This window comes from Numida meleagris, chromosome 16 (genome assembly GCF_002078875.1).
Source record: "Numida meleagris isolate 19003 breed g44 Domestic line chromosome 16, NumMel1.0, whole genome shotgun sequence".
Classification (NCBI taxonomy): domain Eukaryota; kingdom Metazoa; phylum Chordata; class Aves; order Galliformes; family Numididae; genus Numida; species Numida meleagris.
The window spans coordinates 9,967,675-10,028,622 of record NC_034424.1 but is presented as its reverse complement, the minus strand read 5'-3'; the positions used below and the strand labels follow the sequence as shown (position 1 = coordinate 10,028,622).

Genomic DNA, 60,948 nt, shown 5'->3' with positions numbered 1-60,948 from the left:
CTTTGGTCATAAATTTTCAACTTGAGACATTTTATCTCTGGAAAACTGAGCATATTCATTCTGTAGGTGAAAAACAGCATTTAGTTGGAAATTGTAATTCTCAGCTTAAAAAGTTTCAACAAAAATCTTTGAAGGAAGCCTATTAAAAGCGTCTAAGTCGCCTTACAACAAAATTAGACAGACAAGATCATATCACAGCTCTTTGGGTGATAATCCCATATCTGGCTGTTGTCAGCAGGGAATATGCTGGGTCAGGGCTCAGGCACAGCAGGGCTCTCTGGGTAATTCTTCCCTCGATGGACCTCCAGCCCTGGTTAGCAGCAGGACAGCTGGAGGCTGCACCCAGGACACTGTTAGTAGCACCAAATAGCTCTTACCTCCACAAGCTTATCTGACTCCTGGATATCCACTTAGACTGCTGGTCTCCCCAGCAGGCAGCAGCAAGAACTAACACAGCGTTTCCCTGAAGCAGTTCATGTGACATCAGAAACACTGACAATCCTCTAGACCTCTGCTACTCAGTGGATCAAGCAGATGGCTCCACAACACCGAGAAAAAACCAATGCAGTGCCCGGTTCTCATGATCCCCTGGTTTTCTGGCCTGAGAGAACAGCAGTGCCATCCCCCAGTATACAGAGAACACACTTTCAGTCTGCAAAAGCAAAGAAAGAACTGCACTCTGAAAGAAAATCCTGCTTTGTTTACAGGTTGATTTTATTTACAAATATACTGAGGTGTAATCTCTCTCTTTTTTTCTTTTTCTGTTTTTGTTTTAGTGTCTTTGTGTGGGTGGGTGTGTGCACATGGGAGGAAGCATAATGTTTGAGAAACTCATGTATCTTGGCTGCCAGGCCATGGTGGCAGAAAATAAAATCAGCAAAATGAAATTTAAAAACACTAATAAATAATTTAACAATGACAAGTAATTAAATAATAAAGAAAACAACAACAATCTACATACATTATGGTGGCTTGTTACCAACACAGAAGGAAAGAAGGGGGAAGCTACTGCGAAAGGCAGATGGTTACGTATGAAAGAGCATATTCATATTTTTACAAGTTAAACAAATTGTAACAGACAGCTACAAAATACTACATTTTGATAACATAAATACAGAATATATAAATATACAAGTAATACAGCCATACACAGCTAAAAAATCGGGTGTTCACTTAAAAATGGAGTTCCCAATGCAAAATATCTGGCAGTCCCTTCACAGTCACTGCTGAACAGAACAGCGGTGGCAGAACCAAGAGGATGTGGTCGGTGTCCTTTAGGAAGGCAAATGACCGCCAGTTTATTGGGGCAGGCCTCAAGTGAGCAAGGCTGAGCCTAAGTCCCCCCAAAGCCAGCACCTTCCGTACTTGCCCAAAGGTAAGCACGTGCCTAAGGAGCCCCCTAGCGAGACAGATCCAAACCTGAAGCCCTGGCACACTGCAGTGGGTGCAGGTGCTGTCTGTCCAGTGCCACCAGTGAGGAGGAGGGCTGGCACCTAGAGATGGACCGGCACACGCAGGAGCACCTGCTCTCCATGGATGTGGGAAGTGCTTTGAGCATTGGATTGTGTGCAACACTGCCCTGAGCACTTCAGATTTGAGTACTGTGGCTCCAGCTTCTGCAGATTTGTTGTGCTTTAGTATACTCTCTTTCCTTCCACTTTTGTGACAAAATTTGGGACCTGTAAGAGCTCTTTCCTTCCTCTTTGCTTCTGCTGTTAAATTTTAGTAACTTTTTGGGGTGGCCAGGATTATTGGTTTGAAGTAGGCGCTCTCACAAACCCCAGCTTGCAGCACCCCAGCAGCATCACAGAGAGCTGGGCTCCTAGGGAGGCTTTGGATGTACCTCTGATCCCTAAGGAAGCTGAAGGGGGTCCTGAGCACAGTAGAAAGAGGTAAGTGGGTCCATACCATCCCTGGAAGGTATGTCAGCATGAAGAACCTTCCCCATGCAATGATGGCACAGTGAGATGGCTGCCAGTAGAACAGCATTGACCTCCTTAAAGGACATGGGAGTATTCATCAGACATGGGCAGGGTGGGTCTGAAGAATCCACTCAGCAGCCATCGTGAGACTAGAGCGAGTCGTGCCATGGGCATGGTTAGCAGTGACCGAGCCAAGTGGTCTGGATGTTTTTAATGACAGATTTTAAAGAAGAAAATGAGATCAAAATTCCTGGGATGGTGTTTCAATCTCAGTGAGTGTAACCACTGTATTTTACTTACAACTGTAGTACATGTTGTGACTGTGAAACATATCTACCACCAGTCCCTAAGCGCTTAGAACACAGGTTTTATTCCATAGCGCTTTGGAAAATAGGGGGCTGAGAAGAGCAGTACATGATAGGCATTGTTCTCTTGACATTCAGGCATGCAATGAAGCATGCTGCCACCCAGCTGAGAGCCACTTGGGTTTGGTGACTATACTGCTCAGTAACCATTTATGAATGCAGGAAAATCTGTGTGCTATCATTGCTTTTATAAACAGATTTGGTAATTGCACAGTGAAGACCTCTGAGGAAGATGGAACATAGTGTATTCACTCTGATCTCACAGAGATCTTTTTTAAACATTATTGAGCAAACACTAAAACCTAATTAATCATCTTTTACTTAATTGCATCTTGTCACCACTTTAGCTTAACATGTATTCCTTGCTTAGCCAAAACAACATGATTGAAGCACTGAGAAGAGCTCACTTGATGCATTTATATTAGAGAGAGGTTAATTTCCTAGGGAAAATGATCACTGTAAGGTGCATGTAATAAACTGCTGTCGTGACCTTTAGCCTCCAAGCTCCCATATGTGCAATCATTGTTTGCGGTTTCCGTGGAAGAGCCAGATGCTAAGAATTTTTGGCAAGGGTTTATCAACTTGACTCAGTATAAGATATTACTGTGATATGGCCCATTAAACATTTTACTTTTACCCGATCTGTGACATTTCCCTTGCCAATAGAAGAGTAAAAGAGAAATCAAAAAGGTCAGAGGTTGCTATATAATCTTTTACTGCAGGTCTCAGGTTAAAACCACAATGATCACACCCCAGTAGGATAATTTATTCCACACACACACACACACACACACACACACACACACACACACACAAAGTGACATTTATTTTGTTTTAATGAACTTTGGCCTTTGCCAGATATAATGGGTCTGCTGGAAACCTTCAGCTATGCATTCCTTTCCTTGACCAGCAGCAACCCACAGTGGCAAGGGAAGCATTATGCATGCCAGAGGGCTCGACTGCGTAGTGCCTGTGGCATCAGAGGTGGTAGAACATGGGGGAGCAAACAGCTATGACACCATCACACAACACACTGAGGGAAAAGAGATGGTATGTACAGGTACACTGTGATGAAAGAAAAAGAAAAGGTGGCAAACAGCCATCTAAAGAACAACAAAAGATTATGGCTATTTCAGCTATCAAATGGGATATCTGATCCTTTCCTTGGAAATGGATTGTATTTTCAACATCCAGGACAGAAGCAGAGGTAGAGTTGGGACAAAGCAATTCTGTAGGTCACATTATAGCTCTCATACAAGTCTCCATTTACATTAAAATACCATTTCAATCCTGCCAATAATGAGAGACAAAGCAAGATTTGTGTCTAGTTTATAAACCCGGTATGTTTGAGATGGTGAAGATGCTTTTCTACGACTCTGAAGAAGCACAGGAAGAGGATGGGTAAGAAAACATAGTGAATTCATTGAGATTTGTGGTTAGAGATGTTTATAATGTGCCATACGAAAAGTGCTTGCCTCTGCCCTGCAAGCAGTACAGCTCACCTGAGTTCTTTATAAATATTTACTACCATGCAGAGAGAAAGGAAATTGTTATTTATTTTAATACACAAGGAAAGGAAAGGATGGGTAAGAAAAGAAAATTCTTCCAATTTCAAAACACATCCAGGGGTTCACACCCTTCAACTAAAAAGCCACTTTCCTATCAGAAAGCAAGAGAATGGTCACTAGCAAAAGTACAGGGGTGTAAAGGCCCCAACTCCTCAGAGAGACGAGATGGGCACCTGCAGGGAGGGGAGCATCCTCCAGCACCTGTGTGGGACATGGGATCCTTTGGGCACCAGGAATTGTGTGGAAGGCAGGTATGGGGTTGGCTGCCATGCAGCAGCAGGAGGGGTCTATCTCCAGGTCTGTGCTTCACTGCTGTACTGTATGCATGTAGTCTTCTGTACCAGTGCTTGCCTCACCTCTGTAGAGCGAAGCTGCATTAACTTATCTCAGAGATAAAAGTTTACTTTCTTGATAAACCTCTAACACTCATGGCCCACATGTCCATTCTGGAGAGGAACGTGAACGCATTTGTTTCCTCAGACCTAGCACCCGGGCCTTGCCACCCACCTCTCCTGGGCACAAGGAGAACTGTTCTGCACCAGGAAGAGGTGTGCGGCTGCGGCGGAGCTGCCCAGCAGGACGGTGGTGGGTACAGCGGGCACCCCCTGCCAGGCATCCTGTCCCTCGGCCAGGGCCCCAGGAGTGACAGTGCTCCTGTGAGCATGCTGCGACCCATGGAGGCTGCAGCTCCGCCCTGCTGCCAGTCCTTGGCCGAATGTCACCCAGCACTCTGGACTTGGATTTGGCAGTTATGGTCAATACACTAAAGGTATTTATTTCAGAAAGGGTCTATCCTGCCAATCTTTCCCCATGAGCTCTATTTTGAACACACCCTGTAATTACTGATATTACCCTGGCAAATTTTCCCCGTGAAGTTTTCTCCACTAAGAACCATGACTGTACTTGTCTGCCTCTCCACATTATAATTATCACCAGGCAATATTCATAACTATGCTATTATTATTTATGATATTTTATGCCCTACAAAAACCTATATGACATATGCTCAGACTTCAGAGTCTGAGATGATCAAACTTCAGCTGGGACATTCCCCTCAGTTCAAGCACTTCTTGCTCTTCCATTTGCACTACTAGCAGGTTTCGTTGGAGTATTTGCTACAAATACAGGAGTCCCATCAGTGTGAAACCTGCAGGAATTCGATTTGACTCCAGTCCAATACATCCAAACCTCCGATTGTGATCTCTTTCCTACTTTTTTCCCAGTTGGTGCACGTTTCAGGACTTCTGATGGTTCAGGCTAGAACTGTATACCATAGATTCTTGCTGAGGCAAGACAATTAACTAAAGGAGTGCTTGATTATTCCAGATGGACAATGGAGTATAGCACATTTATGCCTCATGCAAAATATAAATAAACAGAACAGAATGAACAACACATCTGCCAATCATAGTCTAGACTTAAAATTTGGCACTGAAATACTTACAAACAAAAGTAAATGTTTTATTCTCACACTTCAGAAAAATTAAATAAAACTCCGTCTTGTAAGCACCTTTAGTTTTAATTACTTAAGATCAATACTAATCTAAACGCCTCTGTCCCTAACATGCATCTCTTCTCCAGGGTCATAGACCTTTCTTATTACAAAATCACTGGCTTTCTCCACAAATATTACTGTTAACCAGTTTCCCCAGTACCATATGTATAAGGGCTATAAACTAATGAGCAGATCTAGGTTATGTAGAAAAAGTGTAGAAAGGAAACAAACGTTGAACGTCACATTTACATTAACTTCTCACAGTTCAAATGGCAATTTTTCCACAACATAGTATGAATCATGCAGTAAGAAAAGGGAGGAATCTCCAGTTTCTTTGATTTATTTGTCATATGGTTGACTGATGTCAGTATCAGTGGCTTAAAAAAAATTTAAACATCCAAAAGAAAGGAAGAGAGAAAGGAGGAAAAGGTCTAGCTTTCCACAAAATCCATTTCCTTTACAACGAAGAGCTCAAACCAAACCAAAACAAAGGCTGCCGAAGAGCAGAGTCTTCTGTTCCTTTCATGCTTCTCTCTTGGTCTGGTGCAAGCTGGGAATCAAGGGTATGTGACTGGTGGATGTGTTTTGTTTATATATGTATGTATGTAGGTAGGTAGGTATTGATATATGCACGTACATACATACATATATGCACACAAATATAGTCTTCCTAAAAATGCTCTTTGCAGTCCAGAGGCAGCAGGAGTCACTGTGAAGGAAGAGCTGGGCAACATATGGCTGTAGAGTCTGCACTGGAAAAAGTCACTGGCTAAATACACGCCGGCTGTTTGTTTTCATTTATTTTCATGAGGCGAAATACGAGCTCTGCATAGAGTACAGCCTGTCAATGGGGTTTCCTACCCTAGCCTGCATGGAGTTAACTTCAGAAGAGGCAAGAAAACAGTCGCTCAAGCTAGTTAAAGAGGTATCACTGTCGATATCATGAAAAATGGAGTCGTTTCCTGCAAATGAAATGTATACATTAAGCTGTATTCTGTGCAGCCACAGGACACAGTACACACGGATGCGATGCTTGTATATAGCACACTGCAGCAAAAGGGAATGCTTCTGGTCTTGTTTTTGCATGTTAACATAATTTGGCTCTAAGGGTCTGTCCTATAAAAAGTAAAGCTAGCAACCAATTTGCAGAGTTCAACTGGCAGTAATATCACTTAGAAATGCGGAAACCTGCCAGTTTCTAATATATATGTCAGTCAACAGCAAGCCTCGGCTGATGACGTGAGCAAGCAGTGTCAGGGAAAAGAGGGCTCCTGGTGCCCCATGAGCTGTGACTGAGCACTGGTGGGGACTCAGGGCAGGAACGTGGGACCACTGAGCCCACAATGGGAATAAGTGGCCTGAGCACTGAGTAATGGTCTTCGTTTACACATAAGGCAAGAGGCAGGTCGACAAAGGCAACCGGGCCCAGGAGGAGGCCCAACTTTCCTGGCCTCAAATGAGTTATAGTTGTAAACATGCTTTCCTTTCAGAAAATTCCACTCTTCGTGGGCTGGTTTGGAACACAGCACCATATATTTCCCTTAGCAACTACAATTTCAGCTTATTTAATATTTTAAGATACCAGAAAGAGCTCTAGCTCAAGGAATGTGAGCTTTAGGGGAGTGTTACTCTGGTTCTTTTTCCTTACACATTCATTTAAAATGGCTTTGTCTTAATTCCTGCATTGATTTTGGAACACAGAACATGCCTCCAAAGGAGTTTTGCTTAGAAATTGCCAAGCACATTGTTAGCAACAAAATCACAAGTCATCTAATGCTCATTTGCACTTCAAATATCCTCAGCTCCCTACAGTATTGACCAAATTGCCTGGCGAACATTGTGGTCTTGCCTCAGTGGAAAAAGCAGTCATACAGACCCAAGCCAGATTTCTTGTTAGTCTGTACAATCCATGCTAATGACAGTCACGTGCACATGTAACTGCAATGAAGTGCTCCTGGTCAACATAAAAGAGTCTGATGTAACAGGTCCTCTTTGTCTATGGCAAGGCCAATAATCACAGTCTGAGAAATCCTCTTAAATTTTATTTACGTGCCACACTGCAATCGTCCAGAATCAATTATTAGGCATTTAATATGCTTGTGAAGAATTTAGTGTACCTATTCACTTGATGTTGCATGGTAAGGAAATTGTAAAAGCAAACCATCATCTTGATTTTGGACAGAGAATATAATTATGCAGGAGCAATGTCCTGTGGTGACATATCTCTCGATAGCTCAAGAACAAATCCATGCATGCGATCTGAGGGATCTTTGAGGGGTGGTTATTTATTTCTGAAGAAATAGATCACTTCTCTTTATTAAACCACTTTTCAAGGCACTATCTTTCCAAAGCTTCTAGGATAAAGGAAAAACTTGTGAGGAAGGTAAAGAAAATTTGTCACTGTTTATTTTTAGTCTTGGACAGTGATTTAAAAAAGTGGAGCTGGAGAGATAATGTTGCTTTTCTTTATCATTTATCAAAACTATACTCTGTAGTAGTGTCCAGAGGCTGGGAAGAGCCCTCTTCTACCCTTTTATGTGTACACGAAAATATACACACAGAACTGACCAGTAGAAATTCCTTTGTACAAATCCCAGAAAAATATTATAACAGCAAGTAACTCCGTTGAACCTTTGGAGTGTGAACCAGCATACGAACCCTGCTATTTCTGATGCGGCAGAATGATGCATGCCTTACCATAAGGGTTCATGTGGTCGCCTGGCATTTGTGGAGGGGTCAGACCCTGCTGAAATGGGTCTGTGCCATAACTGCTTTGATCCATTGCTACAATCTGCTGCTGTGGTGGCGCAAGTGGCGTGTAAGATGTCATCATCCCTTCCATTCGGTTAGACATTACTTCTGCAAAAGACACAGGACGGCACAGTCACTGCTTAGCAACAGAAAGGCTGCAGATATCACTATTGGTGGCATTACTAAGCATGAGAGCACAGTGAATACAGGTAGGTGTCTGCGCTGTTCAGAGGAGCCTTCACAATCTTGTCTGAGAGTACAACTAGTTAGTGCAAAGACCCATAATTTCCGACTACATCGTTTCTGGACCATATCACCCATATCTGGGTGCTGGATCATATCTTCCCAAAATTTTCACGTAACTGCTATAGCCCTTACATTCTCTAATCCCAGTTGGTGCCAGCCTAATACTGCTAACACAGCAACAGTATAGTAATTCTCTATGCTGGAGTGGACATCATGTGGAGCAAACAATGTATGTTTCCTTGACAGCAGCCTGCAGAGCAGCCCCTCATGCAGCTCACAGATTATGATCCTGAGGGTCACAACAGTTTTCTGCTCTGTGTCAAGAGAAGAATTTGAGGCTGCAAAGTCTTGAGATGCTGCCCTTCAACAGCATCCCTGAAGTAGCAGGACATGTCCTGGCAACTCTGCCCAGGGCCTGGGGCGCAAGAGGGGCTCCCCGTGACACAGCTGAGCATGGGCCCCTCTCTTCATGAGAAAATAAAGCTAACTGGAAGATCTCCATAGAGTGAGCCTCCTGGAGACTTCCTCCAGTGTAAGCTCCTCTGTACTGCAGGTTTCTTCCAGGAAGGTGGTACTAGCTTCTGTGTAAGCACCTTGAGGGTCTGGGAAGAATCTGGGAGAACACACCACAGTCACTCACACACAGCAGCTCTTTGCGCTTCCGCAGGTGATGGTACACACTTGTGAATACTCTGTGTGGCTGTACTGAGATGGTATGTACCCATGTGGGAATGGCACTTTGAGAAAGCTTGTAGGTTCTTTCCCCCTTGCTTTGCCTCCATCACAGATCCCCTACCTTGCCCTAGTCGCTGAGAGTTTTGTTGCTCCTGCTGCTGCTGGTGCCTTCGTGCTAGTTTTTTCATCTGAGTAAAAGAGGAAGAACAGAACAATCTTATGGGTCTGAATGGAACCATTTTTTTCCTTCCAAAATTCTCTGCAAACATCAAATCAATTAATACAGACCACTTATATTCACGCATACACCACCTTGGGTTCAGTTTCATTTCTAAGCTTAAACATTTCAGTTTCCAGTTCGCATCTGCAAGCAAAATCTACTCCTGGCCTTGTGGTGCTTGGAGGACATGAACTTAATGTTTGTGTTCTCATATGGACGTACACAGAAGCGCATGCAAAATATGCATAGTTCAGTCCCTTGGATCTCTGTGGTATGTTCGACATCTTGGGGGTGGGGAGAAGGGAATCCCTGCTGCCAGACAACTAGTGTTTTACTTTTGAGAACTTGAGAAACAACCTACCTTTGCTCTTTGGTTTTGAAACCAAACCTGGACAACTCGCACACTGAGGCCTGTTTCAGCTGCTAGAGTTTCTCTGACCTAGGGGAGGAAATGTTTAAAGCTGTATTTTTTTTCCCCACATCTAGCAAGTTACATTTTGAGAAGGATACTTGCACTTACAATAAATACTGTGTGCACAGAATTATTTTTTTAAATTCCTCATATTTTTGCACAGTTTGTGCAAGTTCTGCCCTTCACATCACTACTTTCATAAATAATAAAAAATATTCTGAGCAGTGTAAAATGTTACTAAATCATTTCATGAGTTTTAGTTTACCAATAAACTAGTTCTGCATGAAAAATTACAGATTTAGCTATAAACTATGTTTATGCTTTTCAAGTACAACTTTATACTTTAAAACAGTAACAGGGCACATTGCACTGTCCCAGGAGACGTGCTTTGTGCACCTGCAGGACAGTGTCACTTTTTGCAACAAAGACAAATTTAGTGATACAACTCCATTTTTTTTTCTGTCAAACTCAGGATGAAATAATTATCAAGATTAGCTTTCACAAAGATTTCATTTTCACCAGTTTAATCATACCTTTCCCTAGCTGCTATAAATGAGCTAACACCACGGTTAACTTTCTTAAAAAAACAGGACTGGAAGGACAAGTGGTAGGACCAGGGCTGTGCACCCACTTCACCAAAGAGTGAATCCCTCTGTGGTGGGAAGGAGAAGGGCCCTTTACCCAGGCTCTGAAAGTCCATACTATGTTTTACAAAAATCAAATTCATTGCTCTGTAGGAATCAGTCACAGAGCTGCTCTACATAATGAATAATCAGAAATTACATACATATAGAATAGAACGGCCTTTGCGACCTGACGCTCTCACCCTGTGCACAGCCTGGTGTCAGAACTGCCTGTAGGTCCCTACTGAAGCACCTACCTTCCTGCAGGGCTTGGAAGACACTTCAAAGGATGCTTTGAATGCTCGTCTCTGCTGCGTAGTGAGTATTGTCCTTGGTCGTTTAGGTCTCCTTGGGTCCTTCCCATCATCACTTCCTTTTCCTTGGGTTACTTGTCCTTTGGTGGGTTTAACATCTCCATCTTCATCATCACTTTTAACTGGTGAAAAAACAAGATATAAAACTGTTCTTGTTCCACCAAGATAACAGGGTGTTTGAGAACTGCTCTTCAGCTGTGAACTCATCAACAGGTCAACTATTATCCTGTGTTTATCTGAACACCTACATTTACTGTGGGCAGGAGGAGATTATCTTAAATCTTTGTGTACAGCCTAAATCAAATTCCACAAAAGCAGAAGAATTTTTTTTTCTGCTTCATTTATAATAGAGGGCATGGGACTGACCAGGGGATGTAAATTCAGAATACAATGCAGTATCTCCAGAAACTGGGCACAGAAAGCACTGGCACCCTTCTACCATCATCTCATTCCCTCTGCGCTCACCCGCTGACACTGCTGCAACCACGCCAACTAACACACACCTTTGCCTTCACAGATCAGCTGCATCTTCTCCCAGTGCATTAGTTTCAGAGAGGTGCCACCATCCCCAAGGCTGAGGCAGTGAAACAGTGGAAATGCAAATATTTCCAAAATATCTTAAAGTCTGTTTAAATAAATACAGTGTAGATTCCAGATATTGTTCTGAATATTTTGATGCTCTGGAGATAATATTAAATCAAGTCTTTGCCCTGTAATTTCAGTATTCTTTCTCCATTTATTACAAACTGTCAGTATGTGTACGCACAAATTTATCTTTCTTGGCAAAAGCACAAATACATATGTGCTTATGTAAATAGATTATTTGTATTTTCTATTGTTAGACTATGAATATTCTTACAATCTGGTAATATTATGTATGCTAGTATATTGTACTGTGAAATTTCATTCTCAGTGGCAAACATTAAAGAGTATTCTGAATTCTGATGTGAAAAACAACTTTTCAACTCAGTATATTTCATTTCAACAGATAACTGGTTTTTTTCCTACCAGAAAACATTAATGTACTATTCTAGGGACCTCAACCTTAAGAAACGTACTTGCAATTTTGATATACTCAGACATTACATTTGGGGAATTAACAAATTAGACTTTAATTCATTATTGGGTCTGATTATTATGCACCTAGCAATCTAATCACCTTTTACTTTAATAAGCATCTTTTGCCTAATGATTAAAGAGAAGTTCAGTCATTTTAATAACCACGACATTATTAACTTTCCAGCAAGCCATTTCTAAGAAAAGGTTAGTGAAGATTAGTATTGCTCATCGGAGAGTTACTTTTGTGTCCAGTGGATAAATATTTGATTAGAGAAGGACACATACTCAGCCAGGGTATGGGAGATCGTTTGCCCTCATGCAGGCACTTAGGATATATGTTTTCAATGCATTTGAGAATGGGAGACAAAACATCTCATTTAATTTGTCAACTTGTTTTTCAGGTTCATGTCTGGCTAACAGAGAATAATGGAAAAAAAAAAAAAAAAAAGCACCTCCAGGAGTAAGAAACTATCCCTTGTGCCAGCAGAAAATGAAATTGAAAGCAAGTTTGTTTTGTACTGCTTCGGCAGCTTACTGCCCAGTTGATCACAAAATATAAAACCTGGGAGTGAAGGAACGTGCATCCATGCCAGACACGGCCCTCCGAGGCAGGCAGCTGGCAACTACCAACCTCCAGTCCTGGCGTGGCAAGCTCATACTCGCTGGTGGAAGGAGCAGGATCACCACGCGCAGCCTGCAGGGCTGGGCACTGCTCCACACTGCTCTTTTCAAAGGGGTTTGTCTGGGTACAGACAGACTGCAGCAGGTTGCTGAAGCTGGGGTGGTGGAACAACATGCTGAAGGGCAAGTAGGAAACTCAGGCACCTCGTGCAAATTCACAAAGAGCTTAAACCCTGTGATATCGGGCTTACAGAGCAAAGCACTCATGCTCTTGCAAATACAGCAAAGCAATAAATAACAAGAAAAGGTCTGGTCCTGCACATCCTGCTGACATAGCAGTGACCTTTGTCTTGTTGCATTCCTGACACAAAAATATAAATTTGAACAATGTGGTGAATATGGCTCTTGGATTAGAGACAATTACAATAAGGACAATTACTGTGCCTATTTTCCCATAAACCAGAGGCAAAGATCCAAGTTATTTGTACGCTTAATGGAATGGTAATTGTTGATTTTCTTGGACATTTTCTTGGGAAATAAATGAGAAATTATGATGACTGGCACCATCCTGCACACACACTGTCTCTAGTCTTGGACTCAATCAGGGCACACATGCAACAACAAATTTCCAGTCTCACTGAGAGCACATGGCACAGAAAGGAGGAATGCTGCTCCTCCTGTTAATGCCTGAGCCTGACAGGCAGCCCTCACTGTAAATGTAGCCAGATGCTCTGCGTTTGGGACTGGAGAATCCAGACCCAGTGTGTGATCTTTTTATTGTGTGTAGTACTGTGCTCTCAGCCCCAGCCAGACAGCAAGCACTTTTGCTCACTCTTTCAAAACTTTCCCTAGGAGGTGGCTGGAGGACAGCAAGTATTCATCGCTCCCTCATTGTGGAGATCTTGAGGAAGACACCCATCAGCTATCAGCTGGGAGGGCTCCAGGGCCTTCTTTAGGAGAAGCTCTGCTTGCACAGCATGGTGACCTTCTGCCCATTTTTCTGGCTCGCTATTGAAAGTATATGAGCAGAAGATTCCCTGATATCAGGGAAAAAATATTTTAGGAGGAAACAATGCCTTCAGAAAGGAGTACACTTTGAATGATGTCTCAGGTAACTGAAGTCAGTCTGATTCACGTGCTGTGATCTTATAGAAACACACGATATTGACCCTCAAGAACCCCCATCTGTTGAACTTTACTAAGATAACAGCAAATTAAGGAAAGGAACAAAGTTAGGAAGAACAACTGGTAGTGGGGATTTTTAGCTGTGCTTGCTAAGAGCTATAACTGCACAGGTGACAAATGCCTATAGAGAAAGTGAATGTGAAAATGGATATAATTTTCTGTAAAAATGCTCTGCAAACTCTTCTGGCTTTCCCAGCTGGGACAGGAGTGGGAATGCTCACCTGAGTCGGAATCGTCTGGGCTGACGGAGCTCAACAGGTCTTTCTCTTTCTCATAGTCACTTTTACAGAGCAACTGCCCTTCCTTAAGAACAAACTCATCCCCTTTCCTCAGCTGTCGCTCACAGACGCAGCAACAGAAGCAGCTTAAGTGGTAAACACACTCCAGGGCTCTCATCACGAATTCTGTTGGGGCAATTTTTTCCATGCAGCCACTGCACTTGGCAGCAAAAAGCCTGCAAGAAAGAGAGGCAGAAAAGTCAAGGGGAACATCAGATCCACACACTGCATGAATTCAAACACATCAAATTCTTTAATTTAGCTACAGATCAGATTGCCTCATACTTTTGTAGATGGGGGACTTGCATTCTTAGTCTTGGAAAGATCACAATTTATTCAAATCTCAATTACTTTGGACTGCAGATTCCCAAACCACTTGTGCTGGATAAAAATATCAAGATTTGTTCTCATCTCACTGCTTTGTTCCTCTTTAGGATAAGAAACATTAAGGCGCTCCCAGAGTTTGGATAACTTGCTTCAAAACCAAATTTATTTTAATTCACTTTTCAGAGGAAAGGCTAAGCCAGCGTTTTCTTTATGCAGGCACTTTGATTTCAGCACTTAAAACCTATTCTGAATAGATTTCTTGACTTTACCTTTCTGGTATTGCCTGTGTCTGAGGAAGCTATAACAAATGAACACAGAAACGAGCATGGAAACGCAGTGCTGTTGCTGAGCAGATGACACACGCATGCAATCACACACATGCAATTGATAAAGAGAGCAGTGAAATAACATGGCTTTTCTTTGGACGCTGAGTTATTCCAGAATAACCTGTTTCCAAAGACAGACCTGTGCATTTTAAATGGTGTGAAACATCCTTTGGCAGAGACAGGCAGTGATACAATCTGCTAAATTACCACTATAATCACAGGCTCTACAATATACACTATATTCCAGACTAGTTCTTATTAAACCTTTATAAACCCCCTCTTTCATACATCATTAATTTTCTAAGATAAAGTTAGAATGATACAGATTAATTTTATTTTGCTTTTCTAATGGCAACTGGGAATCTCCCTAAGTGAGCTTTTAGGAAGACGGCTGCTTCAAATAAAGATGAATAGCTAAGTTACGTCCCCGTACCACACGGAGGATTTGGTAATTTGAAATTCAGTGGCTTTTATGGCAATACATCAAAGTGCAAGGTGCATTAATATTTACATTTTTTCAATGAAATTAACACAACTGCACTGATGCATTCACGGGAAAAAGGAGATTCTACATTTGATGATGGCATATCATGGTTTTTTGGTTTTTTTTTCATCTTCAAAATTATCACCTTTTTTATAAAAGGCAAATACATTTAATTTTAGAAGGCACAGGCTGTGGTACCTACTGAGCCCTCCAAAGCCTCCATTTTGTCTGAGCTATGAAAATACAGCAAAATGGCAGTCACTATCTCTTCAGCAAAGCAATGAAGTCACAAAATAGGCAAGAGGGAAAAGAAATTGTAAATACATTTGCATACTTCATCCAAAGAAAGGTGGACTGCCCAAGAACTTGTGTGGCTTTTACATCTGTATCTTTTGATCTGATAACAGAAATCTACTGTATTAACTTTGCAGGTTTGGTGCATACATTTGCACAATCAGAGCTACAACACAACATCTATACATTGTACAAATCACAGAAGGAACACTGAGCAACTCCTTCTTGGGTACGTAATGGATTAAATTTATTAAAGGAAAACTGATGGCACGCAAGACCAACAGCCACTGGTGATGAAAGGGCCGTTTAATTTCATACTGTCTGCTGAGTCTGTCCACAGCTTTTCTTTGCTGTTAGATGCAAACTTCAACAGCAAGAAGGAAATGTGATTTTATGTTCTGGCTACTAAGCATCACAAGAATATTACAATGCTTTAGCTAGCAACTTCCTATGCAGGAAATATTTCTATCTATACACAATAGCATATCTGAAAGGATTAAAACACAATGGGGGAAAAAAAGAGCAAACAGATTTTGAGCACTTAAAAAAGTTGTTTCTGTTTAACTGCTTAAACCTATTTGACTCAGTTTAATTAAGCTTGTATCTTTTGTCTGAAGACTGTTGTGACGATGGAGCACACTTAAAGAATCTGAAGATTAGCAAATCTGGTGTGAAGGCATCCGGCTCCCCTAACTGGCATCAGTTCATTTATACTGGTGTGACAGTTAACCTGTGCACGCTTCAGTAAAACTCAATGGTGGGATATCAGGAGGGATGGGACAGACCCTACATGTGGTAGCTGCTCTGCTGGGCTGCAGATGTAACAGCCTGACCAGGAAACATTGCTGCATTTCTGTTTCTACAGTCTCCAGGTTCCTGACTTCATTTGAATTTCAAATCAGTGCTACTAGCCTGAGAAATCTTAGAAAGAAACTTAAGAAAGCAACTGTGATCCTGCAGATACAGGCACTGATCTGTCTAAAACCTCTTGCAATGCTGCTGCTATGATGATAAAACCCAGCATTGTAGTCATGCTGTTAATAAAAGTAGTGCTGAACGATTGGTGTGCTTCATACGGAGGCTTTCACTGAAAGAGTTAATGCAGGATGTCTGCTCTGCCACCCCCTTTTGTAGGCAGACCACAGAGGCCAGGCTCTGACAGACACTGAAAGAATAAGGACTTTTTGAAAGGAGATCCTAGCAGAAATGCTGACTCCAAGAGATAGTGCATTAAGTCTTCCTGGACCAAACCATTTGAGCTGCAAATCCACTGGACCAGCACCAGCTCTACATGGGCAGCATCGTGGGACAGCACACCAGGGCCAGGAGAGCCTGGTCAGAAAGGAGTAGGCAGGAACCTCCCTGCTTCCCCTCCAAGCACAGCAGAAAGGGCAGCAGCTTCCCTCGGAGGGCTGCGGGAGGCCAGACAGGGAAGGCCAATGCGGCTCTTCTGCAGAGAGCGCACCAGCAGCTTGGGGCCTCTGAAGCTGGGGCTGGACTGACACTGCAATAAATGGTGCATGATATTAGATAAGACAGCAGCTGTCTCCAGTTTTCTCCCAAGCAAACTGCAAAATCTGCCAGTATTCAGTGAAAGTGCAAACACAAATGTAGTACTGCTTAGAAACAATTTTAAGGAGGAGAGCATATAGTACTCCCCTTCACATTTCCTAGCTGGAACGTAACAATATTCTGTTCAAATCCTTGTGCTACAGAGTGTATTGTTTACGTGACCAGTGTCTTCAATGTCATATTGCGCTATCAAGTTTTTTTTTTTCCTCCTTGTTCTCAAAATAAAAGATACCCAACACATACATAGAAAATAGATCACATTATTTATTGGCAATTGACTGTTGCCAGGAAGATGGTTCCCTCACAGTACTGTTTCCAAAGTCAGTCTTTTAGTTATAAAGAAATATATTATTGTCGGTGTGGTATTAAATCATTCAAATTAAGGTATATTTGTCTGACAATACTGCGTTATTTTCATATCCTTAATTGTCCTTTATCAGTCTAACAAAATCCCATAAACGGTGCTTGGGTACTCTCAGCATTATAGCATGCACTCACGCAAATGCACTCACGTGTTGCACTGTGTAGGATTTAATTTTGTGATTATAAAATTTTCATTGCACTTATCATTTTAAATGTTTGTAGGTGGTTTTTTTTGTTCTAGAAAGTAACCCAGGGTTATGTCCTTTTTTTTTTTTTTTTTTTTTTTGCACAAGGCAGTCTCACAACAGGAAACTAATCTTGACAAATGACCAGACTTTGATATCTGTGACCTAAAACACTGCTCATTAGACTGTTCATTTTATAAATGAATGGTAATAAACCTGTTGAGAAGTGTAGGATAGCAAGAATACTTTACAGATCACCCCTTTGTAAGCTTTAATCAAGGCAACACATTTGATGAGGAGCATGCAGATATCTGTAGAGACAAACACTCTGTCCCACTCAACCACATTTAAAGAAATATTTCTTTTGCTTTCTATACATTTTGCAAGTAATTTGCATAGCTCTGACTTTTTACCCCCATGGCTGATTATCTCCAGCTCTCTAAAGTTAATGTCAAACCTCAAAATCCTTGGACTTGTTAAAGTATGCAGAGAGTGGAAATCAAATGCCTTTATTAGAAGCCCCAGGAAATCTCTGACTCCTAAGCACAACGAAAACATTCCAAAGAAAATTGTTCAAAGCGGACAAAAGAGAAAAGCAGAACAAGAAACCTTGTTTTGAATCAAGAGTTTTATAAATAAATTCTGTTGCCTGGACTATTTTGAAAGACAACTCAATAACTTCAGAAGTTTTTAAGTGTGTTTGTCTCTATGCCTGAAACACTTAGGAGATTCAGCTGAGCTCAAGTTTGGAACAATGGCCTGTTTGTCCATTCAAGTATTTGTAACAATCACTGGGAAGTAAATTTACAGTACTAGATAACAAAAAATATTCACCATTTTAAACTGGGCGGACTTACTAAAATAATTTTGCATTTATTGCAGGGGCAATGAAATACTAAGACATGTGGCCTGTCTTTAAACAGTAGAGGAAAATGTTCACTAGCGGAAGAGGCCATAAAGATTTTATTTGTTAGGATATCCCTGTGAAGTCAGGCTGAATCAGTAATCCTTGGGAACAACCACAGTTACATGATCCGTTGTGCCTTCCTGCATGGGCACAACCATCTGGTGTTTAATATGTATCACTGATTTATTATCTCTTGCACAGCTATCTTGCCGTCAGCTTGACCCTGATATGCTCCTGAGAATCACTGTTCTGCTGTTTACTCTTATAATGTCCTGACAACCCACACTTTACCTTTCTATTACTCATCCAGGTTCTTCATTTCCTCCTGTTTGTGGGCAAACATATTTTAATTGTTTTATTATAACTAATTTAATCTGTGCTGAGAGATCTCAACGTGCAGTGTGAAATTTGCTGTACACATTAAGTGTGGTTCAAGAGGTTTCTTATATAGGACTGAGGTATAAAAATAGACTAATTCAGTCAGGTTGTTTATTTACTGGACTTCTGCCGTGAAGCAGGCAGGAAAAACAGGAGGGGGAACGATTGTTCACGAGGGTGGATAGCAATAGGACAAGGCGGAATGGTTTTAAACTGAGACAGGGGAGGTTTAGGTTAGATCTTTGGAGGAAGTTTTTCACTCAGAGGGTGGTGACGCACTGGAACAGGTTGCCCAGGGAGGTTGTGGATGCCCCATCCCTGGGGGCCAAGGCCAGACTGGACGTGGCTCTGGGCAGCCTGGTCTGGTGGTTGGCAACCCTGCACTCAGCAGGGGGGTTAAGACTAGATGATCTTTGAGGTCCTTTTCAACCCAGGCCATCTGTGATTCTGTGATTCTATGAAGCAGTAAATAGGAAGTTATTAACCGTTATTTGATATATGCGAGAGGACAGAAGTTGCTGCCTAACTATATGGGATGTTAAAACATTTTCCTTTCTGTGTTATTCTGGCATTACGTGTTGCAGGAAACCACAGCAGATACCTGCATTTTCTTTATTTAATAACTATGCAAAGATGGTGGTCACAAGCTTTTGTTAATAGTGTAGGCATAGGCTCAAGCTCTGCTACTTTTCTATCTGGTAATAGGTGGTAGATGACATCCCTGTTGTGCCTATATATCCAGCTGGGAGTTCACTTGGCACTCACAGAACAAAATATGTTAGAGACAAAGTAAAATACATTATGCTTTTCACACAACTGAGTTTTATTAAGGAAAGAAATTAAATTACTAACAAATAACATCTGTTACTTCTTCGTCAGGAGAAATTTTGATGCTTCCATGATCTGTAGGTGACACAGAACAGGGAAAACACTGCATTTTTTCAAGTGTAGGACTGAATGTTTTTGTAGCACCTTACAGCTCACGGGCACACATAAAAAAAAATGAAAAACCTTCTTGGTTGCACTAAGTCCTGAACATTCAAAAAATCTCACATGCACTAAAGCAGAACAGAAATATAATTTTATGATTTGGAAAAGAAGAAACTCAAAAAAAAAAAAAAAAAAACAACAATCTATGTAAAATATTTTCCCTGCAGAAAAAGTAGTTACATAGTTTATTAAAGCCAATTTCATAGATGAAACTTCAGCAAAATAAAGCTAATTCTCTTTCACTGAGCAGTAATAAAACACACACAAAAATTAGAAGTTTCTAGGAAAAAAAATAATATACACAGAGAAACTAAAACAAAAGATCCCACCTTTTTCTAGTGGGAAGGCTGAGGAAAGTATTTATGAGCCCTCTATCCACAGGTGCTGTGTTAAGAATAACGACTACCAACGAATATTGCATTTAAAGCTATGCTTCACAGTGGGGAAGTGGATTTCTACTTTCAAATGTGGCATATTGTGGCACCAAGTTTTTTCCTGTAAACACTCTACGCACATGTCCATGAGGAGGGCTGTGGAGGTAACCCGACATATCTACGGAGACGACATGGTCCCACCCTGCGCTCACGCCCTGAAGCCCATGGGAGCTCGAGCCCCCGTGTTCCCAGTGGTGCATTACTGAGGCCCCAATCCCACAGCTCCACTGCCAGCCTGACCCAGATGGTGAATTGCGGCATGCACACTACCAAAATCACACCCTTTGCTTGGGACTTCTTTCCCAGTGGAATATCACAGAATCACAGAATTGCAGGGGTTGGAAGGGACCTCAAGAGATCATCGAGTCCAGCCCCTCCTGCTAAAGCAGGTACCCTAAAACAGGTTGCACAGGTAAACATCCACACGGGTCTTGAATATTTCCATAGAATATATATGAGGAATTGCCTGAATGGGAACGGGACCTCGGCCCTCACATGGCTGCTGGGAGCCTCCTGCCCTGCGGCTCATTCTGGTGCCAGGCCCAGGCCCACAACCTTCCCACTGACAGCTCCGGGACTGAGCCCACTGTTCTGAGACTAATGAAAAAGAAGCAACTGATTGCGAAGGCAAACTGCCAAAGTGGGGACAGAATGAAGGGAAAAGTTACATCTTCCTTAACTATAAAGTAAAACATAAAATGTAAAGTACAGAGGAGTTTCTCGCTTCAAGCAGAATGTGACAAAATGGATTCTCCTCTTTGCTTAATTTTCACCCCTTAATTGACCATTTTGTTCGACTGCCTTCCATCACTGCCACGCAGCTCTATTTTATAGCATTTTTCCTTGCAATGCTTTGATGGAAAAATTTATGAAGAATCGAATTATTGCTGTTAGAAGGGAATTAAAACAATTTTTCATTTACAAAGTCACTGATATTGCTCTACTGTGCTCCACCTTTGGGAATCCAATTGCTCTTCCCAGCTACTCCCATTCCTCTTTATAGCATGGCAATTGCACTGTACAGATTATGGCTGCAATTTTCTCCTAATCTGTTCTGGAGAATAGAAACTGTTATAAAAGTTAAAGGCTCCAATTGAATTGATAAAGTCAGGATTGCAATTAAGAAGCCTAATGGATTAACAAAATACAATGATTTTGTTAGAATAATATTTTTAGGCAGCACAAACATTTGGGAAATAATGTTATTTTGTCTATGAGTTAAAAAAAGGGTAAATGGGCTTCTGTTATGCTTTTTGTATAACTTTAAATTATATCAAAGTGCTATGAAAGTATAATAGGTTTTGGGAGTTTGTATTTCTGCTGGAACTCTGCTAAGCAAGTTCATTACTGGCAAACAACATTTTCCCCATTTTTCTTTATTTGGATTCATATTCAGTTATTTACACATATTACACTAAATCCATCTTTATTCACTACCTGTACAACCTCACTGATTTCCAAGTGCACAAAATGGCTGATGCTGTGTACAGTGGGGGCCTTACTTCGTAAACCAGATCTGTGAGAACGGCTTTCCTCAATGCACTGAATATTCACTAGTCTGATAAGAAGTCTTATCTTTCTTGTTCTCTAAGTGGCATACTGAATTTACAGTTGCCTTTGAATTTACATTGCCAGCAACACAGTGAAATTCTTCTAATGTAATTTTTATATGAAAATTCACCCTAAAGGCTCCATAAGCAGGGAAATTGTACTGTTGGTGATTCACTGCTTTGGCCTTCACTTTTAAAGAAAAAAAATAATCATGTCAAAACAATTCAAATGTAATTTCTAAGTTATTTCTTGGCTGGCAAGAATGACTTAGGGAAAGAATTTATACAGGGCCTTTCCTCTCAACTGAGAGCATTAAGAGGAAGAAACGTTATTTGCCAGTATAAAACAAAATAACTTCCTGTGCCTGCTGCACTGATGCTGTACAAGAGCTTGTGCCCAAACCCATCAGCACAGCCAATTTAGAAACTGATTTGCAAGGGAAAGATACCTTAGTCCTGTGGTGTTAATGTCTTTACAGTGGGGGGTCTATTGCCAGCTTCTCCAAACTCATCAACACAATCTATTATTAATACCCAGAAAGGCTTTATAGTATCTTTATTGCACAAGGCAATGAAAGCTCTGTGGTGTAATCTGTTATCTATATTGCAAAAACATGTGAAATAAAACAAAACATAGACACTTCATAAACAAAATGTTTCATCTGTTACATCTCTCTGCCTCTCCTATATATAAAGCAGTAGGGTGCAGGAAAAGCATTCAGAGAGATTTGCTGTTAGATGTGGGAGTGCCTTCGTTTTAAATTTTATTTGTAATGTGACAAACTTTCATCTGAATGAATATTCCTGCTTCTTTTACTGAGATGAAAAAGTTTAGCTCTCTGCAGAATTAGGCTGTGTTTTATTTGGACAGCAAAGGAGTTTAGGAGCAAAATGCAGCATCTAAAAAGCTAAAAGCAAGCTCTTCGAGATATAGCCATGAGCTAGTAAATGCAACTTCAGCATACAACTGTGGTGAGATGAAGACAGAAGCCGAGGCCCCCACAGAGGCAGAACCAGGTATTTATGTCAGGGGCATTGCCATGGCAGGAACTGAAGAATTCGTCTCCAGTAAACAGCAGCAAAAATAAGTGCCCACAGGCATTTCCCTGGAGGCAATTTTTCCTTTGGGAATCTTTCAAGATCAGAATTTGAGTGGAGAACTGGGTTTGTCCCTCTGCTATTGATCTAAATATCTGTATTTTATATGAAAAGAGCAGAATTGTCCTACACTTAGACTGTAGGAATAGATAGTATTAAAAATATCATTTAAGAGCAAATAAGTAAACATACAGTTGAAAATCAGAGAATATTTTGGTTTTAATAGATTGTAATAAAGGTGGAAGAGGAAAGAGGATAAAAGGGGAACAGTTTTGTTTACTATTTGATCTACATGCGTTTGCAACACAGTAAGAATAAAAAAAAAACCTTTAACACAACAGCCTGTGTCTTATTCCCCAAATGCCCTTTCATTATTTGCCCGTAGAAAATAAATTGTTCTTTTGTAGCATTTCTCTTTTCAGTCAGACTGTCAGCTATTATTTTTCTATTTCCTCTTTTTGTCACTTTGCATTATTTTTGGTGCTGTAATTCCCATTTGTTCCCACTCCTATCTTCCTGTCTCCTATTGTTCCATTTTTTAATCCCCAGTTTTACTCTTCTTCAGCTCTTTTTTGGCCCGCTCTCAGTAGGGTTTGAGAAAATACCCAGGCGTGACTCCCTGCTATAGCAACCACACCTCCCCAGGAAAGCCACAACAATCTCTTCGGGAGGAGGAAAGTCTTTCACAAGCTGGCAGCAAAAGTAAATCCTTCTTCAAGGAACAAGAAGGATTAGCAGAGAGCAGTGGGCTGCAGACTTAACCCTACCCCTCATTTCTTTAGAGCACCAGTCACTCAGAACCCTGCTGTGATGTACAATTAAACAGAACTAAAAAAAATCCTGAATGACACAAGAGCCGGATTGTGTAAAGGTTTAATTCCACTTTAATACCTTTCCAAGTTCAGAACTCAAAGATAGCAATTTAACCCAAGAATCCCCATCTGAGCATGAAAAGTTGCTGTTTGTCTTACAAAAGTCCCTACTATATTCTGCTGTAAATCATGGTCTATTAGCTTGACCTTTAAGGGATGAAAACTTATTTTTCACCCAATCACCTCTACATAGTTTCTCTTTACTGTCATTCTCCCACAAATTTCACTCATCCGATAAGGGAGATCAGCAAAAAACATTTTCCTGGAGGCAGTAATTTCTTTGAAAATAATTAAAAAAAAAAAAAGGACCAATGGAAAAGGACCACTGGGAAGAAAAAAGGAGTAAGAGAAACTCAGACAACCAAGGTGTGCCCAGAAACGTCTTAGAAACGGTAATTTATTCTAGTAGTATGGATTCCCTCTTATTAACATCATGTCAATTATACGTTGTTAATATTATGATGCAAAACATATAGCTCTTTTAACACAGGTGTTTTTGAAGGCTCCAAATACCTGATTCATACTTTTTATGTAAATGTACAGACTTGCCTAATTATTCTTCTATGAACAGTTACTATACTTGCTCTATAAGCCAAACTCCTAGATTAACAGAGAACTAAAATCTGCTGACCTCTACAAGGTCAAAATATAGGCAATAGAGTCCTACAGACTAGCTATCAGCACCTGTGTTTGTGTTTGGGATTTGGTATACTAGACTGTCTAAACACATAGATGAGGAAATAAACAAGGCCTCGTACCATGGCCAGACTCTTCTTTTGCCTGGAACATTAGCACAGGTTTTAAGTTATTGAAGCAGTTATATATATCATACAGGACACTAGCACATAATGTGAAAATGAAATCCCATTAGATACCTACAACATTATTAGGCATGCAAAGAGGATTATTTCCTTAAGCTCACAGGACTGAAAGGCTCGTCTAAACATTTTATTAACTTTTTCAGATTTTTTTTTAATTAAATGAAAACTTGTAATTACATTAAAGCTGGACAATATTGCTTAACTTTTGATTATGTGTATGAATGTATATTATACACACACATTCATGCAGAGTGGAAAAAATAGAGATGCCTGTTTAGAGAGAAAGGGTACAAAATCATCACCACCTTATACATCGATACGGCGTTCCTTCCCTTGGTAAGAAAATTTGTACTGCTTAACATTTTCCTATAAGAGCACCAAAATATCTCATGATATTCCTGAGTGTTGCATAAACATTCTACAGAACTAGGTGTGTTGTTGAATATCTGACTGAGAAAATCCTGCTCTGCTTGTACTGACTTTTCTCTGAAGTTACGAAGCACTCTTTTTGTTAAACAGAATATTTGCTAAAGTAGAATTAAGTTTGCCCACCAGTAATTCCAAGGTTCTTAAGATCATCTGCTAAAGACAAATGTAGAAAGGCGGCTCCAAAAGTAATGCCTCCTGTTTCATTATGTCAGCCCATGACATCAGAGGTGGATGCTGGTGGGACAGCAGAAGAGGCTGAAATTTCCCACCAATATTCTGTTAAATTTTGTTGCTATGTGACAGATGGCAGCAGAGGAGCAGTCTGACAGAATGGTGTCTGACATGGAAGTGTGTATGAAGCACAGGTGCGTCACTGAATTCCTCCATGCAGAAAAAAATTGCACCCATTGACATTCACTGACACTTGTTGAACGTTTATGGAGATCAAACAGTGGATGTGAGCACAGTGAGGGGTGGGTGGTGGTTTCAGCAGGGGTGACGCAGTGGGTCACCTCCGCTGGTGTAGATTAAGAGTGTGGCATGCAGGCTCTTGTTTATTGCTGGAGAAAATGTTCAGCTGGTGCTTGTGACTGCTGAAAAAGAAGGTTTCATAGCTGAGAATTTGCTCTATCAAATAGGGCTACTGTGCTCTGTGTATCTCTTGTAGTTTCCATGAAAACAAAGAGGAGGCATTATTTTCAGAGTGATCTACATAAAATACGAAGCTGTGTATCAATTTTTGCTTCAAGTAGTGAAATGAAGAACTTCTTTGATACCACCAGGAATAGGACTGGGACTTCATTCACAGGTAAGAAGGCTTTAAAGATGTCTAGCTCCATTGAGGGGTCTATCCTAAATCTGTTTCTACTGCTCCCTCAAAGAGTCAACACTTACAGCATTGTCAACAATTTCCTAGTTTGTTCTTGGAAGGAAAATGTTTACTTTTTGGATCTCACATCAATACGTCACAAGTCACAAAATAGCCTGCACTGGAAACTTTGCAAATTCTACAGACAACACTCCAGCACATGGCTTATATATGCTACCTGCTAATCATTGTGGGCAAGTCAGATGGTCACATGTAAGGGGCATGACTGAATTACACATTTCTCTTGTTCTCATTTCACTGACAATAGCTATTAAAATATTTAAGATTGCTTCTAGCACTGCACCAACTAGTCAGGAAACGTAGGAGCTTGGGTGTACAAGTTAATGAAATATGGTTGGGTGAACATAAGCTCTTCATTTAGACAATAACTGTTACTGCTGCAGTTTCTTTATGAAAGTCATAAACTCTCCAAAGAAAAGCATGAGCTACTTTACCCTGATGGTCTTTGACTCTCTCTCACTACCTGCTGGCACAGTTAGAAAGTATGAACTGCCTTTGAACAGATTAGGACCAAGTTAAAGTGTGACAACATCTTAAGCTTTCTCCACATGTTGCCAATGATTTCCAGCTAAAGATGTTACCCTCATCACTTCTGCCACAATGATAAGAATCTATAGCTCACTCACTTGAGGAGATAAAAGAGGTTTAGCTGGGAAGTATAAAGTACTCTGACCTGCTGAGTGGCTGGCTGTCCCAACCCAGCTGATTTTTTCTTCTACAAAGCACAAAATCCTTATCATTAGGGACTTAAGCTGCTTTTTATTTTGAGACAAAAAGAATACTGTTTATTGGCATCCAACTCAAACCAGCTGTAAACAGTTGCTTTGATGAAGCAGCAGCTACAACTTCAATATGCCTGAAGGCACATACCCACTGAGTGTCAATCATTAAAGGAAGAATGTAAGGTGTATACAGGGTCAAAAGAAGGCCAAGGGACATTTAAGACCTCAGGGATCCTGGATAGCCGGTTTGTTGTTTAGAACCTAAAGAAATTTTTAAAGTATTCTGCCGTAGGACCTTTATCTCAACAGGAAATTCTGTGGCTAGGCCTAGCCACAAGCTTACCCACAGAAACAACAGACTTCCAGGCTCATAGTGTTAGGCTTTTCTCTTTAACATGACTGTGGAAGTAACACGAGGATTTGACAGAGACAAAATGGCTAGAGAATGCTATACCCATTATATACTAAGGATCTACAGTCTACAGAGAAGACTTTGATAGCAGAAGTCCTGCTGGTTTCTGTAGATAATTGAGACACAGATATGCAGGCACTAAATAATTTTAACTTTTATATTAACCCTTCCCATAACTTTTTCTTTCAACAAGAATAATTTTATTGACTATAATAACTATTTAAGTCAGAGATGCCCAATTAAAACAGTTTTGCTGTGAGAAGCATAAGGCTGTTAATTTTTAAAAAATTAAAAATAACTTTTAGAACCAACAGCAATAACTCTGTCATACACATGTCTGTACAGTTATAAATCCTCTTGTAACTGGAAACATGCCAGGAAGAAGCCCAGGCCTGAGGACAACAGTCTTAGAGTGCCTACACAACTCACATATTCCCTTTGGAAAACAGGAGGTCTTGCATGTAAACTTTGAAGACTTTGTCAGAAGAAAGGAAATAGTCCCATTTTTGTCATGCAGCTCACAGTGACAGTTCTTTTGTGCTTCCTGTAGAGAGCTAGTCCAGTTACTACTGTAATCAGACTTGGATTAGGTCTCATGCAAATAAATGCACAAATGAAGGGTTTCTTTAATATTCCTGCGTGTTTACACTACATTTTAAGGTCTTCATTTGCAAAATAGTATCTACCAAACACTTTCAAAACACAGAAAATATACAAATCCTGGCTCCAGAAATGTAAACTGAAGAGAAAGAAGTGGTAGTGGATGACAGGTGAATTGGCTTGGCTGTTGAAAAAAGGCCACTTCTGACAGATTCTCCATAATGAAGTTCACACCATCTCCTAATGCAGATTGCAACACTTAACTCCTGCCAGCACAAAATTCTTGGGTTTCGCTTGCAGACAGGGAAGAGATTTGCCTGAAAATGGGTTAGTGGAAGAGGGCACACTCCATTAGAAAGTTCCCTGGTGGTGTCCTTTATTAAGGACCCTCACAACAGCACCAGCTGAGAGGTTGCTCCCTATTTTAAACCAACAGCTTGAAAGAAGATGGAGCTGACTATAGAAATGTTATGCGCTGTTGGGGCTACAGTGACTGATGAAGCACAAAGGACATGCTATGAGCCAGGACATGCCAGTTCTGCAGGACACAGAACAGGTAATAATTTGTAAGCTCTCAGCACAGACCTGCCATGCTCCAACGCAGCTACAATTCTTACTGGAAAGAAAAAAAATCGCCTGTAACTGGAAAGTAAAGCCATTGGTGACAGGAGCAGCACCTGCAGCATCCAGTAGCAGCTATTCAAGAAAAGCAAATGACCCCTTTGTTTACTGGGAAAAAAAAAACCTTTCAGAGCCAGATCAAAAGAGAATGTACAGCTCCAAAGCTCCTCGGGTTTCCTTGAAGAATCTGAAGTTTGTGTGTGGAGGGCCAGGTGATGTGAACAGCTCCAGGGCTGTTTAGTTGTCAAGTGCCTGTTCTCTACACAGACGTGAGATTTCCAGTGCATTCCTAATTCTAATCGGTTGTAGTCTTCTCAAGCCATCTGAATAACTTCCACCCAAGAACAGCAGTAGAGAAGACCAGGCACCCACTCTTTTATGCCAAAATATAGCAAAAGCTATTTCTGTGCCAAATGCCCATTTTCATAACAATGATGAAATAATCCCATCTCCTTTGACAGCTGATCTTTGAAACACAGAATACAAACTTTATACAAGTTCTTAAAATCAGATAAAGAACTTATAGGCTCTAATGCCTGGAAGTGTGAAATTGTTTAGAAGTTGAAATCCTAATGGTTTGAATCCCTCCATAGCTTGGAGAACTTGGATTTAGGAAACTTGCCTTATTTCACTCTGGCACTGGTGACAGAGAAAAGGACTGCAGTCTCTTCAGTACCAGCACAAAAGCCTTAATGTAGACTCAATTTCTGCTTCTCTCATAGCATGGTGGAAATGTGAATCCTCGTTATGTGACTTTCACGAGTATCTCTCTAACAATGGTGGCCCAGGATGACAATTGCCAAGTGGCTGAACAGTTTACTTCTACAAAGTAGCACAAACATCAACACATTTCTCTCTGCTTGCATCATAAAGCAAACTTCTAGTTGCAAGGGAGAATAATTTAATGATATTCTTCAATCTACAGTTTGCTGAATAAAAAAGTTAACTGACAGAGTGATGACAAGGCACTGCACTGCCTGATGCTGAGGCTGTGCTCCATCATCCTGGGATGCAGAAGAGCCATGCAGATGGGGCTCCTGACAGACATGGCTCTTAGCAGTGGGGTTCCTGCCCTTGGTGCTGTCTATTCATAACGTTTAAGTAAAAAGAGGCAGTTCTCTGTCATGCCATGCTCAGGCCAGTGCTGAAACTCTCCATAAGCCAGTGTCACATTTCAGGTTCAGCCTCCTCAGCAAGGAGGCATACAGAAGGAATGCATCCCAGCCCAGAAGGTAGTGATGGGCTACATCCAAGCGAGACAGAGGAGGGGTCTAAGAAGCCATCCCAGCAGCGGTGGTACCCTGGGAGGGATTTGCAAAGGAACAGAGAGCCCCAGGCTCTCCCGCAGGACTCTGCCTGGCTGCACTCAGGACAAATCCAGCACAGGCAGCGCCAGGCCTCTGCTCTGCACTGTGCTCCCAGCCCTGTGGCAGCAAATCACTGGCACAGGCAGTTGGTGCCCCAACGCTTTGCTCCTGCAACATTGCCCAGGTCCCCTGATGTGGCTCCATTTGTAACCCTGCTTGTCATGTGTGGCTGCCTGCAGCCTCCTACTGGTGGTGTAGCTCTCCCTTCCGGAAACGACTGACATTTCCAGACAGCACAGTCGTGAATGACCTAGCCCATGGCCGGCGCCACTAATAGCCAAAATTCAGCTCCCACAGCTGAGAAAGACAGAGGTCCCAGGCCAGTCAAAGGCTCAGCTGCCAGCACAGAGGCTCTCCTCCGCTGTCCCCCCCACCCTGCAGGCCTCGTCCACAGAAACATTTTGTCTCTACTGTGGGGGTGCCTGTCCAGCTTTCAGCTTCTGAACGTTCCTTCAGTGCATCCAGCTCTTCCTAGGTACCCTTCGCACTGCTGTAATTGCATATATTATTTTGGGTTTTCATGACAGTAAAAGACAGTAGAAAGTTTGCAGCACTGTTAGATTATACAGTGAAAAACACTTAAGTACGTAGCATAAAAAATACATCTTTGCAATTTATTGTTAAGAAATTTTCATGCATAAAGCCTCAAATTTTTTTCTTTTTTAAAGAGACAGTACTTCATTGTTATTGTCACGTTGATATTTTTATAAACCTACTCCAGTGATCTATAGGAAAAGCAAACCAGACAGCTCTATATTTATGGGCATATTTTAAAAGTCTCTTATATTTAACAACTGCATTTAGCTGCGTTAACTGCAAGTTGCAGTAATAAAGGCTCTGCACACATCGATGCTAAATTAAAAAAAGTTCTGCTGTTCAATAATACATAGATGCTGTTTTTTTCATTACTATTTAATATCATTTCCATTTAGTTTATAAATAATTGTAACTAGCTAATGAAACGAAATAAAACCTGCCTGCAACCCATTCCCTAGAGCAAACTAAACTCCTCTTTTTAAAGCTTCTTAATCACCGCCCAGTTCTTACAAAATTAGCATAGTAATGGGCTTTAAATTGAGCCTCTTTGTTTTTTAATTAAGCTCCCAGCAGGTAAAAATAAAACAGATTATTGAAGAATATGCCAACACTAATAGCCTGAAACTCTTCTGACAATTAAAAAGATCCCATGTTAACCCTTTTGAGGAATCCTACATGCTAATTAGTCATTCTGAAACCCAAATCCATCAATATTCCATCTCGAAACACTGCAGAGTTGAAGTGGCAGAGCTGATCTGTACCAGTACCAGCGACCATTTCTAACGGGAAAGTGAGCCAAAGCCTTTTATGGCACCAGGGCTGCTACACGGGACAGCAATTACATAACCACAAGCGATCGCCTCATGGAGACTAATACAGCAGATTCTGTGCTGGGAATACGTGGGGGAGCACCCACACAGCCTGAGCTGGGGAAGGCCTTCGGATGATGATGCTTTGATGTCATCAGCTGAACCCCCACCGTGGGCTGGGTTTGCGGTGGCAGATGAGCATGGGGCAGACGGTGGCTGCAAGTGAGGAGAGTGTGGCACAGAGCACCAGCACTGCTCTTGCCTGGCATCACTGGGAACCAGCAGCCCTGGGGACCCCCGTCCCATGCCTCGCACCTGCGGTGCCTCCACCTCACTGCCCTCTCCTCTGCGCCTGTTCCAAGCTCCTGGCTCTGCTACAGCTTGCTCTGATGCTCAGACAAAGAGCCCCTCTCTCACTCTTTTAACTCCAGAGCTCACTGTTTGATGATGCCTCCTTGGAGCCTCTGCTGCATTTTGTACAACAAAATTAACTGAATGCCAGAGTTAGCAGCCCTGGTCAGCATTTCAGCCTCTGACGCTTATTTGAAGTGTCTGCCTAGCAGCCTGAATGCAGCGAGTATCCCAAACATGCCTGAAAGACAACTATTCTTTTCTGCTTAGCAACATCAAACTGCCCCAGAGGCAAAGGTAAATCTTAAGCAGAGCCACGCCATGGACAGCAGTGATTCTCTGGGAAAATTTACCAGATATTGCTGGCAGCCAAGAAATGGGAATGGCGCAGTTTCATTGATTAGTTTTCTGTCAAATATTTGGAAACCGCTTTCTGAGTCCCACACTTTATTTTCAGTGTCTGATTCAAACGCCAGAGTGTCAAGTGCTGGCTGCAATCTGCTTGCATCTAGCCAGGACTATTAATCCCTCACTTTCAGGAGCGCTGTGTCCATCCAGAAAAATGAAATCAACAACATGAAAAGACCATTCATTTCCAAGCGCGCTGATCACTCTGCATCCTTCAGAGACTAGCAATAAATGGTACCAAATGCTCTTGTGTGCTCTGTAAAAGCCTGCCAGGTCTTAGACAGCTGCAGTAACTACTGTCAGTTGCTGCTTTATATTTCACCCTACGCTGTGAGGATCACAGTGATGGAATTAGGGGCCAACAGACAATGTGATTGGATTTAAGGGCAGACTCTAGCCATGAGTACATGCCACCTTCTTTTGCTGAAGCGCTTAGGAGCCTGTGATATGTGTCTTAACATTTCATTTTCAAAGATAAATGACGCTTCTTGTATCTCTTAACTGATAGCAGATAATTTGGAGAAAGAAGGACATGGTTTGCTTATAATAGAATATAAATTCATTAGGCGAACACCATCGTTTGCCCTCTGCACAGGGAAGAGCATTACAAACTTCACAGGGAGTCTCTGGACTGTGCCCTGACACAGATAAATATCACCAGCAGAATCATTCAGAACAACGTAAATCCATCACAACCGAATTAACTTCCCCTGCACTACCCAGGAGTAGATCACATATAATTTATAAAAGAATTGGAGAGGCTGGTCTGCAAGATGGACAAGATGACGGTTAAGATTTTCTAAGATGAGATCCTCATTCCTACAAACTCTTTTCTCACCACTTCTGCTGGGCTTGATGGAGACAGCTTTTGTGTACAGAAATGGTAATTCCTTCTGAGACTCTTTCAATTACAGGCACCTCTCTGGGAATATATTTTCTCTAAAGCAGAATGCCACAAAGTTGAGAATAAGCTTGCAACATTTTCAACACATCTGGCTGAGAACAGCTGGAGAGGGAGCATTCATGCAAACTTTTTTTATCTCTGTGCTTAAGGTTTGTCAGCTATTGGTGGGGCTCCAAGGAGGCTGGAGTGGACTCCAGCAACTCAATGAGGCGTTTCGCAAATTGCTGCAGAACTGACTTTTAAGAATGCAGAATCCACTGCAAGCAACTGACCTCCAACTATTTCATACTGAAAACTTCCCAGGATGCTGAGGATAACAATTCCCTTTGCCTATGAGATTTACAGTATAGATGTCAAGCTGGAAAGCACGCATAGGTACATTTTGCATTGCATATCCTGTGCCATGTTGCTTGAAACAAGCTACTCTATGAAACTGCATAACCATCTTAAGAGTATGCATTCATCCCAGTGCACTGCAAGGGCAAAAATACAAGAGGAGTTCAGCACAATCATGCATTTAAAAATATTTCTCCCATTTTTGACATTTTTTACCAGGCCCAGAAACATGAATAATCACTCTCCTATCACAGAATCACTCAAAATAGAGAAGCTTTTCCCACATCTAATCTTGGTGGGTTTTCAGCTGTGGCTGCAGATGGAACTACAATGAACGTAGCAGCTTTTGCTCTGTGTGTACAGGCTGTTATCTCCACCAGCATCTGACCTTTTCCAAATGTGATCCAAGGTGACCTTTTACTATTATTGCAGCAGTAAATGCATTTTTTTCCAAGGTATTCTCACTGGAGCATGTTTTACATTAGTAGTTGGTATGCATCTGAAAATCCAACTTCTCTGCTGTGTAAGGTTTGTTAACACAGCTATCTCTATAGAGATGTACAATAACATATGAACCTTATATGAAACAAGCATTACTATCAACGCACCACTATCAAGCAGCACCTTTCAATGGGCAATGCAGCTGTCCAAACAATGCCTGTTTTACCTGGGTGGCATATAGGTACTTGTTTACTCTCTTCCAGCAGAATACACAGAGGTAATTCTTCTAGATTTCATCACTGTCCCTTGTTTTATGCTTTATATTCAACCTCTCAGGAAATCAGAGAAAGGTATTATTTCCTAACAAAAATATCTGTCATCTGATCGCTGCTGGCAGCTTCCACTATTTTTTTTTCCCCTCAAGTGAGTGCTTTTGTTTAATGTCTTTTTGGTGGGAGTGTATTTTATACTGGCAAAGTGCAATACAGAAGAATATCCAACTATTGCTTGTTGAAAGCTCACACCACCCTTTGTCTCATAACGAAGCTGGACTCCGTGGTTGCTCAACAGAAACAAATAGAAGGCTACATGTGGATTTTCTGTTTGAAAAGTAGAGTCTCAACAGGTGAAAATGTCAGTCCAGAATGAATGCTGCTAACCAAGGCAAGGGGTTCTCCAATGACTTGAAAGTTCGTTCATCAGAAGTTACCAAACCCAAATAAAAACAGTAACATGAAAAGAACAATGCTTGGGTCCTAACATCTGAAAGCAAATAGGATCAGAAATCAGAAAGCAGTGCCACAGACTTCATTTTTTCCACCAAACCTTCCTTCCTGAACCTATAGAGCTCAGCAATAAATAAATACATAAGTACAGCCCTGACCATGCGAGTCAACAAATTCAAAAACGGGCACAGAATTTCTTCAGTGCCCATTTTTAATCCCATCCAGACACTAGCTATGAAGCCTTTGTACACAACCATTGCCTCTCCCTGCATCTGGATAGCGCTGGTGGGGATCCAGTGCATCTCCTGTTCTGGACTGTTCCCACTCTTTGAGACACATACTTTAACGAGATGATAGATCAGTCAAGCCACTAGCATTGCAGTCTCATTTGGAAAACAGACATATTTTTTTATTTCCAAAGTCCTGACAACAGGCAACTAGGAGAAAGACTGCACAGGTTTGGTAGTTAACAGCAGAGCAGAAATGAGCACTTCCCAAAGGCTCTGGAAAGATGCTGGAATACAGACTGTGCAAGAATCACCTATACAGGAGCTCCTGGACTGGTCAAGAAAAGTCCATATCCTTTTGTACATAATTACAGGGTGAATAGATTAACTGTGCACCTTTCTAAATGAGCCCATATTGGCAAACAGTACTAAATTTAAGAGAATCGTATCACGAAAGCTACTAACAATCCCAACAGCAATAAAACGGAATTGTTCAGTTCTTACAGAAATGTCTTGGGATGACAATGACAGAAAACAAAAAGAATGACATTTAAAAAGGGGATCGCCTGATCTGATCTTATGAAGGTGCAAATAGCTCAATGCAAGTCTGCACATTTGCACTCTAATGCTAGCACGCACCAGCTAACAATATGCCAAAAGTTTCTATCATTTGTAGGTTCATGATAAATTATGTAAAAGCTCATCAATATCTTTCAACAAAAGCTTTTCTTGATAAGGCTACACTCCTGTTTTGTTTTTTACATCATATTAAAGACTAGGATTATAAGGATTATAAACGTAAAAAGACGCAAAGCAGTCAGAGTAGCTTCTGAAGTAGCAAATGGATGCGGAAGTGAATCTGTCATAGCTGCTGGTATTCTCTTTCCTGGTGTTAAATGCATGGTCTGGAGCAGGAAGATGATTTCAGTGCTCAATTGCACAGCCTCCACTTACATGAACACTGGAACACTTCCGCCATACTGTAATTACATTGTACCAAGAAAGGGGAGATCACAAAGTAGAGGAAAAATTCTTTTTTGTTGTTCTGTTCTGTCTCTTTGGGAGACAGCAGAGCTCTACCTGCTCTGTCACTGCTCTGTTCATGAGTAAAGGAATGATGCCCTTACTGTCTGTATTTGGAGGAAAAGCGAAGCAGAGAGGAGAAAGAAGGGTATCAGTTCTATTTTTCTGCCAGAGAACACGAACACTAATGCAGTATTTGCCTCCAGTTCACTGCACACTGTATTCCACAGCCTCTGTGTGGCCAGGCCAGGCCAAGGAGTTCTTTGTGACAGCGATTTTCTGCTTTCCTGTGTCATGCAGTGCCTAGTACAGCAAAGTTGGATCACTCTTGTAATAAATGATCATTTGTACTGATTTAACCAAGCAGTCTGTATGGGAAAACCAAGGCTTAGGAAGCAGAATTGCTACACTTGAGTTTTAAAGAACTTAGAGTTAATTGATGGAATGGACCAGCAGCTGTGCTAGAGCCTGCTCCATTAGTTTCCTGGTGCAGAGATGCTCGCTTCATTTCTGGTGCTCATCTGTAGCTTTGCCCCACTGACAGTTACACAGAGAGCAGTCCTATGGGTCCTCCTTTTTTCTCGTGTACTGTATAATGCATCTTTCATCATCAGTTGCCAAATTACAGAAATGGTATAGGATAAGTATAGATGGAATAGAACACTCAGTTCAGAACTGTCATTTAGCCCCAGGGTTTCTTTTGCTCCCACAAACACTTCAGAATTTGACATTTCACAGAGTGTATCAGTCAAAACTATCACCTAATTGCAGTAACGATCTCTTGGTTAAGAGCAAACTCTTGGCAAATCTTCAAGCCCTAATCATGTCAACTGACTCCAACCACAAGAAAACAAGTACCTTTAAAGCTGTCATTTCTTATAGCATGACCATTACTGGCACCCCATGAAGCATACATGCCACATCTCTAAGTCCATCCTCCAGCTGACCCATATCAGCCCTTGGAATTCCGGTTAAGAACCACCATACTCTGGACAGTTTCGTGCACGAGGCAGGCTTTCACTTGGCAGCAACTCAGCACGGAGTCTGCAAGAAGTTTTATAAATCTGAAATGGATAAATTAAAAGTAGTAAAATACCTCCTGATCTCAAGACGTTTTTCTCAGTGTTCCCCTATTTTTGAAGCAGTATTTTCCAATTTAATTTTTGTCTGTCTTAAATTTACCTGAAAGGAAAATAAGCTACCATGAATATTTGATTGAACTTGGCATTATGCAGACTAGGGAACTTTGGACTGAACTATAAATTAGCTCTCAACCCCTGGAGGACTGTTCACATGATTTCCCACCTACCAAACACTGACCCTTGGCATTCTTCTGCTCTGGAGGAGCTGAATGCTGTTCTTGACTTGACCCTGTACAGATAGAGCAAGCAAGGTAGGTTAGGGCTTTAGAAGTCAGACCGGAAAGCAGACCTCCTTTGGCTGTTGATGCAACTGTTATTTAAAAAAATATATATCTTTCATTGTAGGTGACAAAGAGAAAAGGAATGAACACTGTAAGATTTCCACACTCCAAACAGTAATTTTGATTGGGCTAACCGTACTGTAGTGATTTACTTTAGCAATTCTGCCTACTCATCTCACAAAATAATAGGAAAAAATCAATGATTGAAATCATATTCAAATCCTGAACTCAAAGACTTGCCTGCTCCTGCCATGCAATTCAGGAATGTGAATTAGAGCACCCAAGTGTAAGCACAGCCTTGCAGAAACCATCTAAATACATCTCTTGACCAAAAAGTGAAGCAAACTAAAAAGGTATTCTTAGGGAACTCTTAAAAATTATTATTACTTACAGCACAGCTTATTTGCAACTAATAAATACTGCAGGCTGGATTAACCTCCAAGCTCTTCTTTCTGTTATCTACTAGAAGTATGATACACTTAATTTAAACCATATTTCTCAATGCTCTAAGTGGTTTAACAGAGCTGAAAGGCTTGTCATCTTGTAGAAAACAATTTTATATCATTTTTCTATCAAAATTCACAAGCTCTAACAAGCAAACTGAAAAGCAAATTACAAATGTGTTCTTCCTAACATGTACATTCTTCCTTTAGCACTCCTTTCTGGAGCCCATGGCAGACTTTCTAAACAGCATGTTGCAGAACAGCAAGATGTGTTTGCTACAGGTATGTAACTTAAAACTGTTTGTAAGAAACATCCTAAACTTGTCCCTTTCGGTAAATGTGACATCTTTACAGCATATGCTTAGTAAATGAAAGCCCTGGGAAAGGGAGGAAAGTCAGGATACCTCCCATATAACTGATTGTAAATTCTTGGGCACCAGGTTTATATTCTTAATAACCTACTAGTTAGACTTAGTGTGTCTGTTCCATCTAAGTCAATTTAAATGAGGTGTACCAGATACAGTACATAAAGTGTTTCATACTTGTGGAGATATGTTTAACTATTGTTTCTTTAGGAAAAATCTAATAGCTAGCTCCATTTAATCACTGTCAGATGTTCTACATGTTGCAAGTGGTAACTTCCTTGACACAAACTGCTTTTAATCAGGAACCCCCAACATATCTTGCATACATTTCAGACTGACTTTTGTGGCACATTAAAAAGTTTTTATAATATTTTTTGTCCTGTTACCATGGTTTACCTTTTGCTTTACTGAGTACTGTACGAAAAACTCTGCAATGTAACTTTTTCTTTGGAAAAGGCCACGAATTCCACGGGGTTTCATAAAAATTAAAAAACAAATGCAACCCCCACCTCCAGTAAAAGCTCTCACCACACTTACTTGGAGTCTGGGTTAATAAAACCAATTTTGTCAAACTGGCGCAAAACCTAACCATGAGCCCAATGGAGTGTTCCCATTCTCCTTGATCTAAAAGCTTGTTTGTAAACACATCTCAGCAGAGAACATGCAGATGCAGTACTGACAATAACAGCCTTCAAACTATGTTCTTTAACTTCTCTGACTCTAAAAAGACAATCAGAGCAACCCCCCAGTGCGTGATTAAAAATACGCAGGGGATAATCTAGCCTCCGAAAAGCTGGAGAAAAGGTGGTGTCGAGACTGGTTTGAAGTGGCCTCCTTAATAGAAAAGGACGGTCCCTTTCTGTGTACATCATGATTTGCTTTGGGATTTCTGTTGTGCCCCGTAAGCCTACAGGATATTACAGCAGCTTTTGTGTCGCTGGTGACCCAGCTGTTCATTATTGAAAAATTCCACTGCTTGATGCTGAGGGCAGGAAGGCTGACCCCTCATCTTACGGACGTTACTATCTTTCAAAAGATACAGGATTAAAGGGTTGGGCAAAATCTGGAGGAAAGCTATGTCTGGTTTTCTGTGTTTTCGTTGTCTTTCACTATATTGGCCCAGAGAGGGATGTTTGTACAGGATTTAATTAGTTGGAATCAGGCTGAGATTATTGTTGAGACTATTTACTCAGCAAATCTCCAGTCTGAGCCGGAGCTCGAAATGAGTCTGAATAAGAGAATCGAGCAGTGCTCCGTCTTCCTGCTCATATTCTGTAATGAGCAGTGAGACAGGGATGTGAAGGGTCTGATCATGTGAGATGCCGAATGCCCTTCGTTCCCACTGGGATCAATACAGCATGGGGGGAACTATCATTATATCACAATTGAGCCCTAATCAGTTATAAATAGCAAGTGAGAAGATCACAAAAGCCCCTGAGGTTTAAGAACTCTCACTGTATTCTCTTGGGGAGCACGGCTGTAAAGCTGGTGCATGATACAGCACAAGAAGCAATAAAAGGCATGTTCTTATCACTGCTGCAGTTACAGGGATCCAGTCATTCTGTACAGGTCAAGTCTTTATAATTAAAAAAGATTTGGAGTAGATTGTTTTCTTTTTACATATTTCCTTTATAAAATAAAGCATCAGCATTTGGAGGTGAGATTTTGGCTTTGGTGGAAGAAGATACGTTACACCTTCTAGATATGCGTAAGGTAGCTGGAAGCAGAAGCGGGAGGTGCAATCAGCATGAGAGAAAGCAAGGAATACAGCTCTGCAGTAGGCCATGAACATCTCAAGAGTACATAGCCCCTTCACAGCCAGGCTTCCCCTGGCTCAGGGAGGGAGGAGATGCGGGCATGACTTTCGCTGGGCCTTTGTGTCTGAGACTCCTCAACAAAGCAAGACTCTGAGCTCTGTATTCCAAGAGAAGACTTGGGAAGGCCCATGAAGGTCAATAAGCTGCTGATCATATTTGTGCAGGGTAATACAGGTACTTCAGTCACGATGTGCAAACACAGATACCAGTGTACTTTCTGGGACACTGAAGGGAGCAGAAATGGTCCCTCCATCAGCCCTTCCCACAGCACTCCTGCAAGCGTTCAGGTAGAAAGCCACCTCAGTACACTCAGTTATCAGGTGTAGAAGGATCCTTGTGGAAGAATCCCTACCGAAATCATGACTAGCCACTTGTAGAAACAGGTGGTCATTATCTTGAGGCATTAGAGAAGGCACGGAGATTGCTAGAGAGGAGAAAACAGCACAAACCTCACCAAAGAACTATTCCTCATGATTTATTAGGCTTGAAATCCTGATGGTGACCCAGAGCCAGCTGCCAGGATCTTGTATCTCAAACACTAGACAAACCCAGCAATATTACTGCAGCAACATCCCTTCAACAGCTGAGAGTGCACAGAAACCCAACAATCTCTGCCATGTAGAAAGATTTTTAAGGTGAAATGGCTGTTGCTTCAGTTGCACCGGTTACTATGGCATCAACCTGGCCCTGCCTGTGAGGAAAGAGGAACGTCCCAGTCCTGCAGATGTTACCAATCCTGAAGCTGCTCGCTGCAGCGGGGGCACAGCCCTTCCTGGAGGTACGAGGCCCCGTGCTGCCTGGCTGCACTCTTCAGTCCAAATAACATTGTCTTAAAGTCACACTCACCAGACTGAAGAGTAACAGACACAGAGAAAGCAAATACTCAAATTCCAGCAGATCCTCCCTGGTTGGACCCCAGCGACCGCCTGCCGCAAAAGACAAAAGTGCTCTGAGCCAGGTCCACAGTAAAAGGCACCTGGCATACTGAGCATCCCCTCAGCTACTGGAAAATTAAAACAAATCAAGAAGGGAGAGGAAAACAAAGCGCAGCTCTCAAATTCTACCTCTGATTTATTTATTTTTTTATTTTTACCAGTTTTGAGTGAACTGGTGTTGACTAAAAGGCTTCTTGTGAGCAAGCATGCTGTCAGCATTTTTCCTTAAAGGACACGCAATCTAAAGTAAAAGAATAAAGATAGATCAAGAATTATGTTGCAGTTTTCTTTTGCATGTTTTCGGGGTTTTTTTGTTTGTTTGTTTGCAATTTACTGGTGGTGATGTATTAATGAGCTCTGCAAGCTGTGGGTGCATGACTTAGAAGGCAGTTTTGCCAGGAGAGGCAGCAGAGGGACCTCTGCAGTGCCAGAGTACAGTCCCGCAGCAGAGCAGGGCTGAAGGGTCTCCTATCCACTCTGTAGCTGCTGTGCAGTGCTAGGAACTTCCCCAGACCTTTGCCAACTGTTCTCAACATGTCTGGCGGCTCACAGAGCCTAAGGAAATTAATGCAACGTTTATATTATGTGGTTACATTATCTGCTTGGTGAAACCATGGCCTCCTTGTGCACTCACTCTTCTTCAAGAACGGAAGAGAATTTGAATAGAACAGAGTCTGAATAACAGTGAGATGCAACAGACAATGAACAGAAAAACCTCTTTCAAGTATTTTGATAGTGATCCTGCATGAAATGGCAAGTATGAGTTCCCTCAAAAACACACTATAAACTTTCATAAATATTTTTCTGAAAGTTAGGGGTTTTTCTTTGCTTTGTCTTGTTTTCTCTTTTGTTTAGAAATACAGAATACAGAGGCAGAGCTGCAGGGCTCAGCTCACAGACAGACCCACGGAACGCGCGGCCCGTGCAGGGCCCTGCCTGCTGCCAGCCCAGCTCTGCAGCCAGAGGCACGCCGCTCCTGCAGTCTGCAGTCAGCATCTGGGGAGAAATTATTTAACCCAATCACTTCCTGCACTATTCAAAAAGTACAGAGCATGTAAAATGTCTTGTGAATGTGAGGAAACTTAATCTCTTCAAAGAGAAAAATTATACGTATTCTCCAAAGTATAAATTAAGAAATTAACCACGAAGGTTTCTTTTTTTATTCAAGTAGTGGGGAAAAAAAATGATTTTAAACAAGGTAAAGCTCTGTGAAGAATGGCTCATTTAAAATAACCATGCCACAGAGGTTCACCTATGTCCGAGCTGCAGTGAAATTCAAACCCTTCTGTTTCAGGACTCCAAGACACAAAGGAGCGCAGCAGGAACAAAGCACAGATTGTGAGCCGCCGCCGGGCCACGCACGCAGGTACTTGCGGGATGCAGGACCACAGGACAGAGTATTAAAGGCAGTTTGGGGCTGGAGTATGTGTGGGACACAGGGTTAGCGTGTTCTGGTAGACACAGGTAGAGCATGGGCAGAGCACCTCCCCAAGGGCAAACCGTTTTTTGAATCCTTTCCTCTGGATGCAAGCAAGACACCACCAAGCATCCTCGCTGCATGACAGCTATGGCTACTGTGACCATGGCACAGGCCAGCAGGTGAGAGTCCCCTGTGCACCGCCCTTAGCCCCGGGAGCTGCCAACACCAGGTCCCTGCCAGCACCGCACCTTGTTCCAGTGCAGGGGCCCTGTGCCAGAGATGGGTGAAGGAAGAGCCATGCTGGCAGTGCTGCCTCACACAGTGACTCCAGGCTGAGGGGCATCTTCCCCTGCACCAGCAGTGCGTCCAGCCCCATGGTGCTGCGCGCAATGCCGGAACATCCCGCAGAGAAGCTCACAGTCCTCCTGCTCAGCGCTGGGGCTGCCTGGTTATTCATCAGGTGAGCAGAAAAGCACTGCAGCAAACACTCATTTGTCCTGCTTTGCAGCCACACTTGCTCCTTTGTCGAGGTGACACATATAGGAACAGGGTGTAAAATGACAGATAAAGTGCAAATGCTGCAAGTGCCACGCTGTGCTCCGGGAGCACGGCGGGGAGGTCGGCAGCCACACGCAGCGCTCATGGCGGCAGGCAGCAATGAAAGCCCTCCCTCCTCTTTTTTCCCCCCTTCTCTTTCTTTTCACAAATACCAAACGGGTGGTTAAAAAGCCCTGATCTGATAGCATCGTCCAAGCTGTGTTGTACCTTGAGAAAATCAACATCCAAGCTGTTGACAGTGTGATTTCCCTATCGGCTCATCCTGCCATGGAGAGCAAGCAGGGCCAACATTTTCGGCGATTTATAAAGAAAACTGTTTTCACAGACAGAACATGAAAGACGCAAACTCTAGATTACTACTAAGATTAGCATGCAAAAATGTATTTGAATTTCTGATCAGCAGGAGGCTTCAAAGGGACCAAGTGCAGATTAGCAGGTGTTATGTGAAAAAAGAGAGCTTTTGTGCTACAAAGTTGCACTAGCAAAACAAATATGTCTTTCACTTTGAAGAGCTGGGGAGGAATTTGTGGCCATTGCCATGGAAACTCAACAGGCCTTACTCTGCAAAGCCAGATTTTGGAGACAGAACTGCTGTTACGTCTGTATGCAGCTGAACACAACCTGTCTTTATCAGAAGACTGGTGGGGAAAGTTAAATGACAATGTGACATTATTACAACACCTTTGTTTATTTCTGTTAAATTTCCATTCTCTGAAAAAGTGAAGAGCATAGCAGGCACTTGCTTTCTATAATGGAGCCCCAGAAATTACAGAAATTTGAAGAACCAGAATTCAGTTTTAGAGGACCTTGGCTGCCACTAACATCTAGCTAAATTTTCTAGACTAACATAGACTCACCCCAAAATTGTGCACAGTCGGTCTTCAGTTATATATCTTTTTCTGCTTCTTTTTTCAGTCATCCAATATCTGTGCCGTAACTGAATGGCGCTCATGCAAATCACCAGGTCCTGATGAGTTAGCCAAAGCAGCAATTTGGAGAGCATGCTAGAAACATTCATAATAAACTGAAGAGACTTTGTTCAAGCACTTACAAATCCACCTCCTCGCACCCTCCAAAACCAGTCCTTTCCTCTAGTGCTTACAGTAAACATGGGTGACTGCCAGAACCCCTCAGGTGTACTCCCCATCCTCGGTTACCACATGCAGTCTAATTGTTCTCAGAGGGGACAGGAAACAAAGCCTCCTTCTAGGGCAAGGAGGAATGGAATGGCAGCACAGTGGGCCAACAGCAAGAGGTGGTGAGAAAGACCCCTCTTGAGGGACAACAACAGTAGGACAAGAGGCTCACAAACTGCAGAACTTCCCAGGGGAGCTTGTCTTGTGAAAGCCTATCTGCCTTTGGCTGCCCAGTGTACCTGGTGCAGGTTACAGACATTATTCTATAAACAGAACATGTCCACGATAATCCAGTTAGTCCACCACTAAACTCATCCCCATCAGCCCACTGAAAACACACAGTTAACTAACTGATGCCAAGATATCATGCTAAAGGTCATAGTATCTCACGTATTTCCTCACAAAGTTCAGCTTTTGCTTACCAAACAGTCTGACAATCTATTATGGGATCTACAACTCGGAGCCTGCTTGCAAACTGCTGATGTCTGGGGCAAGACCAACTGTGAAGGCCATAGAGCCCCCAGTGCTAGAGCTATGTTGACTCCTTCCCTGTGTGAGCACACAGCTAAGCCCATGCAACCACTAAGCAGGTCACTTTCTGTGCTCACACCTTCCACTATGCAGGAAAGCACAGGCTGAAGCTGTTGACGTTCCATTGGTTTGGATACCTGCTTGGGGAGAGCACAAGAAACCTGACATCTGATATTGCTATATACTTACAGTTGGTGAGAGTAGTGAGTGCTTGGTGCTCCCACAAGTGAAATTTTGAGTGCCTCAAATAGGGCACAAAATATAAAGGAAACAAAAGTTTTCAAAGACTTGAAAAGGCAGGCTTAAGAAACCCCTCCAGGGCCAAAGGGTCAGCAGGGAACCAAAGCCAGCGTTCCTGTCTGCTGTACTTGTGTTTCAAGAGTTTGATGAGACTGCCTCCAGGCACCCTCTAAAGTGAAGTCAAGATTTTGTGCAATTCTCCTAGAGAAGGATTTTACTTTACAGATTCCCTGGGGACTTTCTGGTTTGGGAGTTTTAGAGGTGAGGGTTTGCGGGGACAACTACTGGGTTAGCTCTCCTCAAAAGCTCCCCTTTTCCTTCCTAGAAAACCCTGGACAGAAGGGATCCTGGCACCATTTCAGACATGAGGCAGAGATCAGATTGCTCTCATGAAACTGAACTGTGCTGGTTTCCTACTGTCTCAGATAAGAAGTGTCAGAAGAGACACTTCTTAGACACAATAGGCTTTTTTTCATTAGTTTTTTTTTTTCCTACTGAAAATCTAAATTGCTAAAAAAAAAAAACCCACCACCAAAACCACTTTCTTGTGTTAGAGTGAGTGAGCCCTGTGTAACATACTAAAATGCTCCACTGAATTAAATTAAGAAAATGTTCTGTAAAGGGTGGAAGCAGCAGCTCTGTCCAGACATCAGATATCAACGACCAGGGAACAGAAATGAGTAGAACAGTCACCTGGTATACTTGCTAGAACACATATTCACTGCCTTAGATCCCATTTTTAACTTCCACAACTACTTGTGCAGGAATACTGACTTCCTTTCCAGCTTGACTTACCTTAGCCTACTTCATTCATATTTCAAAGTATGCATTTTGCCCCCAAGAAATCTGGCAAAAAACGAAAGTGCCGTCCTTTTCTACTTGTTGGATACTTATGAAAAGACTCACAGTATTAAAAGCTAAGGAACTGGTTCCACAGAATTCCATTGAGATAAAGCACACCATTTGTTGCAGATATTGCCTGAATTTCAGTATCATTTGCATTCAGTTCAGAGGAAGCAAAAGCTTTTGTTTTTAAACACTAACTGGTCACATGCCTGTATACACAAAGTAAAAGGCAAACACTTGCAAGATAAAAACAAAAAAATGCTTTTAAAGAATAATCCTTGAAGCATATTTCTATGGGACAAGCAGTTCCAATTATTTAATTAGTTAGAAGCAGATATTTTTGTAAGTTAGCAAGCTAATATTTTGATCTTCATCCACATCATGGATTTTTGAACAGACACTCCTTCAAGTGTAAGCATGAGCTATACAAACACATTGCTTATCTAAGTGAAATAAAAGTGAAATGCAGTCTCTGCTTTCATAACATATTTACATTTCTAGTATAGAAATATTTAAATTCACATTTAATTCTAAGATAGATACCACATGATAATCAATTCAAAATCAAAGATTATAATTTTTAAGTATGGGTTGGAAATGCCTAGCAAAATTATTCTGAACAAAAGATGAAGGAAATTTTACGATATAGATCTAGAAGCTGAGGGAACAACTTCCAGTCAAATGCCAAGGGTTTACATTGTTAGTTATGTAAAACAGCAGAAGACAAGGCAGCTGAGTCTGTAATTCACAAAACCCTGACGAGTGTGGTCAACCTCCTGAAAGCTATAATTTATTATCAGAAATGTCACGCCTACACAATAGTCTTATTGTTGATTCATTAGGTAATTTCCCTTGAAGACCAGCTGTTTCTAGTGTGGTAGGATGAATAATGAGGAAGATATTCAATGTTCAGGGTACAAATGACAGACATAAGGAGGTTCTAACACCACCAGCGTCCCACCGCCTACGGCACTAGCTCTGTGCTAGAGGGTAAAGGTCCTACACCTCCCACTTGCATAGAAAACCTCCCAGGTGTCAAATTTGCTCAGAGGGCAGGTTGCTGTGCAGTACCTTCAATAGAATCAGGAGACCCATGTGATATGGCCAAGCAGGCCTTGGGCTCATTGTCACCTTCTATTTCCATTGATGTGCCCTGAGGGTAGACACTTTCTCCTCCCAGCAGACTCTGTTTATTCCCAGGTGCTCCAGGGAGCGACTTGCCACCAGTGCAGCTTGCAAAAGACAGCCCCGGTGGCTGTGCTCCAGGCAAGCTTTTATCCTACTTTCCAGAGGTGCCTCTTTTTTAACCTCAAGCTAAATACGATCTCGGTAATAATTATTAAACTGTAATTTACTACAGCTAGTAGTACTATCTGCTAGTTCTGTTGTTGTTTTATTTTATTTTAAACAAATACATTATTCCTCCTTCAAATGATCCCTGTGAGGACTACATCTTCATCACGTAAGTAACACTGCAATTAAAGTGAGTTAAATTCACCAATAAGCAGACAAGCACCATGTGCTGTATGGTTGGTGTTCATTATGCTCAGTACATTAATGCTACCAGTTTGTCAAGTCTTTTCATGTTACAGCCACTTAAACTGCATTAACCAGGAAAAAAAAGAAAAAGAAAAACTTGTCTGAAGCCTGTGATTTGATCAGCCCTTTTATGCGAATCCCAAATGCAAAAATCAGGTGGAACTGTTTCTTCACTTTTCAGAAAATATTTATTTGGAAACACAATCATATACTGAGCAGCGCCTGTTTCGAATCGCTGCTGCTTTTGTTGTTGCTAAAGGCTGCAGCAGGATGGGAGTGTGGAAGATGACGGTCCCTCCTCTAGTAGATTCAATATAATACTGCGCTGATACTCATGGACTGACAAAAGGCACAACATTCTCATTTAAATGTAAAAAATTTGAAAACACTTTGCTTGGTGATGGCCTAAGCTCTGAGATGGCAGAAGAATAATTCAGGTTTTAATGACCCGTCATTTACAATTGTCCCTATTCCTGCCACATTTCCCTTTGAGTTGCAATTATATTACCGCTTTTAAATAGGTTTGTCTCTTTGAAAAGCAAGAAGGAATCCAGACAGTAAATATTCTTTAAATATTTTTCCTTAGTGAGGTATGCCTACATAGCACTCTACTAACGGTACACAAAATACATAGCTGATTTTCCAGCGAAGTTCTAGTATAAAACAAATAATCTAGTAAATATCTAGTGATGAAATCTTTAGAGTGCTGCAGTTGAGATAAAAATCAAACTAAGGCCTTTAACTCCTTACAGAGAAAGAGGAGCATGCTAACAGCCTGGAATTACAGGTGACAGATGAGCTGACTTTGTGGCATCTCAGCACTGCACTACAGTTCAATAACTCCGCATCCTCAGACCTCAGCATACACGTTCTCCGCCCCCACAATAATACTGGCAGTAATTCTGTTGCTTTAAAACTGTACCCTTTTATACTTCAATTTAAAACAAATCCAAATATTTTTATCATCAGAAGAAAAGGAGTGTGAGAACACTTTTTTTGCCTCGTAACAAAGAGGAACAACGATCCCTAACGCAAGCGCTGCACCTGACCCTGCGGAGGGATCGCCCACCCCCCGGTGATCGAGACCATGGGCCTCATGGGGCAAGCTGGAGGACACCTTCCTCCACGCATGAAGCCCCTCCATTTTAAGAATGGTTTCCAAGCGTCATTAAAATATTTGCATAATTCATGGCTTGATCCTGCTTTCCACAGGAGAATTTTAAATTTAAGCCGCTCCTTCTCTAAATGAAGGTATAGCAGAGGGGCTCATTCTGGATTTATAGAGCTAGAACTCCACCTGTACGTTTCTGTCAGTCGGGCTCTTTAAATGCGAATTCCAGTCCTAGTTTCCTGAAGCCACCTCAGGAACAGCCCACCTATGCCACAGAGGGAAGCGCGGCCGCTCCAGTGCGGTCCATGGGCTCACACGCACTGCCTCCCTGCACCCAAGGACGAGGAAGGAGCTGTGGACATCGGTCACGCTCTGAAGCTGCTCTCAAACTAAAATCCTGCCGTGGCTGTGATTTGTATGCTTTGTTCTGTCAAAGAAAGCACAGCTCGGGCATTTGTGATTGCCAGTAACACAGATGTAGGCATCTGGCTGCACTAGTGAGAAGTTTCCGAGCTGCAGCACCTCTCCCATCCTGCTGTAAGCTCCCTCCCACGAGTTACACCACTCGCTGTCCCAAGATCAGTATGCTTAAAAACAGCCAAGAGATGTTTTTTTCCCGTTGGCCATTTTGCTAAGCAGTCCATCTGCTGACTTCAGGGAGACTTCACTGTATTTCCAAAGGAGCAGACCCCTTCTTATTTTCCAGCCCATCAGATTTTCAAGGTGAAATGATCAGTATGATTTCTCCATAAAGAAAATTTATAAACTGTGCCCCACTACAGAAAAATCAGTCTGCAGAGGTGTTTTTTGCAATTAACAAAATGTTGTCCGCAGCTCAGTTTTAGAATCTGATTATTGTTCTACATTTATCTTAAGCAAAGTGGCTGACAAATAACTGCAAAATAATGTGATAAAAACCATTTATAATGCCAGCTTATTCCAGGTCTTTCTCCCTAACTAGTTATGACAAGGTAATAATGCTGGTTATGCATTTGTCTGCCTTTAAATTGGTTACTTATAGCCATGATGGATGAGGGGAAAGATCGCCTTATTCTGAAAAGAAGCTCTTGATTTCTGATCTCATTTTTGCAGATAATGAATTATATCTAATTAGTAGGTTCCAAATCTAATCAAGAGGCTGAAATGTTGACCCAGGCAAAGCAAAAGAGAGAAGGTTTCCTTTTACGGTTTTGTTTTGTTTATCTCAAACACCCCATCAATACAGTCTTGAGCAGAGGGCTGACCACACCGGCTAAAGATGGAACCAACCTGAAAATTCACTGTTTCAGTTAACAGGTCAATGAAATTCATCTCCACAGATGTATTTTTTCCACTGGGAATGAAAAACTCCTTATTCACCACTACCATTGCTCTATTTTATTTTTTTAAGAAAAGGATGGGAAATTACTGTCATCATTGTAAGCAAATCAGACCCCAAGTAAGATAAATTAGTCTTAATGGAATTTTAAAATGTGGAGTTAAGAAAAAAATCCACCCAAATTGTTAATAAACAAACAGTTTTTTGAAAACATCCAACATTTGGAGTTGGAAAAATAGCACAAGCGGCAGATAGACAAAAAACACTTCACAGTGTTACATGGCAGTAACTCTAAGCTGAAAATTTATTTTAAAAAGCAGAATTTCAAATCGTATTTTACTCTTATACATAAGTGCAGTTTTCTGCACCAGGACCAATAGAGTAGAGCAAACTCACAAGCAGAAATGTGGCCCTGGATGTCAGTCAGTCAGCTGGACAATGTCTTACACCAACTCTTGAGATGCTGCAGCTACTGCCAAAATAAATCCTTTTTAAAAACACAATCCTAAATAGATCTTAAATGTTACAAAATATTCCTAAAATATTGATCCATTCCACCTCGCTACAATTTAAACAATCCTTCAATCTAGCAAAATAGCTTAGTCTTAAAAGGACATCGCTTCCTAATCCTTATTTACGGCCCAGAGATCCATCCCCCGCCTCAGAACGCTCTGGCTGGATGTGATTACGGAGCACCAACTCTGCACAGAGGGCTTCAGCCTGCACCTCCTGCCCCTGCACCGCGGGCACAGGTGAAGCTGTGCTAGGTAATGAAGTCTGCAAGGGGAAGGCTCACACTGCCGGGAAGTAGCTGCTTTTTCGAAAACAAAATGGCATTTAGAAAACCAAGGGAGTGCTGAGCTGAGCCGGGTGCTGCAGCGAGGCGGTGTGCCCGGCCCGCAGCGCTGCAGGGAAGAGCCCCGCGCTGCGGCCCCGGCCCGGCCGCTCTGCGCTGCTCACGCTCGGGGCCGTGCTCGCACTGCAGGCGGCGTGCAGGGAAAGCCGGGCACGGGGCGGTTCGGGGCCTCGCCTGGAATCTGCAGCTGTGCCTCCTGGAGAAGAGCTTCCCCGCTTCTCCCGGAGCCTTTTGCTGAGTGCATAAAACAATCCCCAGAGGATTCTGAGCGTTAACAACCACGGCTCCCTAAGACCGAGGAAAAGCGAGTGAACGAGCCACAGCTCCAACACACGGGCTCGTGCTGTGCCCACAGTAATGCCCTGGGTAATAAGCCATCGGCTTTCAAAGCTTGCACGGATCGGAGCATGCGAGAGAACAGAGCTGTGGCAACGATTTCCCATTCATTACAACTAAACTTTTCTGCAGCAAAACAGAGATGTAACCAGAGGCCCCAAGGCACAGGGAGCTGTTCTACATTCCTGCTCCTGTGTGGTGGCACTGTGGGCACAGAGGAGCTCTCAGGACACAAACCCTGCATGGCCTGCAAGGACAGCTTGCACCACGCTGGAAGCTGCTGATCGATTTCTGCTTTTCCAGGAGCGAGCAGAATTTTGTGTGCTCTATTAAAAGTGAAATAATCAACTGTCTTCCGGCATTTTTTATGAGCCAGTCACTGTGCGACTCTTGATAGTAATTTGAGTCTTTTCAGTGCACAGCACACCGCATTCAAATCACCGTCCTTCCTAAGGATGTTCTGTCCAGCTAGAAATCAGCTTAATGCAGTCAAAGTACAGTTGTGACTAGAAGGCTACAGAGGAGGAAAGAAGTCAGCATTAATTGCCTTTTATGCTTTTTCATTTAATCTCATGATTTCTATGGCAGATTGCTGAAAGCTGGAAAAAGAAGAGGCTGCCTCTTGACTAGCCTGTACTGAGATGAGTGCTTTACTTTTGGATTGCGGTGCACCCTGAAAGCTCCTGGTGCTTTGCTTAGATTTGCAAAACGTAAAAAGAGAGAGAGGAGGATACTAACTACTGTTATAGTCAGATACTGGAGAGACAGGCCTTTCAGTTGACCTTGAACAGCCATGCCCATACTTTCAGCTGGAGCAGAGAACTGAAGTCAGAAGACCTGCGTTTTGGTCTGAGCTCCAGCACCTCTCTTCAGAAGTGTCCAGTGCTGAACTGCACTTGGTCAAAGAATCATTAAGGTCGGAAAAGACCACTCAGAATCTAGTCCAACCATCAACCCATCACCATCATGCCATTTTGCCCTCTCCCTCCAGCTTAACAAGGGTAAGGGCTTTTCTATTAGCTGCGTAGATACGTTATGGCTTGTCAAGCACTTTAAGACCCAGCATACAAAATGTGCCAAAGGAACAGTCACAATTTATAAGCACATATTCTACAGCCATAGTAGATGAGGTATCATTTACTGTAATATGTTAGCCAAACAAATGGCTTAACAGACCATTGCAGTCTCATGGATAAAGCAACAAAATCTCTCCTGTTATGAGCCTTAATTTTGTATGATTTATAAGTGGGCTGCAAAAGCTACTGTTGGCTTAAATCCTTCCGTACAAAGTCTCAGCATGGGAACTTTCTCAAGCATCTGAGAAATAGAGCAAGATAGCCATAACAAGCTTTGTTAGGTTAAAATGGATATTCTGAAAGGAAAAAAAGCTCTAGCAAAATCTCCGGCAGATGATGATCTCTGCAGTTCCATCCTTTGCCTTCTACAGTTACTTTGACAATTGCTAGATAAAATGAATATTCCTCCAAAAAAAGAGGATTCAGGCAGCCTTGGTGTTAGAGCTGAAGGGATATTTTCTTTCTAAAGAAAAAGTTAAACATGGGCAAGCCTACTCCCTTCTCTCTTAATGTGTTAAATGCTACTTCATGCTCATTTGCAAAAAACAGCAGTTTTGTCTCAAAGCTTTTGCAATATTCATCTTCTCAGTGCTCTAAGCAGCTGGCTATCCCAATGCCAGAGATGTCCTGACAGAAGTTTCCTAATGCTTAGAACTGACTCCAGGCCTGGGAGTATTTTAGCTGTCAGAGGCCACCCACAGGGGTTCCATCACCACTTCCTGACGCGTTGCTACACCATAAGCCATGCAGGGCCCATACAGTTACCTCAGAATCAGCAAAGGCACCCCATCACTCTTGATCTTAAATCCAGATACTGCTGGCCCCAAGCCGCTGGAGCTCAAGGAGCAATGGGATACCACTCTCAGATACAAGGTTTGGGGTGGTGCTGTGTGGAGCCAGAGGTTAGGCTTAATGATCCTTGTGGGTCCCTTCCAACTTGGGATATTCTATGATCTTAATTAAATTGAATAGATGTCAGTACAAAGGAATTTCAACTACATTGTTAGGAATGCTCTGTGTTTTATTTTAAATAAAAATAAGTATGCTTTAAAAAGGTATCAAGCTTTTAACGCTTACTTTTGAAAATAATAATAAAACTTCTGGAGCCCAGCAACGATGGGAAGGCTGCCCATGTGCTCCCAGGTATTGGGTTTGCATAGTTCGTCCTGTTACAGAGGACTGCAAACATTTAGTGCGCAATACCAGTTTAGGAAGAGTAGTATTTGCTTGCGAGGCAGACTAGTAAAATGATGGATGAATAGAACCACATCTTTCATCTAATGAGGTTAAGTGACCAGTTGCAACTATGCTTGTTTCTCAGGCAATACCAGTTTTAAGGAGCTCATTTTTAAAGCCAGACAACTCTGTTTCATGTATTTATCTATTTATTTATGCATTTCCAAAATCACCGCAATATTTACTCTCTGTTATTAAACTCCATGTGTCAGGCACTAATGGCCTGTAATTATCTTTGAAACTGAATTTGATGTTGTAAAGCTACATAGTGTAGACAAGTGTCTTAATGATGAACGTCGGTGCCAGGGCTGCTGGGAAGATTTCATCATGCGAAACACCGTTCTGCCTCTGCAGTTTACTTAGAAAACACACCTGCCATGCAGAGCATAGGAAAACAAGGGTTGCTGAAAAACTAGACCAAACCAAACCCCAAATACCCCAAGCCTCTCTGTTAATTAATTTTAAACTGCCCTGATAGAGTAATGTAGAAAAGAGAAACTACTGTTAACAATGCTTATCATCACAACTTGTACTCAACTGCCTACGAGGACATATTACAACACTTTCTAATTCAACAAAATAATTTACAACACAGTTCTACAAAATTAGCATAAATTCAAATGTCTGTGAGTGGTATTTCCTTTGTTCTCCTCAAGTTTGGTCAAAACAGCTTGTTCTATGTCATTCTTTTTGTGAACAAATGGCTGAGAGCTATCGTTGCCAATTCCCCATTATTTCCCTTTGCCCTCACTCATTCTGTCTTCATAGAGAACAGAAACCCCCCTAGCAGCAGGAGCACGCTGTCATTAATTCAGTTACCCAGGGAATTTCACACCTTTGCCAGGCCTTTACGGTTCTCATTTCAGTGCAACCTAATCTCAAATGGATGCAGAAAACTGTGAAGAAGGGCAGCTCAAGCTGAAGGCAGCAATTAAATGATAATTAGGGCTTTACTTCATCTTGTGATTGATAGAGGCTTACTGGGCCCAAACTGCATCTTGTCATATACTAATAGGCCAGACAAGATACTCCACTCGAGTCTGAAGGATTTTGTCTTATCTCAAGAGAGATAATCTACTCAACAAGTAATCTCCTGCCTGTGGTAAAGCAATGCTGTATTTACGAGGCCAGTATTCTTTATGGTTCAGCTCTGAATGTGCCCTAGGACTTCTGCAAGAAGCAGTGAAGGCTGCGGCTTTCCTTTTGCATTTTCAGGCATTCAGGTGTCTCTCCCAGTTCAACTGGGAAATGTGAATCAGCTGATTTGAACTGCAAAGTTCCTCCAGCACAGATGCACAAAAGCCACCGCCTCGGAGTCTCAGAGAAAAAACAAACTGAACTGTTTTTCATCTTCACTATTCCTGAGAAAATTAACTGCATTAGAAAGATCAAACCCAGCCAAACACAATCCAGGCAGAAGCACTGCAGCTGAGGAGAACATGCTATGGTGTGCGATCCAGGGCTGCACTGCTTTCTGTGCTGTTTCCAAGTCTGCATACTCGACTGTGTCATCTGGGCCTTTGTAGGCCCAATTACTTATTATAAACAATTCAGTTTATCTTTATCAGAATCATTATCTAAATTGGCTACATGACACATACTGTTTTCCTAACTGCACTCCTGGGAAAATCTGCTATAAAATCTGTGATTTTGTACTTTGTAATTATCCCTATATGGGCTATAAAACATTACACTTGTGTTTAAAATAGGTATAGCTAGCATTTTCCAGTGCTCATAATGGAACATTTATTCTACCTCAGAAAATAAAATACAGCAAAATATTTGGTGCAATCAACTCGAAGAGTTCTTGCAGCAGCCATATTGCAGCTCCTGATCAGATTCCAAAATCAAAGAAGTTTCTTGTGCTCGATTTTTATCATAAAGTTTTGCTCTCTTGATATTTCTTTTTCTCTGGGTGAGGCAAAGATGACTCAAGTTAGTGTCAAGTGAAACATGGCCTTAGCTGGAATCGTAGTCTAGAAATGAGGTGTCAACAATAACAGCTAACAGGATCGTACTCCCAGTGTCATTAATTTTCTCTTTCCAGTATCCTCCACATTTCCTGTTGTAAAAATGCTGGCCAATTTTTCCCTGTTGCTGACTTTTGTTTTCCTTACTGTTTTGAGAAATTCCTCCTTCCTCAGGATTTCTAAAGCCGTTTCACACTGTGCCAAGCCAGCAGCTCTCCCCATGATTAAAACAAAACACTTTAGTTCTAAAGAGCACAGACCTAACCTCCCATCTTGCACAACATGAGGTGTTCCCGGCCTCCCTTTTTAGCTGATTGTGCTTGCTTGACGTACTTTCAGAAGTTCAGTAACTAGCAGTGGAGGGGTCATGTTTGCCCTCAAGTTGCTGCTTTTCATGCTTGACATGTTTTTCTACTGTCCGGTCCCTTAGCTGCAGCAGGGTCACAAGGATGGAGAAAAAGGGTGGGGGTTACAGAAAGGGTATTGTATTACACAAACCCCAAAAGGTTTTGGTTACAGAATGTATATTGTCCATGCCTATTGGGCTTGTGGAGAAGTATCAAGTTCACCACATTCTCATTTGGAGACTTTGATCCTTTTTGTTAAAAAGAAGCTGCTTAGAATTACGCTGCAGAGCAAAGAAATGAATCAGTTGTACTCACTCACCCAGCACTAAGGAATGCCAATATTTCTGTTAGCCAGCCCAATCCTAGGGAGATTTACCCAGCTGCACAGAGGCTAGAAGGAGCTTAAGTCTATCAACACAACCACAAGCTTCCCCCTCCTTTCAGAAACGTCTAAGCACCTTTTATGTTGCCTGACTTTCAATGATGTGGAACCCCTTTACACCACTCTAGAAATGCATGAAATGTTACGCTGCTTTCAAGAATTCGTAGGCTCCTTTCAAACCTCCATCTATAGCTAAGGTAGCAAGGGGAACCAGAAGCATGTGTCTCTTCTCTCTCATCTCCCCTTGTCTAGATTATCAGCGATCACTCGTTATTCCTGTTTGTGCAGGACATCAGATAAAAATTTCTGTGCAGTCACCACAGCAGTTTTTTCTGCTGCTCTAACTTTTCCAACCCCCTGAGAAGGGCTGGCATGACCTCAATGAACTTTTCTTCTCTGATGAAGTACAGAAATCTTTATTATCTTCTCTTATAGGAGCCCCTATATCTTCTGTCTGCAACATATTTATGCATATACTGAATATGCATTTTTTGTATTGACATATATAATTCCATTACTCAGTAATCACTGTTAACCTAATTTTTACGTCCTGGTGAGCTTTGTGATATACACACTATTACATTGTTTCTCACTGCTGAATTAGGGAGTCTTTACATACGTATTTTTGTCTGCAGTTTATTAAAAAGTGGAGAGACTCAAAGCCATTGGGTTTTTAAGGTTCTTTGTCTAAGCTTTTATCATCAGGACAGCACTAGCCATGATGTACACAAGGCCCTCAGAAAATGTCATAATACAAATTATATTAGGAATGACAGAAACTGTTTTTCCTTTTGCTATGTAACATGCGTGTCATTGCTTAATGACTGGGATCCTGGCTCCCAATTAGTGTAATGCTGCAGGTCAACTCCTAATTCAAAGGGCAGTTTTTTGCCAATCCAACATAAAACTACACCATCTAATGCAAGATGTAGTATATTAATGCTTCTACTTTTACTGCTATAGCTCAGGTGACTCACCTAGGACTAATTAAATAACCAAATAATGCCTGCCAAGAGAAAATGCCAATGCCAGCATCCATTGGCAACCCTTTTCTCAACCTGCCATGTACTCCTCCTTTGCTAGCAGCAGCCACTGCAGCAGAGCAGGCTAGGGAAATGAAAGGAAAACTGAAGATCTCTCAGTCTTTTTCCTCTGTGCTCCCCAATCGGGACACTTAGCCTGAGCTTGGCTGAAGAGTTACCATCTGATACGGCCTTTTGTTGAGTGACCATAAGAGAAGACTTTTGCATTCTTTTCAGCTGCGAAAGCACACAACACTGGGGAGGGCTCAGGGAAGCAGCCACAACAGAAATCCAAACAGCTCCTCTGTGCTGCAACTATTCTGTGGGAAGTGTTGCTCCTTGTGAATGGGGTCAAAAGGGACCCAGGAAGGCATAACGAAGTGTTAGCTGATTTTTCAAGGGGCTCTGTTTTGTTGCATTAGCAATTTTCTACAGCAATAAGCAGTTTCATGGTGCATTGTACTGCGTGGTCTGAAATGGTGTACAGACCTTCTTCAGCCCAGATTTGTGGAAAGATGCAAGCCTTTAAATACAATGCTAGGCAAAGAGAATAGTAAGAAAATACCAGCAACTCAGTGTAAACTTTCTAATGCAACAACACAGATCCTCCTTCCCAGGACTGCAGCCTCACCAGGAGCCCTGCTCCAGCCTTTTACTGAGCTGTTGCATTACAGAACCTGAGAAAGAGTCTACATCCATATTAACCTCTACCTCTGTCTGCTTAACCCTCATTCCCTCCTTCCTTTTCCCTCCCTCCCTAACACCCTTCATTCCTTCCGATATTCATTCTTTCCTCTTTTCCTCCATTCATGTCCTCTTTAAACAATCTTACTTCCCCTTCTTATTCCTTTCCTCAGGGAAAATTTCTAGAGATAACAATGATCGGCATAGTGATCCCAGAACAGCAGAGATACATTTGAGGCTAACAAGAGTCTCTTCATACAGTAAGTACAGTATATAATTTTCAATCATTATTCTCAGTTTAATTTAGGTCTCTGTCCCTTTTAGTTACACAGTGGAAGCAGTATGTTTTTGGGATGCTCACAGTGGGAGGAGCTGCACAGCAGGTGTCTCAGGATAGTGTTGTGGTTTAACCATAGAGGCAGCTCAGCACCACACAGCTACTTGCTCACTCTCCCCAAGTGAGATGGGGAAGAGAGTTGGAGAGGTAGTGTGTACGCATCCGTGGGTTGAAATAAAAACAGTTTCTCAGGTAAAGCTAAAGCTGCATAGAAACAAAGCAAAGAAAGGATTTCACTCACTACTTCCTATCAGCCACTTACAGGAAAGCAGAGCTCATTGTTTGAAAAAGTTTCTTGGGAAGACAAATGGCATCACTCCAAATGTCCTCCTTTCCCTCATATTTTTTTTTGTTGACCACGATGCCATATGGCACAGAGTATCTCTCTGCTCAGCTGGGGTCAGCTGTCCTGGTGGAGTTCCCCCCCCCCAGTCTTCTCTCTGGCAGAGCAGCATAAGAAGCAGAAAAGTCATTGACTCTGTAACCACTTCTCTGCAACAACCTAGAACGTGTCATCACCACAGTTTTCATCAAAAACCCAAGGCACAGCATCATATGAGCCTCTGCCAAGGATTTTAACCCTATCACAGCCAAAATGCATGAAAGATAGTCACATCCATTAAAACAACAACAACAAAAACCATGAAGACACAGAGGAAATGAAAACATTACAGAAGGTGGATGTATCACCTGTATGCCACCAGCAGTACTCTTGGCTTTTAAGGAACAGGCTGTGACACACCAGTCCTTGCATTTAAGAAATGCAACACGCAGGTACTAAGGGAGACGGTACATTATGCACAATGCATCTGGGATCCCCTAAATGATAGACAGGGTCACCTCAGTACAGAGGAACTCTACTGCACCTGTCGTAGCCTCTTCTTACAGGACATGGGGGAGAATTTGGAAGCTTCTGCAGCATGAAGGGAGAGGAGGAATATTGCTCAAATATTGGGGGTGTACATTCTTCATGCTCTTTTATCACAGAATCACACGACATGTCTAATAGCAATAATAGTAATCCTCATTTTTACTGCTGTTTGAGTTCCAGTGGTTGAACCAGGCTGGATAAAGGTCTTTGCAGAATACTTTATGGAATTTATCCTTGCCAATCTCTCCTTTTTATTTACCAGCATAATCCTAAAATTACACTCAGCTCATACTGGGAGAGTAGAAAAGCACAAAGCCAAAAAAGCAGTTTAAAAAAAAAAATGTATTTAAGATTGTCTGACACTGCTTAAAATTTCATGATTATTAGAAATTACAGTTGGATATTTGTCACAAGAATATTTCTCCTTAACTATTAAACCCAACTCTACAGATCAGACTACACGTAGTTTTACAAGGTGTAACAGAAATGCTAAGCCACGGCCTGAAGCAGTGATGGAGCACCTGGTGGGAAGGCAGGGCCAGCCCAGGGGAGCTCAGGTGCATGCAATGCTCCTGAGTGACAGAAAGGGGTGGAGCCAGGATCCACCCCTGCCCAGATCTCATTTAAGGGTTGGCAGTGCATATCTGAGGCCTTCTGAAAGTAAGCAGCTTCTTTCACTTATTTCTGTACCCACTGCTGTCGCATTTGAGCAAACCCTCACTCGCTGCAGGCTGGGATCTTGCTGCTCTGCTGTCACTGGTGTGCTTACCATTGCATTACACAAAGTAAATCCCTAAAATAAAGCCCAACCAAAATGCCCAGCACTCTGCATACGCTGCTGAGGGATCTGTCCTGTGCCCTCTGTAGTACCTAATCTTAAACTGATTTCATGTAAGGAGACATGACTCGTACCTGTGGGATACAGCCCTCTGGACTTACAGCAGGGAGGAGGAGGAACTCTGTGTTCCAAGGAACTATGGAGTAACATCAGTGCTCCAGAGCTTCGTCTCACAGTGACAATAAGCTGCTAACCTGTGCAAAACATCACGCACAGCATCCAGCACTGTGCTGAGAGCACAAAGCAGAGTGCTGCTCCTGGAAGCTGTGCTGATGGTAAGCTCCACTGTGCCTCCCAGGGCTGATCCCCACAGGGTGCCTTGACTGTGCCCCAGCTGCTTTCCGGGATAAGTCCTGGACATAAACCATCCTTCTTTGGAAAGGAGCCTAGGCACAAAGTGGGACATTGAGCCATACAGCAAAGGTGCAGCAGGAACGTGCAGTGCTCCTGGACACACAGAGTGCTCCGTCTCAGCAGTACCCCTAAGGTCTGCATGAGTGCAACCAAGGGTGGAAGCCAGCCTTGCACCACTGAGTTATCAAGAGTACGCTCTGCTCAGGACTGAGCTGTATGAACGTTTTTACTTCATTCAGTGTTTTCTGCTGAAATGTTCAATCAGTCCTCTATGTGTACTTTCTCAGACCTCTATGTACACATCCATCCTACAAACCTCTGTTATAACACTGAGGAAGCCAGCATCCTTACACAGCTGACTGTCTTCTCACAGAAAACTGCTGTGCATTCAATTACACCCACTAATTCCCTCTGTAATCCAAACTATGTGGGTGAAAACAATCAGGAAGGCTCAGATTAAACAGTAACAAAGCTTGATATTGTTTCTGGGCTGCCCTGTCCTAGATACTGAAAACTGCTCTTTACTTAACATTCATATTGTTGCTGCTTCTCTCAGATTCTCCATAAGAGGTGGGATTTTTCTGCACCTAAAAGAAATATCTCCATTTCTTATCATCTTGTAGAAAACAACTATAAATTCAATTAACCAAAACCAAACTTCCATTGTAGAGAACTAGAAGACTGCCTTTATTACTAATCTATGTAAATTCTTACCAAAAGGACATTTTTAACAGGTAGCCCACCCTTCCCAGCAAGATAAAGTTTGAATAAAAACACATTAAAAAAATATAAAAGTACAACATGAATGAAGAGCTGTTCGCTGGAAACAGCCACAGATAAAAATCCCTGGAAATGTCATCATGTGCTGTTTGTAGATACAGCTGTACCCATATCTCTAAATTACAAATGATAATGAGGTGTAAAGATTTTATCAGATACCTAGCCTCCTTGAAAGGCCTTTGTGTGTTGACTGGTGTAGTCTCATATTAGGTGGTAGGAATTTTGTTTTCTTTTCTAAGTGGAACATCAGATTACACAGGTCTTATTTCACTGCTGATTGCAGTCGTCCACTTAACATCTTGACAGATATTCAAGAATGGAGCAAGGCTGGTGGCGCTGCCGAGTGAGGCGTGCATTCATCTATCATCTGCTAACAGAGCACTTGGAGGGCCAGCCCTGATGTCATTAGCCTGCCTCTCCCCAGAACTTGGTGGCAGTTTTTAATTCCTGCTAACTGGGTTTGTCAACAATTTTGTGACAGAATGTGAGCTTCAGATCCCGCAAACAAAAACATCAACTGAAAACCTTCCACCTAACTCTCATAAGCCAGAGCTTGAGTAATACAGCAGGTTTATCTTTTTAATATATACTTGTTGGAGAAGCGGCTGCGTGATGCTTTGTCCTGCTTCCAGCGAGTGCTGCTCCTGTACACAGCAGTTAGTTTTCGCAGCAGGACACCAGGTGCCCTCCTTGCAGCCTCTGCAGGCACTGCCTATCATTATGGTACAAAACGAGCGCTCTGAGACATTCACAGACCCCAAGGAAGAAAACGTGATAGTCAAGAGTCTCTCCACTCCATGACCACTATTGCTTTCACCATCTAACACATTCAGAGAAAATATATTTTAGGGAACACCCCCTTTGCAAAAATCTGTTCATAATAGAAAGAACTGTAAGATGACTTACAAATGTAATCAGCACTTGCTGCTGTTACCAAATACTGTGCAGGCAGCAACATCAATGCAGCCACATCCAAAAAGCAAAACGGTTCATTGATCAGCACAAGCACCGAAGGGCTTTGTCACGCATAGAGCTGGCTAC

General features: G+C 42.0%; 1 protein-coding gene across 1 annotated transcript; it reads right to left on the bottom strand.

The window, feature by feature from the left end:
- Positions 462–43,150, bottom strand: LOC110406957 (LIM/homeobox protein LMX-1.2-like). The gene is made up of 7 exons (XM_021414077.1): positions 42,955–43,150; positions 13,678–13,910; positions 10,535–10,713; positions 9,604–9,681; positions 9,144–9,210; positions 8,048–8,209; positions 462–6,312 (listed from the first exon to the last, which is right to left on the bottom strand). The coding sequence occupies exons 1-7, from the start codon at positions 43,113–43,115 to the stop codon at positions 6,155–6,157; spliced, it is 1,038 nt and encodes a 345-aa protein (XP_021269752.1). The 5' UTR covers positions 43,116–43,150; the 3' UTR covers positions 462–6,154.

Coding starts and splice junctions, on each gene's coding strand:
- LOC110406957 (XM_021414077.1), bottom strand. CDS start 43,115: ATGAATGTTTCTAGCATGCTCTCCAAATTGCTGCTTTGGCTAACTCAT. Junction 13,911..42,954: donor CGACTGTGCACAATTTTGGG/GTGAGTCTATGT, acceptor TCTTTCTTGCAG/GCTTTTTGCTGCCAAGTGCA. Junction 8,210..9,143: donor CTCTCAGCGACTAGGGCAAG/GTAGGGGATCTG, acceptor TGTCTTTTGCAG/AAGTAATGTCTAACCGAATG.